The sequence below is a fragment of the Mangifera indica genome, chromosome 12 (assembly GCF_011075055.1).
Source record: "Mangifera indica cultivar Alphonso chromosome 12, CATAS_Mindica_2.1, whole genome shotgun sequence".
In the NCBI taxonomy this organism is placed as follows: domain Eukaryota; kingdom Viridiplantae; phylum Streptophyta; class Magnoliopsida; order Sapindales; family Anacardiaceae; genus Mangifera; species Mangifera indica.
Genome location: NC_058148.1, coordinates 14929133 through 14980232, shown reverse-complemented (window position 1 = coordinate 14980232; position 51100 = coordinate 14929133). Strand labels below are relative to the sequence as shown.

At 33.0% G+C, this 51100-nt stretch overlaps 4 protein-coding genes and 3 pseudogenes across 4 annotated transcripts; all 7 read left to right on the top strand.

The window, feature by feature from the left end:
- Positions 1–7838: 7838 nt before the first annotated feature.
- Positions 7839–11916, top strand: LOC123192807 (annotated as a pseudogene).
- Positions 11917–12934: 1018 nt separating this feature from the next.
- On the top strand, positions 12935–17086 carry LOC123192798 (terpene synthase 10-like). Its single transcript, XM_044605463.1, has 7 exons — positions 12935–13135; positions 13221–13473; positions 13884–14268; positions 15200–15418; positions 15498–15636; positions 16350–16598; positions 16706–17086. The coding sequence occupies exons 1-7, from the start codon at positions 12971–12973 to the stop codon at positions 17018–17020; spliced, it is 1725 nt and encodes a 574-aa protein (XP_044461398.1). The 5' UTR covers positions 12935–12970; the 3' UTR covers positions 17021–17086.
- A 2273-nt stretch (positions 17087–19359) lies between these two features.
- On the top strand, positions 19360–19875 carry LOC123192127 (uncharacterized protein At4g18257-like). The gene is made up of 2 exons (XM_044604580.1): positions 19360–19637; positions 19788–19875. Exons 1-2 carry the CDS (start codon positions 19360–19362, stop codon positions 19873–19875), a joined length of 366 nt encoding a protein of 121 aa, XP_044460515.1.
- A 2842-nt stretch (positions 19876–22717) lies between these two features.
- Positions 22718–29291, top strand: LOC123192126 (annotated as a pseudogene).
- Positions 29292–29994: 703 nt separating this feature from the next.
- On the top strand, positions 29995–30665 carry LOC123192125 (uncharacterized protein At4g18257-like). The gene is made up of 3 exons (XM_044604578.1): positions 29995–30350; positions 30402–30450; positions 30540–30665. The coding sequence occupies exons 1-3, from the start codon at positions 29995–29997 to the stop codon at positions 30663–30665; spliced, it is 531 nt and encodes a 176-aa protein (XP_044460513.1).
- Positions 30666–38791: 8126 nt separating this feature from the next.
- LOC123192795 (terpene synthase 10-like) lies at positions 38792–43189 on the top strand. Its single transcript, XM_044605460.1, has 7 exons — positions 38792–39064; positions 39150–39402; positions 39996–40380; positions 41362–41580; positions 41660–41798; positions 42513–42761; positions 42863–43189. Exons 1-7 carry the CDS (start codon positions 38861–38863, stop codon positions 43175–43177), a joined length of 1764 nt encoding a protein of 587 aa, XP_044461395.1. The 5' UTR covers positions 38792–38860; the 3' UTR covers positions 43178–43189.
- Positions 43190–43878: 689 nt separating this feature from the next.
- LOC123192124 lies at positions 43879–50597 on the top strand (annotated as a pseudogene).
- The last annotated feature ends 503 nt before the right edge of the window (positions 50598–51100 follow it).

Below are 51100 nucleotides of genomic sequence, written 5' to 3'. Positions count from 1 at the left end.
TGTGTTAGGTCCAAGGTTTATACTGTATGAAGAACCAGAGAGCGGCAGTTTGGGAAGAACATTTGGCAAGAAACAGATTAGAGAAGAGGAGACAGATGGCAAGCAGCAGCCTGAAGTAGGAGAGACAGAAGAAACGGACCAGCATGCACACAAAGGGGACATTGCAGCGGTACAGCATAAGCAGGGGACCATCCATATTTGCATGGCTGATGAGGCGGCAGCTGAGCATTGGCTTGACATAATGCAAAAGGAGAGAATGATATAGAGCTCGACGTGAGAAGCAAGAGAGAAGAGTGGATTTTGAAAGAAAAGTGGTAGATGGGAGAGTTCCAGCCTCTCAAAAGCTGGAGGGATTTGGCTTGAATGATTTGAGTCGTTTTGTTGATTGTATTTGCTGTTTTGAGTGTTATTCCAGTTGTCGGTTACTACATTTTGGCCACTTTGATTGTTTCCCTGTTACATGTAAAAGAGCTTAGATGTTTTCAGTAAGATATCGGTTGTAATTGTGTATGGATTTTCAATTAATGTGGGCATACGCAACCTAATCAATATGTTATTAATAATAGAAACTAGAGATTATACCCATGGTAGAGCCTTTTAAGCTATATTAGATGAGTTATGTACAAGAACAATGGAATGTCAGTAGAGTCAGCAAGAGATGAGAATGAGAAATTCTTAATTGCTGAAGGGATTGCAGTTTGAAAGTGGGTAATGATGAAAGGAATACAAAAGGAGATGTCTTGTCTAGTAAAAATTGTGATGGAGAACAAGAAATATAGGGGAAGTAGAAAAAACAGAGTGATGATAAAATGATAAAATTGGCAGAGTGTTCTTGGAAGGGAATCTTGCTTTGCATTGTCTGGAGAAAGATTAGACTTTACCTATTTTTGCTAAGACAAACAGAAAGTACACTAAGATCTAATGTCATGCCATAAAGAAGAATGGGACCATTTAAGAAGAATAGTGCCTGCCAATATATGGTTGTTGTTTGTTAACAGAAATCATTTACTGTGATGTATTGTCTATATTCTGTATGTCATTCTATCAAGAAGCTATCCAGATTTATGGTTTTTCCTTCTTTGCAGGGAAGTTCATGAAGAAGTAAACCAAGCAAGGGAAAAGGCATCTGAGCTCAAATTGCCCAGGCAAGAGCAAGCAGAAGCTCGCCATGAGAAAATAAGACAGGCCTATCTTCGGAAATTGCTGGAGAAACAAAAGGCTGCATCCAATACAAAACAGAAATAACTACAACAATTTTCTTGGAGTGGGATCAGCCAGATCGAAAATATTATAGTTTCTTACCCTGATTTCTTGCAGTGGGATCAGACATAAATGGTGTATTTGGTTTAAGTAATATTTTATTATTAAAAATAAAACTTATTTAAAATAATATTATATTTTAATTTTTATTATATTTGATAAAAATTGGTAAGTATTCTTATTTTAAAGATTTAATAAGTAATAATAAAATAGTAATAAAATTAATATTATCTTAATAATTTTTAATACTAAAATGAATATAATAATGATCTTATCTTTTATATTATATGTCATATTAGTAATATTAAAGTGAATGTGGTAATCATACTAAAGTGAAGGAATCACTTTAAGGTTTCACTATATTTTGGGTGAGAATAAGTGTTTTGGCCTTTCACTAAATAATAATGTGTGATTAAAATTAATATATTATTTACCTAAGTAACACGTGATTTACATTGAATTCAATATACTATAAAATAATATTGTGTAATTGAAATTAATATATTATTTGATCTTACTAATATATGATTTACATTGAATTCAATATACTATAAAATAATATTGTGTAATTGAAATTAATAAATTATTTAATCTTACTAACATATGATTTACATTGAATTCAATATTTTATAAAATAATATCGTGTGATTAAAATTAATGTATTATTTAATTTTAGTGACATGTGATTTACGTTGTGAGACTTTCGGAAAAATTACCCAACATGAGTCATTTTCTTTTCCTGTTTGGAAAAATTAATTTAAAAAAAAAAAATCCCAGCCGCAGCTTGGCACGTTTCCATAAAGTTATTCTATATAAAGAGCCACATTGAGTACTTGGACCGAATGGGGCAAATCTGTGTTTGAGCTTTCAGGCACGCGTCTGTTTGCACTATTGGTCTGATGTGATCAACCTTCCTCATCCTGTTTCATTTTTTTATCCAACAATTTTTGAGGTTTTAGGCACAACACTACCAAAGGCCTTGGTACTGTGGAGTTCTTTGTAAATTTTTATATATAATTGTGTGTAACCGAACTCTGGTCTTCTTGAGTTGGGCTTGAAGTATAAATGGACACTCCTTTGTTAGTGGTAATAGATTCTTTAGAATAATGGACTGGCTACAAGAATTATCCGGCGAAATCGGATAGACTTCCTCTACTTAAAAAAAAAAAAAAAAAAAAGAAGATAAATAATTACTTTGCATGTTATTAGTACGGCAATCTCATCCCATGTTCTCAAATTTTGTTTTCACTTGGCTTACAGACACTTGAGTGCGGTTCAGTGTTCATGTTTATATAAATCTTTATTCATATCAAGATTACTAAATTCAATCAGACATATATTGACGGCTTACCAAATCTGTGATTATCAGGTTTCTGGACCCTTCAAAAAATTACTCATTTTCATTATGCCATTACTGTGACTTTTAATGCTTGAAATATATAATATCCATTTCATTGGATTAAAGTTTTCAACATGTCTTAATCCGAGTCTCCTTTCAAGATATCAACCTTTCATCTTTTTGTGTCTTTTCTGCAATTTTTCAATTGCATGGAAACACCTGTTAGTTTTGTGCATAATATTGCCAAAGTTTGAATTATGTACCCCTAGCCTAGAGTCTAGTTAAATAATTGTGATTTTAAGCATTGTTTTCAGATCCAGACTTGGTCTTGATCTAATTAGGGGGTCAATATGTATGAGTATCTTCATATTGTTTAACAATAATAATAAAAGATTGGGTAAATAGTTTATAAACTTCTAACTTGTAAAAACACGTTTTTCAGTTGTAAAGTTAAAAAAACAAAATCGTAATAAATTATATATTCAAAGTAGATTATTGAATCACAACAAAACTAATAAGGTAAACCAATTTGTAAAAGTAGGTACATGGGCTCAAAAGGTTGATGTTTTTGTCCAATCCCACAAGAGTTGATGAGATTACCACCTTTTCTTCCCATATTCATCATGGTGTTTGGAATCATATAGTATTTATTGAAGCAATCCACAATTTAATTCTCTCTAGTCTATAGTATTAGATATCTTCATTTTTGATAAATCTCCAAGCTATAGCACATGAATTTATACTTATTATAACACTTTCTCCGTTCTTGGACTTATTATTAATTGGTGTTAGGGTGAGACTCATATGCTTCCACTTTTTACAGATCATTATTTACTTCATTATTGTCTTATTCAATCCATTCATATTAAATTATTAATAGGGATGAATTTGATCAAATTGATTTAGATCAAACTCACAGTTGGGCTTGAGCTCTCTAGCTTAATTCGCATTTGACTTGTTTGTCTATTCAATAATATTATTTATTCTGTTGGCAATGTTATTCACGACATTGTTTCCGTAGAAAAATTAATTAAAATTTAAATATGAAATATGGTATTACATCTCAATGACATGCAAGTATTGGACATGTATAATACATAAGTCTATTAATTCTAATTAGTGTTCACTATATAGCCACCAATTAACTTTCTTTCTGATGATCATCGACTTTATGTTTATGAAACCAAAAAGCCTAGCAATGTCAACCCCACATCCTTGAAAAATCTGTGGATTATTAACAATTCAATATTCATTCCCAAGAGTGGATTCAATTTGAGTTACTTGAACTCGGATAAATGTTTAGCTCAAATGAATTGAATTTAAACTGTAAAATTTTAGCTTGAATTTGTATTGACTCGAACCCTCTTGTTACGTTAGCGTCACTATATTAGAAAACTTACTAATTAACAATTTTTCTTCTTCTTTAAGATAACAACTTTTTCTCCAATAATTTAAATAATATTATGAATTTAAACTGAATTTGAGCTAACTCTTGTTAGAGTATGGTAGAGCACCCCTAACAACCACCGTAGCCACAAATCTACAACTAATGCAAGATTGTATCTTAGCAAAGAGAATAATGAAAAAAAAGAAGAAAGACTTGTAACTTGTAGCCTTTTTTTAATATCCTGTAATCATAGCACACTGACTTCTTTATGCCAAAAGATGATGCATTTTATGGATTGCTAGAATAAATAACTCTTTTCTCAATTTATATCTCATATCGTTAAAAGATAATAACAAAAGATTGATTAAAGAGCATATGTGCTATTTTTTTTGTGTTACAAAGACCAAAGGATAATATCATTACCGTTAACTGATTTATTTAACCAAAATGTTACAGCATTTCTATCATTTAGTCTTGAATCAAAAGAAAAGGCAGTGATCATGTTGTTTTTTAATTCAATCTATTACTGCAGAATCTTGCTTTATGAATTTTTAATATTTTGAACGATGATAGTCGATGCAAAACTGCATCTCAAGCTGGTCATTCTTGGCTATTCAATAATGTCTTTTTTTCTTTTATTGTTTTTACAGACACTTTCAGTGGTTCTGGGGACAACTGGAGCTGTCATGTTCATCAAAAACCTCGAGAATTCGGTTGATAACAATCACCAAATTTTGGGTCTAGCGCTTTATGGAGCCATGTGGGTTCAAGCCTTGATTGGATTCTTCAGGCCTCCTGGTCATTCATTAAAGAATTCCATTTTGATTCAAAGTGATATTGTAAATACTGTTTCTCTTGAGATTCCATATATGTGGGGAATTAAGTTGGATTTGGTTATATAAGTATGAGAAAAATCTTATTCCTTGAGCTGGTTTTTGGGAAGAAGAGACCCCATAACACTTTTATGGTGGTCTAACATTTGGTGTCAAGTCTCAAAATTTGGAATAATTTTAGGGAAATTGAAATTTTTACCACTATTTTAATGCTTGTATACAAAAATGACATCTATTCTAAAGCTTAAACAAATATACTACAACAGTAATCAACTTTTCCAAAATACCCCTCTTCTTTCTCTTCTTCTCTGCAACTTTTTTCTCTCTTCTTCCTTTTCTTTCAAAGTGATAAAAGAATCATGTGGAAAATAAAATAAATGCTTCAAAAACAAAAGAAGAAAGGAAAAAATTGAAAAAAGAAATAGATTTTAGATTAAGAATTCTTTACTGAAAAAAAAGTTAAAAAGATTGGCAGAAAAAAAAACTGGTTGGCGGACCTATGGAACCTTATTCTGTAGATTTCAGATTTCAGAATAAAATAGGTATTTAATTTAAAAAAAAACTAGAAAAAAAAATTAAAAAGAGTTGGCATGGGTTGGCCACACGCCAACTCTTTTTTAATTTTTGAAGGTTGGCGTGACACCAACCTCAAAAACAATAAAACAAGCTAAGGGTTGGCATCACCTCAAAAATATTAAAAAGACAAAGGGTTGGCGTCACCACGCCAACCCTTTATGATATAATTATATTATATTAAATTATAATATAATGTTATTATTTTATATTATAATATAATATATTTTATATATTATAATATTATAATATAATATATTATATTATAATATATATATATATATATATATATAATATAACAAAGGTTGACTCCAACCCTTATATATTATAATATTATAATATAATAATATAATATATTATAGATTATAATATATATATATATATATATAACAAAGGTTGACTCCAACCCTTATATATTATAATATTATAATATAATAATATAATATATTATAGATTATAATATATATATATATATATATATATATATATATATATATATATATATATATATATATATATATATATATAAAACAAAGGTTGGCGTTTGCCGCCAACCCTTATATAATTAAGGAAGGGTTGGCATTATTTTTCAGTTAACGTCAAGTTTTTTTTACGTTTTTTTTTTAGTGAAATGTAAATTTTTTTTTTCAGTTTAAATCCTCAAATGTTAATTTTTTATTTTTTTCAGTTAAATCTTATTAAATGATCTTCTTTGATTGTCATATCTTTCAAGATATAAAGTGGATGTGGTTGAATTTTTTTGGGTTGCTCTTTTTTTTTTTTGTTATCCTTACTTTGAAGAATTCAGTATTTTCCTTCCTTCTTTTGTTTTTAAAGATAAAGAAGAAGAGAGAGTGATTCCTTTATCACTTTGAATGAAGAGGAAGAAGAGAGAAAAAAGTTGCAGGGAAGAAGAGAGAGAATATCTGCATGAAAGATTAAAGAGGGGTATTTTGGAAAAGTTGGTTATTGTTGTGGTATATATGTTTAAACTTTAGGATAGGTGGCATTTCTGTATACACGGAATAAAATAGTGGTTAAAATTTCAATTTCCCATAATTTTATCTAAATTGTCCATTTGGAGTTTGAACTTCGTAATCCAAAGGCCCAATTGAAGGGTGATTGCTTCTTACTTTCTCATCTAAAAGGCTAAGATGAAGGGAAAGTTTGGCCATTTTACTCCTTGATTGGCCTACTTAGATGAGGGTAGGATAGGATTTGAGCTAAGTCAACCACAAACATGTGCTGACTCGAGTTTGACTCAGATCTTAAATTGTCACCTCAAATTGGAGTTTGTTTGAATTGTTCAGAGATGTCATTGAAGGTTATCAATAAAACATATAGTGTTATTGACAGAATAAATAATATTATTAATAAAATAAACAATATCATTAAAGGAGGGTTTTAATTGAACTAAAGTTAAGTTATCAAATTAAAGCCTAATTTGAATTTTACTCAAATCAAGCCAAACACTGAGCAAATAGCTCACTCAATTTGAATCCAGCAATAATTGAGGAGGAGATTATTGTTGATAACACCCATGTGATTAAGAGAGGATAATTGAAAATTGCATATTAGTTGAACTAATTTTTGGGGTGAGAGAGACTCGATAATACTTTTGAAGGTGGCCAAGATAGATTAATGATAATTTACCTCATAATCTCTGTTTTTGTGCAGAGGAAATGTAAGAAGTACATGGTACTTCCTGCATTGGTTATTTGGAACAACAGCTTCTCTTGTAGGGATCATCAACATCTACACAGGTTTAAAAGCTTATCATGATAAAACATCGAGAAGCACTGCAATTTGGGCTATACTTTTCACGGCTGAGATCTGTTTCTTGGCTTTCTTTTATCTCTTACAAGACAAATGGCATTACATGCAGAAGTGAGGTCTCATTTTAGGCAATAATATTGAACCAGCTCCTTTCATGTGGTTACTCAGAGAGAAAATGAAAAGGTGCTGCCGCCGGAACCATGTGGAAAACGCAACGCATTGAGGAATTTGTTTGACTAGCTTGGCTTATTTTTTAATGATCTGTGAGGGAATATTAGTATGAAAGAATAATACTTTCTGTATTAATTTTTTTTTTTACTAATATGTATAAATATCTTTTAGGATTAACTATTTCGATAGCCTCTATCATTGTTTTTTGGCATGACTAATAAAATTGGTTGTACACAATATGAGACAAAATAATGATCTGTTAGATAATAAATTTATTAAAATTAATATATTATTTAATTTAGTAACATGTGAGTCACGTTATGATTTAGAAGTCCAACAGTCCCATCCCTCTATATCAATTGTTGAAAATAATGAGTCATTTTCTTTTCCTGTTCGGAAAAAATTAAAAAAAGTTATGATCAGCAGCTTGCCACGTCTCCGTGAAGTTTTTCTATATAAAGGGCCACATTGGTGAGTTCATTCCCAAGTAACTGAAAAAACTTGAACCTTCTTAATAGTGGCTCTTTATTATCCGCTTGCTTTAATGAATCCTGCATCCACTCTCACCAGATTGCTTCCAAGAAGTTGCAGCGTAGTCGGAACATCCAGCAGCAATTCGGTGGTTCCAGGCAGAGTCCAATGCAGCGGTGCCGCCAAACTGTCAGATGAAGCCATTGTTAGGCGATCAGCAAATTACCAACCTACCATTTGGGGAGATGATTTTGTTCAATCACTGAAGAGCCATGTGGTTGGTAGCGTATAATTGTAAAACTACAGTAGTAATTTTAGAGTTTTACTATGGCCTGTAATTATAATTTGTGTACAACGTGTAGGGAAAATCATCAGAGGAACGGGCTGAAAAGCTGAAGGAAGAAGTGAGGCTGACGCTTGATAGTGCGGTGGATTCTGTACAGCAACTGGAGCTCATTGATGTCTTACAAAGACTTGGATTATCTTATCAGTTTGAAGATGAGATAAAGAGAATTCTCGATAGGGTCTACAAGAACAAGCATAAACAAGATAGTTTATATGCGGTAGCTCTGGAGTTTAGACTCCTAAGACAACATTATTATGATGTTTCTGCAGGTAATTCAGAGCCTATAAAGGAAATTAAGTTGGACAGGGTAATGCATATTTAAATAATTAACTACGGTGGGAACTGTAAAGTATCCCACACTGTGAATTAAGTTGGGTGTGGTTATATAAAGTGTGGGGAAAAGTCTTATCCCTTAATACAAGTCAAACCTTAATGGATATATAAAGTGAATGGAAAAGTCTTGCTCTCACGTTAATGTGTGTGGTTCTTGATAAAATCTCATCCCATCTGAGACTTGGTTGAACCCAAGGTCTTATAGGGGACGGGACTTACGAACTTTGATAAAATCTCATCTTGTCATCTAGGACTTGGATGAGTTTATGTTGTCGTTTAGGAATTTTGAACTTTAATAAAATCTCATCTCATCATCTAAGATTTAAAGATTGTTGAGTTTGTTATGAATGACGTTAGACTAATAGTAAATTAGGTAGATTTTCGGTGGTAGAGAAACAATAACACTAGTGACACTCCAACAATAACTTTTCTAATAATTCTGTAGCTTGAGTTTGTATCACATACAATAATACTGATTCTAAGAGATATTCTAACTAAGTAACATTGAAATTGCGTATTCTTTTTGCAGAAGTTTTCAATGGTTTTAGTGATGAGAAGGGAAGCTTCCATTCATGTGGTAGTGATGATTGCAAATGAATTTTATTTCTGTATGAAGCTGCTTTTCTATTGAAAGAGGAAGAGAGTAAAATGTTCCATTCTGTCAAAAATTTTGCTGTCTCATACCTGAAGGAGTATATCAAGGACAAGGTAGGTGAAGATGAATATATTTCCAAATTAGTGAAGCATGCACTGGAGCTTCCACTGCATTGGAGGGTGCCAAGGATGGAAGCTAGGTGGTTTATCGATGTATATGAGACGAGACATGACTTCAACCCCATCTTGCTTGAGCTTGCTAAACTCCATTTCAATACACTGCAAGTAACGCACCAACAAGATCTTAAATATGTGTCAAGGTAAGTGGCTAAACTGTTTATATATGCCAATTTGAGACCTAATTATGCAGTGACAAAGAGCATCATACTTGATCTAGCTTACATTTTCACATTTTTATTTTGGAAACAAGTGGATATTAATCGACAAATCTCACTCGAAACAAGTATGAGAGATGCATTAGGTGAACACCCATAATATTTGGTAAGAATAAGACAAGAGTAGTCAAATAATATGTGATTGAGTATGTATCCAAACAAATAATATTTTGATGATGATGGGCTAGGTAAGTTTGAAATAGACAAATCCTACAAAATTGTGGGTTTTGGTGGGCTGTGCTAGCCTATAACACAATCTTATCAGGCCTTTTTATCGGTCGGCATATAAAAATATATTTTGTATGTTTTAGAATTTTTTTGAGTCATGTCATGCCAACTTGTAGTTCTTCTCATGACATCTCGACACAACTTGTTATGTTTATAGGCCGTGCTTGAAAAAAACATGATAATCTCAACACAACCCACCGTTAGGTTTAGTCAACTAATAGGACCAGTATCTCGAGAAATATTCTTAGATCAACAAAGCTCAAAAAGAATTATTTGGTATACATATGCATCTCACATTGCATAATTAGTTAAATAAATTGTGAATTTATAAATTGTCAATATGTGCTTTGAGTTGCAAACTTTAGAAGCAAAATCATGACGAACTGTATATTTAAAGTGTAATGGGTCTAGCAAATTGTGATAAACTATGTCTAAAGCACACTAAGTCGCACCGTTGGACCAAGATCTTGTGCAATGGTCCTATATTGACAAAGCACTAACGAGATGTTGGGTATGTATAGAAACCCATATCGCAAGACTACGTATATATATGTGAGCTTATAAACTTTGCAAAACTCAAAAACAAAAGATGATAAATTGTCTCTAAATCGGGAATACCTTGACAGTGTGAACCAGGATATTACAATATTTATTTTCTCCCACCATTTCTTACATTGATATCACTATGTTTATTGTCCCATAAAGCTGGTGGAGGAATACAGGTAATGGAGAGAAGCTAAGTTTTGCACGGGACAGATTGCTGGTGAATTTCTTCTGGGCTTTGGGGCTAAAACCCGAGGCCCGGTTTGGATACTTCAGACGGATGTTGACGAAGGCGGGTGTTCTGGTAACAACAATTGACGATGTTTATGACGTTTATGGTACAATGGACGAACTGGAACTCTTCACAGATGCCATTGAAAGGTTAGTCGTTCATATATATTTAGCCCAACAGTTTGATATTGCAGACATGAATTTCACCGAAATTTGCTCTGTAATTTAGATGGGACGTCAATGCAATGGAGCAGCTTCCAGCTTTTATGAAGATTTTTTATCTTGTTCTCCTCAATTTCGTAAACGACATGGCTTTGCATGTTCTCAAAGTGCACGGAGTTGACATTATTCCTTGCCTTAAGAAAGCGGTAATTCAACCCATCCTGCCAAAGCACGAGATATTATGTGTACGAGTATCTCACAAAGTTTGGGAATAATATAAGAAAAATTGGTTTGTCAAGTCGCTTTTTAAGTTGTAAAACTGTGAACAATATCTTGATTGGGAGTTAAGGTAGAGTTGGATCTGAAATGAACTGACTCAATCTTAAAAGCTAGTTTGGTTTAATTCGATTTAGTTTGAATTTATTTAAATCGAACTCGAGACAAATTTGAGTCATAAGGAGTGCGGTTCATGAGTCAGATGACAAATCAATTTGATTGGAGTTTAGCTCACGGTTTGATTTTAATTATATTAAATAGTTGTCAAAATGATGTTGTTTCGCCTATTATTTGGTAAAACAAGGTCTTTTTATCATTGAGCCGAAAATCAAACTGTAAAATCAAGTTGAGTTACAAACTTCAATTTTAGAGATTGAGTTGAACTCAAGCTACTCTTATTTTTAGCTCAACAAATCTTGAGTAATTTTATTTTTATTTGAACCTAACTCAAACCACAAGGTCTTTATACCGGCTCAATTTAAATCCATTGTCAAAATGCTTAAAACCATGATGAACTATGTTTATAAAGCGATCAAGATCTTAATGGGCCGAGTTCCTTGACCAACATGTTACGTTTACAAAATTTTCATGTCATGATTTCTTAAGTTATTCGTGTAATTAATGTTATTGCGAATTGATTCAGTGGACAGATTTATGCAAAATCTATCTATTAGAGGCAAAGCGGTATCATAGCGGACACATCCCAACCCTTGCAGAATACATGAACAATGCATGGATTTCCGTAACGGGTCCTCTGCTTCTAGTGCATGCTTATTTTCTCGATACAGATCAATTTACAAAGGAGGCCATAGAATGCTTGGAAGAATATAGCAATATTATCTGTTGGTCATCAACGATTTTAAGACTTGCAAACGACTTAGGAACATCATCGGTGAGCTGAGCAACACCACAACCTCTGCAATTGATTTTAAGCAAAAACAGTAAGTTTATATGATAAACTGTAATTTTCTTTTCATGTTATTTGTGATTCAGGACGAATTGGAAAGAGGAGATGTCGCTAAATCTATACAATGTTACATGCATGAAACTGGAGCGTCCGAGGAGGGTGGCCGAGAACACATAGGAGAGATGATTGCTGCGACATGGATGAAGATGAACAGAGATCGGCTTGAAAATCCTCACTTGTCGACAACTTTCATTGACATTGCAATGAATCTGGGCAGAATGGCTCAGTGCATGTACCAGCGTGGAGATGGGCATGGGATTGAAGTTGGTCAGACCAGAGATAATGTATTATCTGTACTAGTAAATCCTATTCAGATTCAATCTGTTGACAGCAGTGAATGATGCTAAATGACACAAAGAGAATGTAAAATCAATAAAACTATATCAGAAATTAATAAAACAAAGTGTATAAATAAGTATAAATTTATACACAAGCTATAGCTTATCACTATATAATTTTATGACTTTAAATTAAAAATAAAATAATATCAATCAACTGTATCATCATTTATGTGTAAATTTGTGATCATTGATTGGACACGTAATTTTACTAATATTAAATACCCAGTAGAGTTTGAAGGTTCTTATTCGGGATTGATTAATTCTTCTATCGGGTTAATTTGTGTTAGGGTGAGGCTCATATGCTTCCACTATTTACAGATCATTATTTAATTTCCAATTCAATCCACTCATATTAATATGGGTGAATTTAATCCAAATTGGTTTGAATCAAATTCTCGTTTGTCTATCCTATCATACTAGTTATTCAGTTGACAATATTGTTGATGATATTGTTTACTCAAAATATTAATTAAAAATTAAATATGAAATATGGGATTGCATCTAGATGACGTGCATGTATCACATGTAAAACAAAAAACAGTTGTGGTACAGATTCTGAAGTCTATCAGTTAGGTAACAGTTAAGTATTTGACTACTGAACACGGATTTCCCGTTCGGGAAAATTTAAAAAAATATGTATATATGATCAGCAGGTTGCCTCGTCTCTGTTAAATTATTCTATATAAAGAGCCACATTGATGAGTTCAATCCCAAGCAATTTAAAAAACTAGAACCTTCTTAATAATGGCTCTTAATTATCAGCTCGCTTCAATGAGTGCTGCATCCACTCATAGAGACAAATGCAATGGTGCAGCCAAACTCTCAGATGAAGCCATTGTTAGGCGATCAGCCAATTACCAACCTACCATTTGGGGAGATGATTTTGTTCAATCACTGAAGAGCCATATGGTTGGTAGCGTATAATTATAAAACTACAGTAGTAATTTTAGAGTTTTACTATGGCCTGTAATTATAATTTGTGTATATCGTGTAGGAGAAATCATCTGAAGAACGGGCTGAAAAGCTGAAGGAAGAAGTGAGGCTGATGCTTGATACTGCGGTAGATTCTGTACAGCAGCTGCAGCTCATTGATGTCTTACAAAGACTTGGATTATCTTATCAGTTTGAAGATGAGATCAAGAGAATTCTTGATAGGGTCTACAAGAACAAGCATAAACAAGTTAGTTTATATGCGGTAGCTCTGGAGTTTAGACTCCTAAGACAACATTACTATGATGTTTCTGCAGGTAATTCAGAGCCTATAAAGGAAATTAAGTTGGACAGGGCAATGCGTATTTGAATAATTAACTACTGTGGAAGCGGTAAGTATCCATGTTGGGAATTAAGTTGGGTGTGATTATATAAAGTGTGAGGGAAAGTCATATCTCTTGACACTAGTCTGTCGTTTAGGAATTTTGAACTTTGGTAAAATCTTATCCTATTATCTAGGACTTAACAGTTATTGAGTTTGTTATAAATGGTGTTAGATTGGTGGTGAATTAGGTAAATTTTCGGTATTAGCAACCCAATAGCTTTAATATGACTCTAATAATAACTTTATTCTAACAACTCTACTGTTCGAGTTCGTATCACATACAATAATACTGATTCTGAGAGACATTCTAGGTAACATTGAAATTGCGTCTTCTTTTTGCAGAAGTTTTCGGTAGTTTTAGTGGTGAGAAGGGAAGCTTCCATTCATGTGATAGTGATGATTGCAAAAGAATTTTATCTCTGTATGAAGCTGCTTTTCTATTGAAAGAGGAAGAGAGTAAAATGTTCCATTCTGTCAGAAATTTTGCTGCCTCATACCTGAAGGATTATATCAAGGATAAGGTAGGTGAAGATGAATATATTTCCAAATTAATGAAGCATGCATTGGAGCTTCCACTGCACTGGAGGGCGCCAAGGATGGAGGCTAGGTGGTTTATCGATGTATATGAGACGAGATATGACTTCAACCCCATCTTGCTTGAGCTTGCTGAACTCCATTTCAATACATTGCAAGTAACGCACCAGCAAGATCTTAAATATGTGTCAAGGTAAGTGGCTAAACTGTTTATATATGCCAATTTGAGACCTAATTATGCAGTGACAAAGAGCATCGTACTTGATGGAGCTTACATTTTCACGTTGATATTTTGGAAATAAGTGGATATTAATCGGCAAATCTCACTCAGAACAAGTATGAGAGATGCATTAGGTGAACAACCTATAGTATTAGGCAAGAATAAGACAAGACTACTAAGATAATATGTGATTGAGTATGTATCCAAAACGAACAATACTTTGATGCTGATAGGCTAGGTAAGGTTGAAAAAGACAAATCCAACAAAATTTTGCATTTTGGTGGGTTGTGCTAGCCTATGACACAATTTTAACAGACTTTTTTATCGGTCGGCATATAAAAATATATTTTGTATGTTTTAGAATTTTTTTGAGTCATGTCATGCCAACTTGTAGTTCTTCTAATGACATCTTGACATAACTTGTTATGTTTATAGGCTTTGCTTGAAAAGAATAGGGTAACCTCAACACAACCCACCGCTAGATTTAGTCAACTAATAGGACCAGTATCTTGAGAAATAGTCTTTGATCAACAAAGCTCAAAAGAACTATTCGCTATACAAGTGCATCTCACATTGCATAATTGGTTAAATAAATTGTGAATTTATACATTGTCAATATGTGCTTTGAGTTACAAACTTTAGAAGTAAAATCATGATGAACTGTATATTTAAAGTGTAATGGGTCGGGCAAATTGTGATAAACTATGTCTAAAGCACACTAAGTCATACCGTTAGACCAAGATCTTGTGCAATGGTCCTATATTGACAAAGCATCAAAAACAAAACATGACAAATTGTGTGTCTAAATCAGAAATACCTTGACAGTGTAAACCAGGACATTACAATATTTATTTTCTCCCACCATTTCTTACATTGATATAACTATGTTTATTGTCCCATAAAGCTGGTGGAGGAATACAGGTCATGGAGAGAAGCTAAGTTTTGCACGGGACAGATTGCTGGTGAATTTCTTCTGGACTTTGGGGCTAAAACCCGAGGCCCGGTTTGGATACTTCAGAAGGATGTTGACGAAGGCGGCTGTTCTGATAACAACAATTGACGATGTTTATGACGTTTATGGTACAATGGACGAACTGGAACTCTTCACAGATGCCATTGAAAGGTTAGAGATTCATATATATTTAGCCCAACAGTTTGATATTGCAGACATGAATTTCACTCAAATTTGCTCTGTAATTTAGATGGGACGTCAATGCAATGGAGCAGCTTCCAGAGTATATGAAGATTTGTTATCTTGTTCTCCTCAATTTCGTAAACGACATGGCTTTGCATGTTCTCAAAGTGCACGGAGTTGACATTATTCCTTGCCTTAAGAAAGCGGTAATTCAACCCATCCTGCCAAAGCACGAGATATTATGTGTATGAGTATCTCACAAAGTTTGGGAACAATATAAGAAAAATTGGTTTGTCAAGTCGCTTTTTAAGTTGTAAAATTGCGAACAATATCTTGATTGGGAGTTAGGATAAAGTTGGATTTGAACTGAACTAACTCAATCTTAAAAACTAGTTTGGTTTAATTTGATTTAGTTTGAATTCATTTAGATTGAACTTGAGATAAATTTAAGTTATAGGGAGTGCGGTTTATAAGTCAAGTAATAAATCAATTTGGTTTTAGTTTAACTCACAGTTTGATTTTAGTCATATTTAATAATTATCAAAATGATGTTATTTCACCTATTATTGGGTAAAACAAGGTCTTTTTATCATTGAGCCCAGAATTCAAACCGTAAAATCAAGTTGAGTTACAAACTTCAACTTTTGGGATTGAGTTAAACTCAAACAACTCTTATTTTTAACTCAAACAAGGTTTTAGTTTCATTTTTATTCGAACCTAGCTCAAACCACAAGATCTTTATACCCGGCTCGATTTAAATCCATTGTCAAAATGCTTAAAACCATGACAAACTATGCTTATAAAGCGATCAAGATCTTAATGGGCCAAGTTCCTTGACCAACATGTCACGTTTACAAAATTTTCATGTCATGATTTCTTAAGTTATTCGTGTAATTAATATTATTGCGAATTGATTCAGTGGACAGATTTATGTAAAAGCTATCAATTGGAGGCAAAATGGTACCATGGCGGACACATCCCGACCCTTGCAGAATTCATGAACAATGCATGGATTTCCATATCAGGTCCTGTGCTTCTAGTGCATGCTTATTTTCTCGATACAGATCCACTTACAAAGGAGGCCATAGAATGCTTGGCAGAATATAGCAATATAATCCGTTGGTCATCAATGCTTTTAAGACTTGCAGACGACTTAGGAACATCATCGGTGAGCTGAGTAACACCACAACGTCTGCAATTGATTTTAAGCAAAAACAGTAGTTTCCAGTTTATATGATAAACTGTAATTTTCTTTTCATGATGTTTGTGATTCAGGACGAATTGGAAAGAGGAGATGTCCCGAAATCTATACAATGTTACATGCATGAAACTGGAGCGTCCCAGGAGGATGGTCGACAACACATAGGAGAGATGATTGCTGCGACATGGATGAAGATGAACAGAGATCGGCTTGAAAATCCTCACTTGTCGACAACTTTCATTGACATTGCAATGAATCTGGGCAGAATGGCCCAGTGCGTGTACCAGCATGGAGATGGTTTTGGGATTGAAGTTGGTCAGACCAGAGATAATGTATTATCTGTACTAGTAAATCCTATTCAGATTCAATCTGTTGACAGCAGTGAATGATACTAAATGACACAAAGAGAATGTAAAATCAATAAAACTATATGAAAATTAATAAAACAAAGTGTAAAAATGAGTATAAATTTATATACAAACGATAACTTATCATTATATGATTGTGTGACTTTGAATTAGAGATAAAATAATATTTAATCATATGTATTATCATTTATGTATAAATTTGTGTTCATTCATTAGGCACGTAATATTACTAATATAAAATACCCAATAGAGCTTGAAAGTTCTTAGTCGGGATTGATTAATTTTTCTATAGGGGAATGGTAGCTATGAGCAAACTAGATCTGAATATGAGAAATTGAAATTTTTATCCTTTTTTTTAACCGTGTATACATATATAACACCAATTTCAAAGTCTAAATAAAAATACCATAATAGTATTTTATTTTTCCAAAATACCCTTGTTGATGTAACTCCTACATGCAGAAAGAGAAAATTTTTTTCTTTAGTCTTCCAATGAGGAAGGAATCTCTGCAGCATGGGAAAAACACTTCCTCAATAGAAAACACATGTGATTGAACAATAAAATCCATAAGAAAGCCATTATAAAGCTCATATGTTATGTGTTTTCTTTATGAATAATTGAAAATCAAATGATGTATGGTTGATTCATGTGAAATTTAATTTTGTTGTAATTTTATGTTGTTAGATTATTTAATGTTGTTATTTCATGTTGTTTTCATTATTTAAAGTTGTTATAATGTTGTTTAATATTGTATTGATGATCAAAAAATATAAAAATTATGATCTGAAAATTTTTCGCTAACCCGGGTTAGCGTCGCCAGCCTAGAGCTTGACTTCACCAACACCCAAACTAAAATTAAATAAAACCAAAATAAATATAAATATATATATTTATATAAAAATTAAATAAAACCAAAATAAAAAATTTATTTAAATAAAAAATAAAGGGGTTGGAGATACGCCAACCCCTTAATTTCCCTTAATTTTTTTTATACAAAGGGGTTGGCCCTTTAATTTACATTAAGGGGTTGGCGCCAACCCCTTCAACCCCTTTAAGTAAATTTTAGGTCAACCCCCAAATTTGTGTTGTTAACCCCCTTTTCAAAATAATCTTTTCAACTAAAATCAGTTTCTTGAGTTTACAATTTTTGTATTTGATCTAAAAAATTTAAACTTAACAATTTTAAATTCACTTGATTTTATCTAATACATGTATATAAATCTTGTTTCAAATATTGATACTAAATATTTATACATGTTCTCTTTTTATAGTGCATTAAAAGGAAATAATACTGTAAACTTTGTTTTGGTTTCTCAAGATTGAAAATAAGGGTAATTTAAACATCCCATCATATAAAGTGATAAAAATATTTAGATAGTAAAAAGTATGGTATAAATGTATACATGAACCCAAATGCGGGTAAAAATTTCAGTTTCCCTCTTAATCTCTTTTTATTTTCCTGTTACCTGTACCTCGTCTTCCTTTAAACCAACAAAATCTGACGATTTGACTTCCAAATGAATCCCAAGCGTCAACATCACCATTTCATCATTTCTTTCTTACACTTCTCTTTTAAGTTTCTGAGACAGAATTTTGCTTGTTTGATAAAGAAATTGTAAAATTAATCTTCTAAGGATGAACCGCAACTGTAAAGGGGTGTCAATAACATTTGCCCAACTCTCGATTTCCAATCCAAACTGCATGTCGTTTTACTCAGCACGGCGGAGAAAAGACATTACGAGAAAGAAGATTTAGCAGCAGCAAGAGCAGCACTCATACATAACACCACCAATGAGAATGTAAAATAGCCTATAGTGCTTGAAAGTTGTGATACAGTTTTAATTAGTTCGTTTGATTGGGGAATGGTGCTTACAGGCAAACCCGATTTGAATCTCCTTTTATTTTCCTTTCACCCGTATCCTTTCTTTTTTAAGTCAACAAACCCTAGCCATCATCTGCAGTGATAATATGACTTTCAAATGTGCTCTAGGCATCAATATCCTTATTTCCAACTCATTTTCTCAATAATTTCGTCGATTTTTGCTGACACAAAATTTTCCCTGTTTAATAAAGAAATTGTAAAATTAATCTTTTTTAAACTACCAAATAGGCAAGTATAGATCCCTGAAAAGGGCATTGGACGAGGTTTGGGATGTGTTGCTTATCCCTACTCTAGGATTAAAGTCCTCGTAGTGTTGCTTAGCTTTTTTTAAAATCTTGCAAAAACAAACGCATTGGCCTTTTTTTAAAAGAAATTACGAGAAAGAAGATTTAGCAGCAGGAGCAGCACTAATAAATCAATTTCAATCCACAATTGTCCGAATCAATTAAAGCTTCAATAGCCAAATTGGGGTCATTAATGGCGGAAGAACAAGAGAGAAAGAAGATGGTTGTGGTTGAATTGCTGGGACGGCTTACGAAATCATCAATCATGACCAAGAAACAACGCTCAATCGAAGGAGTGGGTCCATCTTCTATCTTAGAACTCAAGGCCCAGCTCTATAAATCCCAGGAAGAATCCAAAATATCGGGAGAACTGAACGGTCCTGATATTGAGTTCCACCGCGCCAAGAAGAAGATTACCTCACTTGATTCCTTCTCCTCCAAGAACTCCGGCGTCGAATTCCGCGCTCTCAAGTGCCTTCCTTGGCCCTTTCTGGGTTTTCATTGAATTGTTTATAATATTAGCTCAATTTCGGGCTTCAAAATTTTACCTCTTGTGATTACACGTGCAACTTGGGATGTCCATTATTGTACTAATGGTTGTTTCATTGTGTATAAATGAAGGGACAAGCTTGAGTTGAAAGCGGTGAAGGATGGGTTGGCAAGCTATGCGGCCTCATACCTGAAGGAGTATATCAAGGGAGGAAGGTGAAGATGAATACTTTCCGGGATTACTGAAGTACGCACTGGAGCTTCAATCGCATTTAGAGGTGTTAGTGGGTTGGAGCAATCCGAAAAATCCTTAAGACCCACAACACGATCCAATAAATATAAGAGTGTGTCAGGGTGGACTCCTAACAAGTCAACCTAAAGGCCTTTGGCGTCATTAATTTTAATAAAAATTTTTTTTTATTAAATAATTATTTTAAATCATATTTTCTAACAAAAGAAAATATATAAAGAAATTAAATTATGATAAATTTATTTATAATAGATAAGTTGAGTTCCTATGATTAATCTTACCAATGAAGAATTCAAAATTTAAGTTGTTTAACTTTTATTTATAATAGATGAATGAAGTGAGTGATTGTATTCTTTTAGATGTGACATATTTTTGTATTTGACAAAAAATTTTATATCTAAAAGAATAAAATCATTTACTTTCTCCATCCATCATAAATAAAAGTTCAAAATCATGTTTCAACTAAATTAAAATTTTATTTATTTTATACATATGAGATTAGTGTAAAGAATTTTTTGAAGTCTAAAATTTTCATATTTTCTTAATATTTTTAATTTTTTATATTATAATTTTTAATTAATTATTTAATTATTATGTAAATAGTGCATAAGTTGAGCTGCTATGTGAGCTAGCCCCATGGCATAGCGTGGCATGACTTGCTATAGTAGCTGTTCATGCCATTTTTTTGTGCTTTGGGTCTGGCTAGTCTAATCCAATTGACATGTTTAACTACATTTGAGTTTGTCTACAGTGTTTGCACATTGTTGTAGAATTAATCTACTTCCGATTTTTTTCCCATCAAGCATGTGACTCTCTCACTTTGATGTTTTGATGCTCCTACTCCACATGCACTCTCAATAACATTTGTCATAGTATCAAAACAGACTAAATTCATTTTAGCTTTGATCAATTTATAATATTTTGATGAATGAAAAATAATGATTGATTGACAAAATTGCAACAAAAACGGAAACTAAATTTTATGCACATAAATATTGATTGTAGATTGAAAGAGTTTGTGAATGACAAATTGATAAGAGAGTGTGAGATTGAGAAGAATGAGAAATTGAAAGAATTAGTGTATGAATTGGGGGAGGGAAGTGGGTTTATATAAAGAAGAGTTTTTTGGTCAAGCCAATGGCTACTGGTCTAGCCAAAATGGCTTTTGTAGGTGTAGAACAACAAATTTTACAAAATTTTTATTTTTTTTTTAAAAGTGTTATAGTATCAAATTGGCCCATAGGCCTGAAGTCTAGACCCGCAACATGGCTCGGATAGCCCGTGGCTGTGCCATGCTGAAAAGAAAGGGTTTGGGTCAGCCTATACCCTTTGTCACATATTGTATGATTAAAATCAATATACTATTTAATCTTAGTAACATGTGATTTACGTTGAATTCAATATTTATAAAATAAAAATATGAAATTAAAATTAATATATTATTTAACCTTAGTAACATGTGATTTATGTTAAATTTAACATTTTATAAAATATTAATGTGTGATTAAAATTAATAGACTATTTAATCTCACTAACACATTATTTACATTGAATTCAATGTTTTATAAAATAATATCGTGTGATTAAAATTAATATACTATTTATCTTAGTAACACGGGATTTAGGTTGAAGTCAATTTTTAACTAAATATTAATGCGTGATTAAAATTAATATATTATTTAATCTCACTAACATATTATTTACATTGAATTCAATATTTTATAAAATAATATCGTGTGGTTAAAATTAATATATTATTTAATTTTAGTGACATGTGATTTTCGTTGGGACTGAATTAAATGAATCAATTTAGGCGCCGTCACAAAAAGTAAATGAAATGAAATGAAATGGTAGTTGAATATAAAGGTTTTCAAGTGAGACCTTTTGCTCCACCTATTATAAATAATATTTCTCATTTCATTTCTCATCATATTTTAATATCTTTACATGTTTTCCATTGTTTTGAAAACTAGTTCGAACCAACTTGTTCAACCAATTAAACAGAAAACCGACTTTAAGTATAGTCCGATTAACATTAAAAAATAATTTATTTATTAACTGGATCAAACTTGATTAAAATCGATGAATTAGTCAAAATTGACAGAATCTTGTTTGAGTAATTTTTAAGATATTTTTAAAAAGTTAATTATTTTTGAGTAATTTAATTATTTAAAATTAGACTAGATGAATTTTTAAAGGTTTATAAAAAAAACATAAATTCAAAAATAAAATGAAAAAAATATATATATCTCATTATGTTTTTTTCCTATATCATGAGATATAAATTTTTTTTTCATTAAATTGTTTCAGTGAAATTAGATGAATAATTTATTTATTTTGTTTTAAAAATATGGTAGTTTAATATTTTTAACTGAATTTCGTGAAAATTAGATACCTTTAATATTAAAATATTAAAGTTTAGTGCTATAAAGAAGTTAATTTAAAAGTTCTACCACTTAAAAAAATTCATTCCCTTCAATAAGGAAAATATGGTAATTCTACATCTTTAAATATTATTATTCCGCACGTCATTCTCTCTTTGAATTATCAAAAAATAACTGTGGTGCAGATTCAGAAGAGCAGCACTCAGGCATCCAAAATCAGATAGGCATTCAATTATTGAACATGGACTGCACATGTTTTTTTATTCCAGGAAAATACCGAACATGAGTCATTTTCTTTTCCTGTTCGGAAAAATTAAGAAAAAAATCCCATCAGCAGCTTGCCACGTTTCCATGAAGTTACTCTATATAAAGAGCCACATTGAGGAGTTCAATCCCAAGCAGTCGAAGAAACTTCAACCTTCTTCAAAATGGCTCTTTATCATCAGCTTCCTTTAATGAGTATTCCCTCTGCTTTCACCAGACTGCCTCCAGGAAGTTGCAGAGTAGTCGGAACATCCAGCAGCAATGTCATGGTTCCAGGCAGAGTACGGTGCAGTGGTGCTGCCAAACTGTCAGATGAAGCCATTGTTAGGCGATCAGCCAATTACACACCTACCATTTGGGGCCATGATTTTATTCAATCACTTACGAGCCATGTGGTTGGTAGCATTAAATAATATTATAAGTATCCACTTTGAGTACACATATGTGCCATCAAGTATATGAATAGTATCATTTTATTTTTGATTCAAAATCACCCAATCATATACTCAAAGGGGATAGGTATAATTTTATAACTGCAGTAGTGATTTTAGAGCTTTAACATGGCCTGTAATTATAATTATTTATGTAAATCGTGTAGGGAAAATCATCAGACGAACGGGCTGAAAAGCTGAAGGAAGAATTGAGGCTGATGCTTGATAGTGCGGTGGAATCTGTACAGCAGCTGGAGCTCATAGATGTCATACAAAGACTTGGATTATCTTATCAGTTTGAAGATGAGATAAAGGGAATTCTTGATAGGGTATACAATAACAAGCAAAAACAAGATGATTTATATGCGGTAGCTCTGGAGTTTAGACTCTTAAGACAACATTACTATGATGCTTCTGCAGGTAATTCAAAGCCTATAAAGGAAATTAAGTTGGAAAGGGTAATGCATATTTAAATAGTTAATTAAGGTATGGATATATAAAATGTGAGAAAATGTTTTAACCCTTAACATTGGTCAGACCCTAATGGAAAAGTCTCGCTCCCACATTAGTATGTGTGAATTTTGGTAAAATCCCATCTCATCTAGGACTTGGTTAAACCCCAAGTCTTATCAGAAATGAGATTTATCAACTTTGATAAAATCTCATCTTGTTATCTAGGACTTGGATGAGTCCATCCTGTCATCTAGGACTTTTAAACTTTAGTAAAATTTCATCTTGTAATCTGAGACTTAGAGGTAGTTGAGTTTGTTATAAATAGTGTTAGACTAATGGTAAAATAGGTAGATTTTCAGTGGTGGAGACCTAATAGCACTAGTTAGACTCTAACAATAACTTTATTCTAACAACTCTATAGTTTGAATTTGTATCACATACAATAATATTGATTCCGAGAGACATTCTAAGTAAGGCTTAAGTTTTATCTTGGTTTTGCAGATATTTTCAATAATTTCAATGATGAGAAATGAAACTTCAATTTATGTAACAGTGATGATTGCAAAAGAATTTTATTTCTATATGGAGCTGCATTTAATTGTGCGGCCTCATACCTGAAGGGTATATTACTCTAAGTGGTCAAGTTGCCTTTTGGGTTGTAAAACCGCAAACAATATCTTGATTATAAGTTAGAGTTGAATTGGATCTGAGCCGAACTAGCTAGGTCTTTAGAGCTAATTTGGTTCAGTTTGAATTTATTTAGATCAAACTCGAGACAAATCTGAGTTAGACCTGAGTTAGAGAGAGTCTAGTTTATGAGTTGGGTGATAATTCGATTAAGTTCGAACTTAGTTTATAGCTTGATTCAAGTTGTACTAAGTAATTATTAAAATGATGTCGTTTTGCTTATTATTGAGTAAAACATCTTTTAATCACTGAGCCGTGAACTCGAATCATAAAATCAAGTCACGTTGCTAGCTTCAATCTTAGAGATTGAATTGAATTCGAACTATCCTTAATTTTGACTCAACAAACTTGAGTTCTCTTATTTTCTACTTAAACTATATTGAATTAAAAAGGTGTTTGAACTTGGTCCAATTTGTATCCAATGTCAAAATGTGTAAAACCGTAACAAATTATGTTTATTATGCGAAGAAGATCTTAATGGTCTGAGTTCCTGGTCCAAGATGATACATTTACAAAATTTCATGATCTGATTTCTATATCATTCACCTTATAATTAATATCATTGCAAATTGATTCAGTGGGCAGATATATGTAAAAGCTATCTATTGGAGGCAAAGTGGTATCATAGCGGAAGCATCCCAACCCTTGCAGAATACATGAACAATGCATGGATTTCCATATCAGGTCCTGTGATTCTAGTGCATGCTTATTTTCTCGATACAGATCCAATCACAGAGGAGGCCGCAGAATGCTTGGCAGAATATAGCAATATAATCTGTTGGTCATCAAAGATTTTAAGACTTGCAAACGACTTAGGAACATCATCGGTGAGCTGAGCAACACCACAACCTCCGCAATTGATTTTAAGCAAAAACAGTAAGTTTATATGATAAACTGTAATTTTCTTTTCATGTTATTTGTGATTCAGGACGAATTGGAAAGAGGAGATGTCGCTAAATCTATACAATGTAACATGCATGAAACTGGAGCGTCCCAAGAGGATGGCCGAGAACACATAGGAGAGATGATTGCTGCGACATGGATGAAGATGAACAGAGATCGGCTTGAAAATCCTCACTTGTCGACAACTTTCATTGACATTGCAATGAATCTGGGCAGAATGGCTCAGTGCATGTACCAGCATGGAGATGGGCATGGGATTGAAGTTGGTCGGACCAGAGATAATGTATTATCTTTACTAGTAAATCCTATTCAGATTCAATCTGTTGACAGCAGTGAATGATGCTAAATGACACAAAGAGAATGTAAAATCAATAAAACTATATCAAAAATTAATAAAACAAAGTGTATAAATTAGTATAAAACATCACCATTTCATCATTTCTTTCTTACACTTCTCTTTTAAGTTTCTGAGACAGAATTTTGCCAGTTTGATAAGGAAATTGTAAAATTAATCTTCTAAGGATGAACCGCAACCGTTAAGGGGTGTCTATAACATTTGCCCAACTCTAGATTTCCTATCCAAAAGGCATGTCGTTTTACTCAGCACGGCGGAGAAAAGAAATTACGAGAAAGAAGATTTAGCAGCAGCAAGAGCAGCACTTATCAATCAATTTCAATCCCGAATTGTCCGAATCAATTAAAGCTTCAATAGCCAAATTGGGGTCATTAATGGCGGAAGAACAAGAGAGAAAGAAGAGGGTTGTGGTTGAATCGCTGGTATGGCTAACGGAATCATCAATTATCCCCAAGAAACAACGCTCAATCGAAGAAGTAGATCCATCTTCTGTCTTGGAACTCAAAGCCCAGCTCTATAAATCCCAGGAAGAATCCAAAAAGTCCAAAGAATTGAACGCTCCTGATGTTGAGTTCCACTGCGCCAAGAAGAAGATTACCTCAAGTGATTCCTTCTCCTCCAAGAACTCCGGCGTCGAAGGCCGCCCTCTCAAATACCTTCCTTTCCCTTTCTGGGTTTTCATTGAATTGCCTAGATTAGCTCAGTTTCAGGCTTCAAAAAATTACCACTTGTGCTTACACGTGCAACTTGGGTATGCTTGTTGTATTGTGTATTAATGAAGGGACAAGCCTGAGTTGAAAGCGGTGAAGGATGGGTCGGCAGGCTATGCGGTACTGAAGAAGAAGGCTAGGAAGAATTGTCGGATGAGTAAGAGAAGGAGAAGTATTGTGTGGACTTTTTTCGTAAGGGTATGGAACAGGAAACAGGGCAGCCTCCTCAAGCTGGTGATGTTTCTGTCCCCTCGGCAGCACAAGACGAAGCAAGCGAGAATGATGCTCCTACTATCCAATTTTCTTCGACTTCTTTACAACTTCCAAGAGAATAACCTAATAGAAGACTCAAGGGTTAATTGATCTTTTTTTTAAATTAAAAACTTAATTTGAGATTGGATAATAAGGTGTTATAATATGACGAATTTTAAATTATCTATTACAGTAACCGTGATTTACCTGTCCTCATTAAAAAAAAAAAAATTAATTAAGAATATTAAACAAAATAAAAGCAGACGTTGCTTTCAGCAATATGAAGAGAAATGATTACTTTGCATGTTCTCAAATTTTGTTTTCACTTGGTTGACAGACACTTGAATGCGGTTCAGTGTTCATATAAATTACTAAATTCAATCAGACAGATGTTGGATGGCTGCCAAACCTGTGATCATCAGCTTTCTGGCCCCTTCAAAAAACTGTTCATTTTCATTACAACGCAAAGGCTGTCATTACTGCGACTTCTAATGTTTGAAATATATTATCCCTTTAATTGGATTAAAGCTTTCAACATGTCTTAATCCGAATCTCTTTTCAGGATATCGATCTTTCATCTTTTTGAGTCTTTTTTCACAATTTTCATTTGCATGGAAACACCTGTTAATTTTGTGCATAATCTTGCCAAAGTTTAAAGTTCTAAACATGGGTTTTTATGTAGCTCTAGATCTAGAGTCCAGTTAAGTAATTGTGATTTTAAGCAATGTTATCGTATCTGAACCAGGTCTTGACCTGGTCAAGGGGTCAAATTGAGACTTTCCTAATCAGATCAGTGATAAGATTGGTTAACTATTTAGGAAAAAGTTTATAAGAACAATCAAATTAGTTTTGTCTGTTTAATCATTAAATATATAATCTAAAATTGCATTTGATCAAAGTTAAATTTCCTAATAATATTATTTATTTACGGTAGTGTGGGGTTAAACCAGATTGATCAAGTAGATGAACTTAACGAAAAATACTTAAAAGGAAAAAAAACTGATCAAGATTCAAATTGAACTCGAGTCACCATAAGATTGGTTTAATCGTCGGTTTGATCTGAGTTTCAAAATTATGATTTTAAGAAGTATATGTGAAGCAATGATGTCATTAAGCTATAATACAAGGGTTATAGAGATCCGCCTTGGAGATCTGATTTGTGTCACTATCATAAATATAAAGATATCAATTGCATATGGAAACAATTTCGAGCTATTTGTCTGATCTCAATGTAGTATTACGTCATGTGTGCATGCTCTTTATCTAGGCCCACAATTAGTATTTTTTTAAAAAAAATTTCTTGCTCTAAGATTAATTCATGAAGCTTCTGTAAAGCTATCTTAATGCATTGGTCATGGGCAGTGCTCTCCTCCACTCATTACAAAGAACTCTTGCCTACCTGATCTGTCATCGATTTTTCTATAAATATACCTGTATTAGCTTGGTATAGCTTACCTTGTATACATACAATAACTATCATATCGTAACATTCTTATGCAAATTTTATATTGACGAATCATAAAACACAAGAAAGATATTATATGTGTATGAGTATCTCTGTATCATTTGACAATAATGATAGAAGACTAGTTAAATGGTTTGATAGAGCTTCTAAACTGTTAAGATACGTTTTAGATTGTAAAATATAAAAACAAAATTATAATATATTATATATCTAAAACAAACAACATCTTAACAACGAATTAGACTATCGAATCAAGAAAAATAAGATAAACTGACTTATAACTCTGTTTCCATCTTATTTTCTTAATGATTTTATCGATTCTTACTAACTTTCTTTTTTAGGTTTTGACACAAAATTTTGCCTGTTTGATAAAGAAATTGTAAAATTAACATTCTAAAGATGAAGCAAATGTAAAGCGGTAGTTATGATATTATTCAAAGATACAAAACTTTCTAATAATTTTACTAATATTAGGAATGTCTAATATTTACCCAACTATCCGTTTCCATTCCAAACGGCATGTCATTTTACACATCACGTCGGAAAAAGGAAATTACGAGAAAGAAGATCTAGCAGCAGCAGTAATTGGAACTCAAAGCCCGACTTTATAAATCCCAAGAAGAATCCAAAAAATTCAAAGAATTGAATGGTCAGGATGTCGAGTTTCACCGAGCCTAGAAGAAGATTACCTCACGTGATTCCTTCTTCTCCCTGAACTCCGGCATCGAAGCCCGCGCTCTCAAGTACCTCACGGGATGAAATTGTGTCTTGTTTTTGCAGAAGTTTTCAATAATTTTAGTGATGAGAAGGGAAAATTCAATTCATGTGGTTGCAAGTACCTCCTTTTTATATATAAATGGATACTCCTTTGTTAGTTATATTGCTATACATGAACAATGCATGGATTTCCATATCAGGTACTGTGCTTCTAGTGCATGCTTATTTTCTCGATACAGATCCACTTACAAAGGAGGCCATAGAATGCTTGGCAGAATATAGCAATATAATCCGTTGGTCATCAATGCTTTTAAGACTTGCAGACGACTTAGGAACATCATCGGTGAGCTGAGTAACACCACAACGTCTGCAATTGATTTTAAGCAAAAACAGTAGTTTCCAGTTTATATGATAAACTGTAATTTTCTTTTCATGTTAATTGTGATTCAGGACGAATTGGAAAGAGGAGATGTCGCTAAATCTATACAATGTTACATGCATGAAACTGGAGCGTCCGAGGAGGATGGCCGAGAACACATAGGAGAGATGATTGCTGCGACATGGATGTAGATGAACAGAGATCGGCTTGAAAATCCTCACTTGTCGACAACTTTCATTGACATTGCAATGAATCTGGGCAGAATGGCTCAGTGCATGTACCAGCATGGAGCTGGGCATGGGATTGAAGTTGGTCAGACCAGAGATAATGTATTATCTGTACTAGTAAATCCTGTTCAGATTCAATCTGTTGACAGCAGTGAATGATGCTAAATGACACAAAGAGAATGTAAAATCAATAAAACTATATCTAAAATTAATAAAACTAAGGGTAAAAATGAGTCTAAATTTATATAAAAACGATAACTCATTATTATATGATTGTGTAACTTTGAATTAAAGATAAAATAATATTCAATCACATGTATTATCATTTATATATAAATTTGTGTTCCTTAATTACACATATAATATTACTACTATAAAATACCCAATAGAGCTTGAAAGTTCTTATTCGGGATTGATTAATTCTTCTATTGGGGAATGGTAGCTATGAGCAAACTCGATCCCAATCTCTTTTCATTTTCCTGTTACCTGTAACCCGTCTTCCTTTAAACCAGCAAAATCCGATGATTTGACTTCCAAATGCATCCCAAGCGTCAACATCACCATTTCATCATTTCTTTCTTACACTTCTCTTTTAAGTTTCTGAGACAGAATTTTGCCAGTTTGATAAGGAAATTGTAAAATTAATCTTCTAAGGATGAACCGCAACCGTTAAGGGGTGTCTATAACATTTGCCCAACTCTAGATTTCCTATCCAAAAGGCATGTCGTTTTACTCAGCACGGCGGAGAAAAGAAATTACGAGAAAGAAGATTTAGCAGCAGCAAGAGCAGCACTTATCAATCAATTTCAATCCCGAATTGTCCGAATCAATTAAAGCTTCAATAGCCAAATTGGGGTCATTAATGGCGGAAGAACAAGAGAGAAAGAAGAGGGTTGTGGTTGAATCGCTGGTATGGCTAACGGAATCATCAATCATGTCCAAGAAACAACGCTCAATCGAAGGAGTGGATCCATCTTCTATCTTGGAACTCAAAGCCCAGCTCTATAAATCCCAGGAAGAATCCAAAAAGTCCAAAGAATTGAACGGTCATGATGTTGAGGTCCACTGCGCCAAGAAGAAGATTACCTCACGTGATTCCTTCTCCTCCAAGAACTCCGGCGTCGAAGGCCGCCCTCTCAAATACCTTCCTTTCCCTTTCTGGGTTTTCATTGAATTGCTTAGATTAGCTCAGTTTCAGGCTTCAAAAAATTACCACTTGTGCTTACACGTGCAACTTGGGTATGCTTGTTGTATTGTGTATTAATGAAGGGACAAGCTTGAGTTGAAAGCGGTGAAGGATGGGTCGGCAGGCTATGCGGTACTGGAGAAGAAGGCTAGGAAGAATTGTCGGATGAGTAAGAGAAGGAGAAGTATTGTGTGGACTTTTTTCGTAAGGGTATGGAACAGGAAACAGGGCAGCCTCCTCAAGCTGGTGATGTTTCTGTCCCCTCAGCAGCACAAGACGAAGCAAGTGAGAATGATGCTCCTACCATCCAATTTTCTTCGACTTCTTTACAACTTCCAAGAGAATAACCTAATAGAAGACTTAATGGTTAATTGGAAGAATTTATTTTGTGAAAGATCAGAATTTGATTAATATGATCTTTTTTTTAAATTAAAAACTTAATTTGAGATTGGATAATAAGGTGTTATAATATGACGAATTTTAAATTATCTATTACAGTAACCGTGATTTACCTGTCCTCATTAAAAAAAAAAATTAATTAAGAATATTAAACAAAATAAAAGCAGAAGTTGCTTTCAGCAATATGAAGAGAAATGATTACTTTGCATGTTCTCAAATTTTGTTTTCACTTGGTTGACAGACTTGAATGCGGTTCAGTGTTCATATAAATTACTAAATTCAATCAGACAGATGTTGACTGGAGCTTTCTGGCCCCTTCAAAAAACTATTCATTTTCATTATAACGCAAAGGCTGTCATTACTGCGACTTCTAATGTTTGAAATATATTATCCCTTTCATTGGATTAAAGCTTTCAACATGTCTTAATCCGAATCTCTTTTCAGGATATCGATCTTTCGTCTTTTTGAGTCTTTCTCACAATTTTCATTTGCATGGAAACACCTGTTAATTTTGTGCATAATCTTGCCAAAGTTTAAATTTCAATAATTTCAGTGACCAGAAGGGAAATTTCAATTTATGTAATAGTGATGATTATAAAAGAATTTTATCTCTGTATGAAGCCACTTTTCTATTGAAAGAGAAAGAGGGTAAAATGTTACATTTTGTTAGAAATTTGACAACCTTTTACCTGAAGGAGTATATCAAGGACAAGGTAGGTGAAGATGAATATATTTTCAAATTAGTGAAGCATGCACTGGAGCTTCCACTGCATTGGAGGGTGCCAAGGGTGGAGGCTAGGTGGTTTATCAATGAATATGAGACGAGACATGACTTCAACCCCATCTTGCTTGAGCTTGCTAAACTCCATTTCAATACACTACAAGTAACGTACCAACAAGATCTTAAATATGTGTCAAGGTAAGTGGCTAAAGTGTTTATACATGCCAATTTGAGACCCAAATATGCAGTGACAAAGAGCATTGTACTTGATCTAGCTTACATTTTTATGTTGATATTTTGGAAATAAGTGGAAGATAATTAGCAACTCTCATCTTGAACAAGTATGACAGATATATTAGGTATATATGAACATCCCACTATATTTGAGAATGATAAAATAATAATAGTTAAATAGTCTTGTGACAAAATATGTATCTAAAATGAATAATATTCTAATGATATGACTAAGTAAAGTTGAAAATGGTAAATCTCTTAAAATTGTGCGTTTTGATGGGCCGTGCTAGCCCATGATACAATGGGTTGAGTTCTAATGGGCCTTTTTGCAAGTTGACCCACAAAAATTTATTTTTAATTTTTAAAAATTTTTCAAGTCATATCATGCCAAATTTTAGACCCAAATATGGATGAAGATGAACAGAGATTGGCTTGAAAATCCTCAGTTGTCGAGAACTTTGATTGAAATTGCAATGGACCTGGGCAGAATGTCTTAGTGCATGTACCAGCATGGAGATGGGCATGGGATTGAAGTCGCCCATCTTTACAATGTTACATGCATGAAACTGGAGCGTGTGAAGAAGATGGTCGAGAACACATAGGAGAAATGGTTGCTGCGACATGGATGAAGATGAACAGAGATCGGCTTGAAAATCCTCAGTTGTCGAGAACTTTGATTGAAATTGCAATGAACCTGGGCAGAATGTCTCAGTGCATGTACCAGCAAAAGCCGCCAGACAAGAGACCATGTATTATCTGTAGAAAGCAAAAGCTCATGCTAAATGACACAAATGGTGTATTTAGTTTAAGTAATATTTTATTATTAAAAATAAAAAATTATTTAAAATATTATTAGATTTAAATTTTTATTATTTTTGATAAAAATTGGTAAACATTCTCATTTTAAAGATTTAATAAGTAATAACAGAATAGTAATAAAATTAATATTATCTTAATAATTTTTTAATACTAAAATGAATATAATAATTATATTATCTTTTATATTATTTATCATATCATTATTAGTAATATTAAAGTGAATGTGGTAATCATACTAAAGTGAAAGGATCACTTTAGATTTTTATTATACTTTGGATGGGAATAAGTGTTTTTGCCTTTCACTAAATAATAATGTGTGATTTAAATTAATATATTATTTAACTAAGTAACACGTGATTTACATTGAATTTAATACACTATAAAATAATATTGTGTAATTGAAATTAATAAATTATTTAATCTTACTAACATATGATTTACATTGAATTCAATATTTTATAAAATAATATCGTGTGATTAAAATTAATGTATTATTTAATTTTAGTGACATGTGATTTACGTTGTGAGACTTTCGGAAAAATTACCCAACATGAGTCATTTTCTTTTCCTGTTTGGAAAAATTAATTTAAAAAAAAAAAATCCCAGCCGCAGCTTGGCACGTTTCCATAAAGTTATTCTATATAAAGAGCCACATTGAGTACTTGGACCGAATGGGGCAAATCTGTGTTTGAGCTTTCAGGCACGCGTCTGTTTGCACTATTGGTCTGATGTGATCAACCTTCCTCATCCTGTTTCATTTTTTTATCCAACAATTTTTGAGGTTTTAGGCACAACACTACCAAAGGCCTTGGTACTGTGGAGTTCTTTGTAAATTTTTATATATAATTGTGTGTAACCGAACTCTGGTCTTCTTGAGTTGGGCTTGAAGTATAAATGGACACTCCTTTGTTAGTGGTAATAGATTCTTTAGAATAATGGACTGGCTACAAGAATTATCCGGCGAAATCGGATAGACTTCCTCTACTTAAAAAAAAAAAAAAAAAAGAAGATAAATAATTACTTTGCATGTTATTAGTACGGCAATCTCATCCCATGTTCTCAAATTTTGTTTTCACTTGGCTTACAGACACTTGAGTGCGGTTCAGTGTTCATGTTTATATAAATCTTTATTCATATCAAGATTACTAAATTCAATCAGACATATATTGACGGCTTACCAAATCTGTGATTATCAGGTTTCTGGACCCTTCAAAAAATTACTCATTTTCATTATGCCATTACTGTGACTTTTAATGCTTGAAATATATAATATCCATTTCATTGGATTAAAGTTTTCAACATGTCTTAATCCGAGTCTCCTTTCAAGATATCAACCTTTCATCTTTTTGTGTCTTTTCTGCAATTTTTCAATTGCATGGAAACACCTGTTAGTTTTGTGCATAATATTGCCAAAGTTTGAATTATGTACCCCTAGCCTAGAGTCTAGTTAAATAATTGTGATTTTAAGCATTGTTTTCAGATCCAGACTTGGTCTTGATCTAATTAGGGGGTCAATATGTATGAGTATCTTCATATTGTTTAACAATAATAATAAAAGATTGGGTAAATAGTTTATAAACTTCTAACTTGTAAAAACACGTTTTTCAGTTGTAAAGTTAAAAAAACAAAATCGTAATAAATTATATATTCAAAGTAGATTATTGAATCACAACAAAACTAATAAGGTAAACCAATTTGTTAAAAGAGGTACATGGGCTCAAAAGGTTGATGTTTTTGTCCAATCCCACAAGAGTTGATGAGATTACCACCTTTTCTTCCCATATTCATCACGGTGTTTGGAATCATATAATATTTGTTGAAGCAATCCACAATTTAATTCTCTCTAGTCTATAGTATTAGATATCTTCATTTTTGATAAATCTCCAAGCTATAGCACATGAATTTATACTTATTATAGCACTTTCTCCGATCTTGGACTTATTATTAATTGGTGTTAGGGTGAGACTCATATGCTTCCACTTTTTACAGATCATTATTTACTTCATTATTGTCTTATTCAATCCATTCATATTAAATTATTAATAGGGATGAATTTGATCAAATTGATTTAGATCAAACTCACGGTTGGGCTTGAGCTCTCTAGCTTAATTCGCATTTGACTTGTTTGTCTATTCAATAATATTATTTATTCTGTTGGCAATGTTATTCACGACATTGTTTCCGTAGAAAAATTAATTAAAATTTAAATATGAAATATGGTATTACATCTCAATGACATGCAAGTATTGGACATGTATAATACATAAGTCTATTAATTCTAATTAGTGTTCACTATATAGCCACCAATTAACTTTCTTTCTGATGATCATCGACTTTATGTTTATGAAACCAAAAAGCCTAGCAATGTCAACCCCACATCCTTGAAAAATCTGTGGATTATTAACAATTCAATATTCATTCCCAAGAGTGGATTCAATTTGAGTTACTTGAACTCGGATAAATGTTTAGCTCAAATGAATTGAATTTAAACTGTAAAATTTTAGCTTGAATTTGTATTGACTCGAACCCTCTTGTTACGTTAGCGTCACTATATTAGAAAACTTACTAATTAACAATTTTTCTTCTTCTTTAAGATAACAAATTTTTCTCCAATAATTTAAATAATATTATGAATTTAAACTGAATTTGAGCTAACTCTTGTTAGAGTACGGTAGAGCACCCCTAACAACCACTGTAGCCACAAATCTACAACTAATGCAAGATTGTATCTTAGCAAAGAGAATAATGAAAAAAAAGAAGAAAGACTTGTAACTTGTAGCCTTTTTTTAATATTCTGTAATCATAGCACACTGACTTCTTTATGCCAAAAGATGATGCATTTTATGGATTGCTAGAATAAATAACTCTTTTCTCAATTTATATCTCATATCGTTAAAAGATAATAACAAAAGATTGATTAAAGAGCATATGTGCTATTTTTTTTGTGTTACAAAGACCAAAGGATAATATCATTACCGTGAACTGATTTATTTAACCAAAATGTTACAGCATTTCTATCATTTAGTCTTGAATCAAAAGAAAAGGCAGTGATCATGTTGTTTTTTAATTCAATCTATTACTGCAGAATCTTGCTTTATGAATTTTTAATATTTTTAACGATGATAGTCGATGCAAAACTGCATCTCAAGTTGGTCATTCTTGGCTATTCAATAATGTCTTTTTTTCTTTTATTGTTTTTACAGACACTTTCAGTGGTTCTGGGGACAACTGGAGCTGTCATGTTCATCAAAAACCTCGAGAATTCGGTTGATAACAATCACCAAATTTTGGGTCTAGCGCTTTATGGAGCCATGTGGGTTCAAGCCTTGATTGGATTCTTCAGGCCTCCTGGTCATTCATTAAAGAATTCCATTTTGATTCAAAGTGATATTGTAAATACTGTTTCTCTTGAGATTCCATATATGTGGGGAATTAAGTTGGATTTGGTTATATAAGTATGAGAAAAATCTTATTCCTTGAGCTGGTTTTTGGGAAGAGGAGACCCCATAACACTTTGATGGTGGTCTAACATTTGGTGTCAAGTCTCGAAATTTGGAATAATTTTAGGGAAATTGAAATTTTTACCACTATTTTAATGCGTGTATACAAAAATGTCATCTATTCTAAAGCTTAAACAAATATACCACAACAATAATCAACTTTTCCAAAATACCCCTCTTCTTTCTCTTCTTCTCTGTAACTTTTTTCTCTCTTCTTCCTCTTCTTTCAAAGTGATAAAAGAATCATGTGGAAAATAGAATAAATGCTTCAAAAACAAAAGAAGAAAGGAAAAAATTAAAAAAAGAAATAGATTTTAGATTAAGAATTCTTTACTGAAAAAAAAAGTTAAAAAGGTTGGCAGAAAAAAAAAAACTGGTTGGCGGACCTATGGAACCTTATTATATAGATTTCAGATTTCAGAATAAAATAGATATTTAATTTAAAAAAAAAAACTAGAAAAAAAATTAAAAAGAGTTGGCATGGGTTGGCCACACGCCAACCTCAAAAACATTAAAACAAGCTAAGGGTTGGCGTCACCTCAAAAATATTAAAAAGACAAAGAGTTGGCGTCACCACGCCAACCCTTTATGATATAATTATATTATATTAAATTATAATATAATGTTATTATATTATATTATAATATAATATATTTTATATAATATAATATAATATAATATATTATATTATATATATATATTATTATATTATATATATATATAAAATATAACAAAGGTTGACGCCAACCTTTATATATTATAATATTATAATATATTATAGATTATAATATATATATATATAAAACAAAGGTTGGCGTCTGCGGCCAACCCTTATATAATTAAGGAAGGGTTGGCGTACGCCAACCCTTATTTTTCAGTTAACGTCAAGTTTTTTTTACGTTTTTTTTTAGTGAAATGTAAATTTTTTTTCAGTTTAAATCCTCAAATGTTAATTTTTTATTTTTTTCAGTTAAATCTTATTAAATGATCTTCTTTGATTGTCATATCTTTCAAGATATAAAGTGGATGTGGTTGAATTTTTTTGGGTTGCTCTTTTTTTTTGGTTATCCTTACTTTAAAGAATTCAATATTTTCCTTCCTTCTTTTGTTTTTGAAGATAAAGAAGAAGAGAGAGTGATTCATTTATCACTTTGAAAGAAAAGGAAGAAGAGAGAAAAAAGTTGCAGGGAAGAAGAGAGAGAATATCTGCATGAAAGATTAAAGAGGGGTATTTTTGGGGAAGTTGGTTATTATTGTGGTATATATGTTTAAACTTTAGGATATGTGGCATTTCTGTATACACGGAATAAAATAGTGGTAAAAATTTCAATTTCCCATAATTTTATCTAAATTGTCCATTTGGAGTTTGAACTTCGTAATCCAAAGGCCCAATTGAAGGGTGATTGCTTCTTACTTTCTCATTTAAAAGGCTAAGATGAAGGGAAAGTTTGGCCATTTTACTCCTTGATTGGCCTACTTAGATGAGGGTAGGATAGGATTTGAGCTAAGTCAACCACAAACATGTGCTGACTCGAGTTTGACTCATATCTTAAATTGTCACTTCAAATTGGAATTTGTTTGAATTGTTCAGAGATGTCATTGAAGGTTATCAATAAAACATATAGTGTTATTGACAGAATAAATAATATTATTAATAAAATAAACAATATCATTAAAAGAGGGTTTTAATTGAACTAAAGTTAAGTTATCAAATTAAAGTCTAATTTGAATTTGACTCAAATCAAGCCAAACACTGAGCAAATAGCTCACTCAATTTGAATCCAGCAATAATTGAGGAGGAGATTATTGTTGATAACACCCATGTGATTAAGAGAGGATAATTGAAAATTGCATATTAGTTGAACTAATTTTTGGGGTGAGAGAGACTCGATAATACTTTTGAAGGTGGCCAAGATAGATTAATGGTAATTTACCTCATAATCTCTGTTTTTGTGCAGAGGAAATGTAAGAAGTACATGGTACTTCCTGCATTGGTTATTTGGAACAACAGCTTCTCTTGTAGGGATCATCAACATCTACACAGGTTTAAAAGCTTATCATGATAAAACATCGAGAAGCACTGCAATTTGGGCTATACTTTTCACGGCTGAGATCTGTTTCTTGGCTTTCTTTTATCTCTTACAAGACAAATGGGATTACATGCAGAAGTGAGGTCTCATTTTAGGCAATAATATTGAACCAGCTCCTTTCATGTGGTTACTCAGAGAGAAAATGAAAAGGTGCTGCCGCCAGAACCATGTGGAAAACGCAACGCATTGAGGAATTTGTTTGACTAGCTTGGCTTATTTTTTAATGATCTGTGAGGGAATATTAGTATGAAAGAATAATACTTTCTGTATGAATTTTTTTTTTTACTAATATGTATAAATAATTTGGCATAACTGTGGTGATTGGGTAATTCGAGAATGTTCACATCTCCGGGATAACAATATCTTTTAGGATCGACTATTTCGATAGCCTCTATCATTGTTTTTTGGCATGACTAATAAAATTGGTTGTACACAATATGAGACAAAATAATGATCTGTTAGATAATAAATTTATTAAAATTAATATATTATTTAATGTAGTAACATGTGAGTCACGTTATGATTTAGAAGTCCAACAGTCCCATCCCTCTATATCAATTGTTGAAAATGGATTGCATACGCCATTTTTCCAGTAAAATGTCTAACCTGAGTCATTTTCTTTTCCTGTTCGGAAAAAATTAAAAAAAGTTATGATCAGCAGCTTGCCACGTCTCCGTGAAGTTTTTCTATATAAAGAGCCACATTGATGAGTTCATTCCCAAGTAACTGAAAAAACTTGAACCTTCTTAATAGTGGCTCTTTATTATCCGCTTGCTTTAATGAATCCTGCATCCACTCTCACCAGATTGCTTCCAAGAAGTTGCAGCGTAGTCGGAACATCCAGCAGCAATTCGGTGGTTCCAGGCAGAGTCCAATGCAGCAGTGCCGCCAAACTGTCAGATGAAGCCATTGTTAGGCGATCAGCAAATTACCAACCTACCATTTGGGGAGATGATTTTGTTCAATCACTGAAGAGCCATGTGGTTGGTAGCGTATAATTGTAAAACTACAGTAGTAATTTTAGAGTTTTACTATGGCCTGTAATTATAATTTGTGTACATCGTGTAGGGAAAATCATCAGAGGAACGGGCTGAAAAGCTGAAGGAAGAAGTGAGGCTGACGCTTGATAGTGCGGTGGATTCTGTACAGCAACTGGAGCTCATTGATGTCTTACAAAGACTTGGATTATCTTATCAGTTTGAAGATGAGATAAAGAGAATTCTCGATAGGGTCTACAAGAACAAGCATAAACAAGATAGTTTATATGCGGTAGCTCTGGAGTTTAGACTCCTAAGACAACATTACTATGATGTTTCTGCAGGTAATTCAGAGCCTATAAAGGAAATTAAGTTGGACAGGGTAATGCATATTTAAATAATTAACTACGGTGGGAACTGTAAAGTATCCCACACTGTGAATTAAGTTGGGTGTGGTTATATAAAGTGTGGGGAAAAGTCTTATCCCTTAATACAAGTCAAACCTTAATGGATATATAAAGTGAATGGAAAAGTCTTGCTCTCACGTTAATGTGTGTGATTCTTGATAAAATCTCATCTCATCTGGGACTTGGCTGAACCCAAGGTCTTATAGGGGATGGGACTCACGAACTTTGATAAAATCTCATCTTGTCATCTAGGATTTGGATGAGTTTATGTTGTCGTTTAGGAATTTTGAACTTTGATAAAATCTCATCTCATCACCTACGATTTAAAGATTGTTGAGTTTGTTATGAATGACGTTAGACTAATAGTAAATTAGGTAGATTTTTGGTGGTAGAGAAACAATAACACTAGTGACACTCCAACAATAACTTTTCTAATAATTCTGTAGCTTGAGTTTGTATCACATACAATAATACTGATTCTAAGAGATATTCTAACTAACTAACATTGAAATTGCGTCTTCTTTTTGCAGAAGTTTTCAATGGTTTTAGTGATGAGAAGGGAAGCTTCCATTCATGTGGTAGTGATGATTGTAAAGGAATTTTATTTCTGTATGAAGCTGCTTTTCTATTGAAAGAGGAAGAGAGTAAAATGTTCCATTCTGTCAAAAATTTTGCTGCCTCATACCTGAAGGAGTATATCAAGGACAAGGTAGGTGAAGACGAATATATTTCCAAATTAGTGAAGCATGCACTGGAGCTTCCACTGCATTGGAGGGTGCCAAGGATGGAAGCTAGGTGGTTTATCGATGTATATGAGACGAGACATGACTTCAACCCCATCTTGCTTGAGCTTGCTAAACTCCATTTCAATACACTGCAAGTAATGCACCAAGAAGATCTTAAATATGTGTCAAGGTAAGTGGCTAAACTGTTTATATATGCCAATTTGAGACCTAATTATGTAGTGACAAAGAGCATCATACTTGATCTAGCTTACATTTTCACATTTTTATTGTGGAAATAAGTGGACATTAATCGACAAATCTCAGTCGGAACAAGTATGAGAGATGCATTAGGTGAAGAACCCATAATATTTGGTAGTCAGATAATATGTGATTGAGTATGTATTCACAACGAATAATATTTTAATGTTGGTGGGCTAGGTAAGTTTGAAAAAGACAAATCCTACAAAATTGTGGGTTTTGGTTGGCTGTGCTTGCCTATGACACAATCTTAACAAGTCTTGCATATAAAAATATATTTTTTATGTTTTAGAATTTTTCTGAGTCATGTCATGCCAACTTGTAGTTCTTCTCATGACATCTCGACACAACTTGTTATGTTTATAGGCCTTGCTTGAAAAAAATAGGGTAATCTCAACACAACCAACCATCAAATTTAGTCAACTAATAGGATCAGTATCTTGAGAAATACTCTTAGATCTACAAAGCTCAAAAGAACTCTTTGGTATACAAATGCATCTCACATTGCATAATTAGTTAAATAAATTATAAATTTATAAATTGTCAATATGTGCTTTGAGTTGCAAACTTTAGAAGTAAAATCGTGATGAACTGTCTATTTAAAGTGTAATGGGTCAGGCAAATTGTGATAAACTATGTCTAAAGCACACTAAGTCGCACCATTGGACCAAGATCTTGTGCAATGGTCCTATATTGACAAAGCACCAATGAGATGTTGGGTATGTATAGAAACCCACATCGCCAGACTACGTATATATATGTGAGCTTATAAACTTTGCAAAACTCGAAAACAAATTATGATAAATTGTGTCTAAATCGGAAATACGTTGACAGTGTGAACCAGGACATTACAATATTTATTTTCTCCCACCATTTCTTACATTGATATAACTATGTTTATTGTCCCATAAAGCTGGTGGAGGAATACAGGTCATGGAGAGAAGCTAAGTTTTGCACGGGACAGATTGCTGGTGAATTTCTTCTGGGCTTTGGGGCTAAAACCCGAGGCCCGCTTTGGATACTTCAGATGGATGTTGACGAAGGCGGGTGTTCTGGTAACAACAATTGACGATGTTTATGACGTTTATGGTACAATGGACGAACTGGAACTCTTCACACATGCCATTGAAAGGTTAGTCGTTCATATATATTTAGCCCAACAGTTTGATATTGCAGACATGAATTTCACTGAAATTTGCTCTATAATTTAGATGGGACGTCAATGCAATGGAGCAGCTTCCAGATTTTATGAAGATTTGTTATCTTGTTCTCCTCAATTTCGTAAACGACATGGCTTTGCATGTTCTCAAAGTGCACGGAGTTGACATTATTCCTTGCCTTAAGAAAGCGGTAATTCAACCCATCCTGCCAAAGCACGAGATATTATGTGAATGAGTATCTCACAAAGTTTGGGAATAATATAAGAAAAATTGGTTTGTCAAGTCGCTTTTTAAGTTGTAAAACGGCGAACAATATCTTGAGTGAGAGTTAGGGTAGAGTTGGATCTGAATTGAACTGACTCAATCTTAAAAATTAGTTTGGTTTAATTCGATTTCGTTTGAATTTATTTAAATCGAACTTGAGACAAATTTAAGTTATAGGGAGTGCGGTTCATGAATCAGGTGATAAATCAATTTGGTTTGAATTTAGCTCACGGTTTGATTTTAGTTATATTTAACAATTGTCAAAATGATGTTATTTCGTCTATTATTAGGTAAAATAAAGTTTTTTTATCATTGAACCGAGAATTCAAACCGTAAAATCAAGTTGAGTTACAAACTTCCACTTTAGGGATTGAGTTGAACTCAAACTATTCTTATTTTTAATTCAACAAACTCTGATTAATTTCATTTTTATTCCAACCTAGCTCAAACTACAAGATCTTTATACCGGCTCAATTTAAATCCATTGTCAAAATGCTTAAAACCATGATGAACTATGTTTATAAAGCGATCAAGATCTTAATGGGCCGAGTTCCTTGACCAACATGTTACGTTTACAAAATTTTCATGTCATGATTTCTTAAGTTATTCGTGTAATTAATGTTATTGCGAATTGATTCAGTGGACAGATTTATGCAAAATCTATCTATTGGAGGCAAAGCGGTATCATAGCGGACACATCCCAACCCTTGCAGAATACATGAACAATGCATGGATTTCCGTAACGGGTCCTCTGCTTCTAGTGCATGCTTATTTTCTCGATACAGATCCACTTACAAAGGAGGCCATAGAATGCTTGGAAGAATATAGCAATATAATCTGTTGGTCATCAACGATTTTAAGACTTGCAAATGACTTAGGAACATCATCGGTGAGCTGAGCAACACCACAACCTCTGCAATTGATTTTAAGCAAAAACAGTAAGTTTATATGATAAACTGTAATTTTCTTTTCATGTTATTTGTGATTCAGGACGAATTGGAAAGAGGAGATGTCGCTAAATCTATACAATGTTACATGCATGAAACTGGAGCGTCCGAGGCGGATGGCCGAGAACACATAGGAGAGATGATTGCTGCGACATGGATGAAGATGAACAGAGATCGGCTTGAAAATCCTCACTTGTCGACAACTTTCATTGACATTGCAATGAATCTGGGCAGAATGGCTCAGTGCATGTACCAGCATGGAGATGGGCATGGGATTGAAGTTGGTCAGACCAGAGATAATGTATTATCTGTGCTAGTAAATCCTATTCAGATTCAATCTGTTGACAGCAGTGAATGATGCTAAATGACACAGTGAATGTAAAATCAATAAAACTATATCAGAAATTAATAAAACAAAGTGTATAAATAAGTATAAATTTATACACAAGCGATAGCTTATCATTATATAATTGTGTGATTTTGAATTAAAAATAAAATAATATTTAATCAAATGTATCATCATTTATGTGTAAATTTGTGATCATTGATTGAACACGTAATTTTACTAATATTAAATACCCAGTAGAGTTTGAAGGTTCTTATTCGGGATTGATTAATTCTTCTATCGGGGAATGGTAGCTATGAGCAAACTCGATCCGAATCTCTTTCCATTTTCCTGTTACCTGTACCCCGTCTTCCTTTAAACCAGCAAAATCCGATGATTTGACTTCCAAATGCATCCCAAGCGTCAACATCACCATTTCATCATTTCTTTCTTACACTTCTCTTTTAAGTTTCTGAGACAGAATTTTGCCAGTTTGATAAAGAAATTGTAAAATTAATCTTCTAAGGATGAACCGCAACTGTAAAGGGGTGTCTATAACATTTGCCCACCTCTAGATTTCCAATCCAAACGGCATGTCGTTTTACTCAGCACGGCGGAGAAAAGAAATTACGAGAAAGAAGATTTAGCCGCAGCAAGAGCAGCACTTATCAATCAATTTCAATCCCGAATTGTCCGAATCAGTTAAAGCTTCAATAGCCAAATTGGGGTCATTAATGGCGGAAGAAGAAGAGAGAAAGAAGAGGGTTGTGGTTGAATCGCTGGGATGGCTAACGGAATCATCAATCATCCCCAAGAAACAACGCTCAATCGAAGAAGTAGATCCATCTTCTATCTCGGAACTCAAAGCCCAGCTCTATAAGTCGCAGGAAGAATCCAAAAAGTCCCAAGAATTGAAAGGTCCTGATGTTGAGTTCCACTGCGCCAAGAAGAAGATTACCTCACGGGATTCCTTCTCCTCCAAGAACTCCGGCGTCGAAGGCCGCCCTCTCAAATACCTTCCTTTCCCTTTCTGGGTTTTCATTGAATTGCTTAGATTAGCTCAGTTTCAGGCGTCAAAAAATTACCACTTGTGCTTACACGTGCAACTTGGGTATGCTTGTTGTATTGTGTATTAATGAAGGGACAAGCTTGAGTTGAAAGCGGTGAAGGATGGTCGGCAGGCTATGCGGTACTGGAGAAGAAAGCTAGGAAGAATTGTCGGATGAGTAAGAGAAGGAGAAGTATTGTGTGGACTTTTTTCGTAAGGGTATGGAACAGGAAACAGGGCAGCCTCCTCAAGCTGGTGATGTTTCTGTCCCCTAAGCAGCACAAGACGAAGCAAGTGAGAATGATGCTCCTACCATCCAATTTTCTTCGACTTCTTTACAACTTCCAAGAGAATAACCTAATAGAAGAGTTAAGGGTTAATTGGAAGAATTTCTTTTGTGAAAGATCAGAATTTCACTAATATGGTTTTTTTTTTTAAATTAAAAACTTAATATGTGATTGGATAATAAGGTGTTATAATATGACGAATTTTAAATTATCTATTACAGTAACCGTGATTTACCTGTTCTCATTAAAAAAATAAATTAATTAAGAATATTATAACGCAAAGGCTGTCATTGCTGCGACTTCTAATGTTTGAAATATATTATCCCTTTCATTGGATTAAAGCTTTCAGCATGTCTTAATCCGAACTAGGTCTTGATTTGGTCAAAGGGTCAGATTGAGAGTTTTCTAATTAGATCAATGATAAGATTGGTTAACTATTTAAAAGAAAGTTTATAAAAACATTCAAATTAGTTTTGTTCGTTTAATCATTAAATATATAATCTGAAATTGCATTTGATCAAAATTAAATTTTTTAATAACACGCATAATAATATTTATTTATTTACGGTAGTGTGGAGTTTGATTAGATTGATCAAGTAAATGAATTTAACGAAAAATACTTAAAAAGAAAAAAAATTGATCAAGATTCAAACTGAACATGAGTCACCAAAAGGCTGGTTTAATCGTCGGTTTGATATAAGTTTCAAAATCATGATTTTAAGAAGTATGTGTGAAGCAATGATGTAATTAAGCTATAATACAAGGGTTATAGAGATCTACCTCGGAGATCTGATTTGTGTCACTATCATAAATATAAAGATATCAATTGCATATGGAAACAATTTCGAATTATTTGTCTGATCTCAATGTAGCATTGCGTCATGTGTGCATGCTCTTATCTAGGCCCACAATTAGTATTTAAAAAAAAAAAATTTCATGCTCTAAGATTAATTCATGAAGCTTCTGTAAAGTCATCTTAATGCATTGGTCATGGGCAATGTTTCTATATATATACCTGTATTAGTTTGGTATAGCTTACCTTGTATACATACAATAACTATCATATCGTAACATTCTTATGTAAATTTTATATTGATAAATGATAAAATACAAGATAGATATTATATGTGTATGAATATCTCTGTATCGTTTGACAATAATAATAAAAGACTGGTTAAATAGTTTGATAGAGCTTCCAAACTATTAAGATATAATTTAGATTATAAAATGTAAAAACAAAATTATAATGTATTATATCTCTAAAACAAACAACATCTTAACGACAAATTAGACTACTAAATCAAGAAAAACAAGGTAAACTGATTTATAACTCTGTTTCCAATTTATTCTCTCAATGATTTTATCGATTCTTACTAACTTTCTCTTATAGGTTTTGACATAAAATTTTGCCGGTTTGATAAAGAAATTGTAAAATTAACATTCTAAAGATGAAGCAAATGTGAGGGGATATTTATGATATTATTCAAAGATATAGAACTTTCCCATAATTTTACTAATATTAGAAATGTCTATGTATTTACCCAACTATCCGTTTCCAATCCAAACGGCGTGTCGTTTTACACATCACTCCGGAAAAAGGAAATTACGAGAAAGAAGATCTAGCAGCAGCAGTAATTGGAACTCAAAGCCCGGCTTTATAAATCCTAAGAAGAATAAAAAAATTTCAAAGAATTGAACGGTCAGGATGTCGAGTTTCACCGTGCCTAGAAGAAGATTACCTCACGTGATTCCTTCTTCTCCCTGAACTCCGGCGTCGAAGCCCGCGTTCTCAAGTACCTCACGGGATGTATAAAATTGTACTAATGTTTGTTTCTTTGTCTATAAATGAAGGGACAATCTTGAGTTGAAAGCTTGTCCATTGGTGTTCAGGAAGGTTAGGCCACCAAGTAGGGAGCTTAAAACTACATACTAGGCAACGAGGCCCAACTTGTTTAGGTAAGTCAGATCATTTGATAATGGAGGAGTCCAGGACTATTGAGTTGGGCTTTAATTATAAATGGACACTCCTTTGTAAGTGGTGATAGATTCTTGAGAATAATGGACTGCCTGCAAGTAGGGATGGACTTGAGCCGACCCAGCTGGAGCTCAAACTCGGCTCAATCGAGTCCAAAACGAGCTGGGCTCGGCTGAGCTCGAGCTGGTTCTAGTTGACTCGATAGATTTTTTTTTTAAAATTTTTTATACAAAACGACGTCATTTTGAGCAATATATATTAAAAACGATGTCGTTTTGATAATGAAAACGAGCCGAACCGAGCCAAACTCGAGCCGGCCACATATGAACCGAGCCGAGCTCGAGCTTGCTGCGAGCCGAGCTTGGCTCGGCTCGAATCCAGCCCTGCAAGAATCATCTGGCGAAATGGGATAGAGTTTCTCTACTTAAAAAAAATGAAAAAAGATGAATGATTGCTTTGCATGTTATTAGTACGGCAATCCCATGTTCTCAAATTTTGTTTTCACTTTGTTTTACAGACGCTTGAGTGCGGGTCAGTGTTCATGTTTATATAAATCTTTATTCATACCTAGATTTCTAAATTCAATCAGACATATATTGACTGCTCACCAAATCTGTGATCATCAGGTTTCTGGTCTCTTCAAAAAATTACTCATTTTCATTATGCTATTACTGTGACTTTTAATGCTTGAAATATATAATATCCATTTCATTGGATTAAAGTTTTCAACATGTCTTAATCCAAATCTTCTTTCAAAACATCAACCTTTCATCTTTTTGTGTCTTTTCTGCAATTTTTCAATTGCATGGAAACAGTCCGTTAGTTTTGTGCATAATATTGCCAAACTTTGAATTATGTACCTCTAGTCTAGAGTCCAGTTAAAATAATTACGATTTTAAACATTGTTTTCAGATCCGGACTAGGTGTTGATCTAATTAAGGGGCTTGTATGTATGAGTATCTTTGTATTGTTTAACAATGATAATAGAAGATTGGGTAAATAGTTCAACTTTTAACTTGTAAAGACACGTTTTCAGTTGTAAAGTTAAAAAAATAAAACTGTAATGAATTATATATTCAAAGTAAATTATTGAATTACAGCAAAATTAATAAGGTAAACCATCTCGTAACAGTAAGCACATGGACTGAATTTAATATGAGCTACTTGAACTTGTATAAATGTTTAGTTCAAATGAACTGAATTCAAGCTATAAAATTTTAGCTTGAACTGGTATTGGCTCGAACCCTCTCGCTACATTAGTGTCACTATATTAGAAAATCTACTAGTCAACAATTTTTCTTCTTGTTTAACAATAACAACTTCTTCAATGATTTAAACAATATTATGATTCAAATTGAACTTGATTTAACCCTTATTAGAGTGCCGCAGAGCACCCCTAACAACCACGGTAGTCACAATTCTACAACCAATGCAAGACTGCATCTTAGCAAAGAGAATAGTTAAAAAAAAGGAAAAAGACTTGTAGCTCTTTTATATATATATATATATATATATATATATATATATATATATATATATATATATTCTGTAATCATAGCACACTGACTTCTTTATGCAAAAAGAAGATGCATTTTATGGATTGCTAGATAAATAACTCTTTTCTCAATTTATAAAGCTCGAATGTTCTTCTTGCCATCCGATAAAGTATACTGTATTCTAACCGGTCTTTCTCACTACATAAAGAATGTGAAAAATATTAAAAGCTGACTCTTTCTCTGCGATCAGTGAGGGAGAAACTAGATAATATTTCTTGGTTTCTGGTCTTCCTTCTTAATCTCTTGTGGAGAGTTTGAAGAATGCTAAAGTTTCATTCTTTAGCATCTTTTATTATTCCTTCATGTTATGTTATTCTTTTACCATTTGTTGGCTGCTCATCGCATGAAGAGTTCAGACAATTATCCAGCAATCACAAGATCATTAAAGAAGAAAATATGCCCGAGGTAACCAAATTTTGTTCAAGTATTTTGTACTTTTCATAACAGTTTAATTTCAACATTACATTTTTTACTTGCAGCTGAGTCCTCAGATGACATCTAATATCACAGTCCATGGCCTTCTCTTGTGGGCTTCAATGGGTTTTCTAATGCCTGTTGGGATTCTGACCATCAGAATGTCCAGTAAAAAGGAAACTGGAAGTAAAGAAGCTAAAGTGTTCTTCTATCTCCACATCATTTTGCAGGTACTCTCACTTTTTCTTCACTCTTCTAGCCTTCTTTTATTTTCATGGAGCAAAATTAGGAAAATAAATCTTGATATTGGTGTAATGCATCATTGAAACCACTTCGACTTTAATCATAGTGTCCATGTTCTTTATATTTCTTTTTCTCAAATAGCCTTCAACCGACCATAAGTAACACCGGACAAATTGCTGGTCAACAAAACATAAAAGATATGTTAGATATGTATATATATCTCATATCGCTAAAAGATGATAACAAAAGATTGATTAAAGAGCATATGTGCTATTTTTTTGAGTTACAAAGACCAAAGGATAACATCATTACCGTGAATTGATTTATTTAACCAAAATGTTACCGCATTTCTATTATTTAGTCTTGAATCACAACAAAAGGCAGTGATTGTGTTGTTTTTTCATTCAATCTATTACTGCAGAATCTTGCTTTCTTAATTTTTAATAGTTTGAACGATGATGGTCGATGCAAAACTGCATATCAAGTTGATCATTCTTGGCTATTCAATAATGTCTTCTTTACCTTTTAATGTTTTTACAGACACTTTCAATGTTTCTGGTGACAATTGGAGCTGTCATGTCCATCAAAAACTTCGAGAATTCGTTTGATAACAATCACCAAAAGTTGGGTCTAGCACTTTATGGAGCCATGTGGGTTCAAGCCTTGATTGGATTCTTCGGGCCTCCTAGGTAATTCATTAAAGAATTCCATTTTGATTCAAACTAATATTGTAAATACTGTTTCTCTTGAGATTCCATATACGTAGGGAAGTAGGTTGGATTTGGTTATATAAATATGAGAAAATTTTTATTCCTTGAGCTAGTTTTTGGGAAGAAAAGACCTGTAACATTTTTATGGTGGTATGACAATCGGTATCAAGTCTCAAGATTTGGAAAAATTTTATCTAAATTGTCCATTTGGAGTTTGAACTTGGTAACCCAAAGGCCCAGTTGAAGGGTGATTGCTTCTTGCTTTCTCGTTCAAAAGGCTAAGATGAAGGGAAAAGTTTGCCCATTTTACTCCTTGATTGGCCTATTCAGTTGAGGGTAGGGTAGGATTTGAGCTAAGTCAACCACAAATATGTGCTGACTCGAGTTTGACTCAAATCTTAAATTGTCACCTCAAGTTCGAGTTTATTTGAATTGTTCAGAGGTGTCATTGAAGGTTATCAACAAAACAAATAGTGTCATTTGACATAATAAATAATGTTACTAATAAAATAAATAATATCATTAAAAGAGGGTTCTAATTAAACTAAAGTTAAGTTACTAAACTAAAATTCTAATTTGAATTTGATTCGAATAAACCAAACACTGAGCCAAGAGCTAACTCGATTTTAATCTAGCGATAGTTAAGGAGGCGGTTATCATGTGATTAAGGGAGGATAATTAAAAATTGGATATTAATTGAACTAATTTTTGGGATGAGAGAGACTTCATAATACTTTTATAGGTGCCCAAGATATATTAATGATAATTTACCTCATAATCTCCGTTTTTGTGCAGAGGAAATATAAGAAGAAGTACATGGTACTTCCTGCATTGGTTATTTGGAACAACAGCTTCTCTTGTCGGGATCATCAACATCTACACAGGCTTAAAAGCTTACCACGATCGAGAAGCATTGCAATTTGGGGTATACTTTTCACGGCTGAGATCTGTTTCTTGGCTTTCTTTTATCTCTTACAAGACAAATGGGATTATATGCAGAAGCAAGGTCTCATTTTAGGCAATAATATAGAACCAGCTCCTTCTTCCTCCATTCAAGTGTTTACTCAGAAAGAAAATGAAAAGGTGCTGCCGCCAGAACCACGTGGAAATCGCAACGCATTGAGGAATTTGTTTGACTAGCTTGGCTTCTTAAATGTGGATTCATGGTTTTTTATAGCTTATTTTTTAATGATCTATGAGGGAAGATTAGGATGAAAGAATAATACTTTCTGTATAAATATATATATATTTTTACTAATATGTATAAATAATTTGGCATAACTATAGTGATTGGATAATTCAAGAATGTTCACATCTCTGGGATAGCAATATCTATTGGGATTGACTATTTCGATAGCCTTTATCATTGTTATTTGGCATGACTAATAGGATTGGTTGTACACAGTATGTGACGAAATAATAATGTGTTGTATAATAAATTTTTTTAAATTAATATATTATTTAATTTAGCAACATGTGAGTCATCTTATAATTTGATTTAATTTGAATATATTTCAATTCAACTACTCACTCATTTCATACACTGTACAAGATAGCATGTATTTACAGTGAGTGATGTGGGTAGTTGAAAGTACAAATTCAACTACTCATTTCATTCATTATATACAATCTTCCTCGTTTTATTTAGTTTTTATCAAATTTTAATATATTTTCATGTCCGCAAATTAAACTTTTAAAATTTCTTAACAAATGACTGCAACAT

Coding starts and splice junctions, on each gene's coding strand:
- LOC123192127 (XM_044604580.1), top strand. CDS start 19,360: ATGGCGGAAGAACAAGAGAGAAAGAAGATGGTTGTGGTTGAATTGCTG. Junction 19,638..19,787: donor GTCGAATTCCGCGCTCTCAA/GTGCCTTCCTTG, acceptor GTATAAATGAAG/GGACAAGCTTGAGTTGAAAG.
- LOC123192795 (XM_044605460.1), top strand. CDS start 38,861: ATGAATCCTGCATCCACTCTCACCAGATTGCTTCCAAGAAGTTGCAGC. Junction 40,381..41,361: donor GATCTTAAATATGTGTCAAG/GTAAGTGGCTAA, acceptor TGTCCCATAAAG/CTGGTGGAGGAATACAGGTC. Junction 41,799..42,512: donor TTCCTTGCCTTAAGAAAGCG/GTAATTCAACCC, acceptor GAATTGATTCAG/TGGACAGATTTATGCAAAAT.
- LOC123192798 (XM_044605463.1), top strand. CDS start 12,971: ATGGCTCTTAATTATCAGCTCGCTTCAATGAGTGCTGCATCCACTCAT. Junction 13,136..13,220: donor AATCACTGAAGAGCCATATG/GTTGGTAGCGTA, acceptor TATATCGTGTAG/GAGAAATCATCTGAAGAACG. Junction 15,419..15,497: donor TTCACAGATGCCATTGAAAG/GTTAGAGATTCA, acceptor TCTGTAATTTAG/ATGGGACGTCAATGCAATGG.
- LOC123192125 (XM_044604578.1), top strand. CDS start 29,995: ATGGCGGAAGAACAAGAGAGAAAGAAGAGGGTTGTGGTTGAATCGCTG. Junction 30,351..30,401: donor GCTTCAAAAAATTACCACTT/GTGCTTACACGT, acceptor GTATTAATGAAG/GGACAAGCTTGAGTTGAAAG. Junction 30,451..30,539: donor ATGGGTCGGCAGGCTATGCG/GTACTGGAGAAG, acceptor GGTATGGAACAG/GAAACAGGGCAGCCTCCTCA.